The 63,940-nt window shown below is 37.9% G+C and overlaps 3 protein-coding genes across 5 annotated transcripts in view; 2 read left to right on the top strand and 1 right to left on the bottom strand.

Annotated features, from left to right (window-relative positions):
* Positions 1–829, bottom strand: part of LOC105446070 — a 4,445-nt gene extending 3,616 nt beyond the window's left edge. Inside the window, exon 1 of the mRNA XM_030984978.1 lies at positions 813–829. Coding sequence (XP_030840838.1) covers positions 813–829 — 17 coding nt within the window. The remainder of the gene's footprint in view (positions 1–812) is intronic.
* Positions 830–10,902: 10,073 nt separating this feature from the next.
* On the top strand, positions 10,903–24,315 carry LOC594082 (solute carrier family 35 member E3). Of its 3 annotated transcripts, XM_011682395.2 has the most exons (7): positions 10,903–11,442; positions 15,243–15,353; positions 16,301–16,459; positions 17,129–17,211; positions 17,611–17,787; positions 19,257–19,338; positions 21,426–24,315. In XM_011682395.2, exons 1-6 carry the CDS (start codon positions 11,047–11,049, stop codon positions 19,303–19,305), a joined length of 975 nt encoding a protein of 324 aa, XP_011680697.2. In that variant the 5' UTR covers positions 10,903–11,046; the 3' UTR covers positions 19,306–19,338; positions 21,426–24,315. The 3 variants fall into 3 exon arrangements, with proteins under 3 accessions (XP_011680697.2, XP_011680698.2, XP_798626.3); XM_011682396.2 differs by lacking the exons at positions 19,257–19,338; positions 21,426–24,315 and adding an exon at positions 19,513–20,068 and having other exon boundaries at positions 10,904–11,442; XM_793533.5 differs by lacking the exon at positions 19,257–19,338 and having other exon boundaries at positions 10,906–11,442.
* Positions 24,316–43,483: 19,168 nt separating this feature from the next.
* On the top strand, positions 43,484–63,638 carry LOC753247 (protein enhancer of sevenless 2B). The gene is made up of 7 exons (XM_030984130.1): positions 43,484–44,054; positions 46,509–46,603; positions 54,169–54,291; positions 57,299–57,434; positions 59,009–59,296; positions 60,288–60,344; positions 61,360–63,638. Exons 1-7 carry the CDS (start codon positions 43,968–43,970, stop codon positions 61,537–61,539), a joined length of 966 nt encoding a protein of 321 aa, XP_030839990.1. The 5' UTR covers positions 43,484–43,967; the 3' UTR covers positions 61,540–63,638.
* The last annotated feature ends 302 nt before the right edge of the window (positions 63,639–63,940 follow it).

Raw genomic sequence — 63,940 nt, 5'->3', positions numbered from 1 at the left:
AAAGAATGAACATAATTGCAAAGCTATTATTTGTCAAATTATAATGAGTTTAGTGTATATAAATGTGATACCATAGGCATTGGCATTCAAAAGGGGATGTGAAACCGATTCTTTTGTTTGTAAATACACAGGATAGGGGTTAAATAACAATCAAAGAAACCAGACTTTCAAATTGAACCCCCCCCCCCCCCGGAATGATATTAAGGACGGCATTTGTTCCCTCTTGAGACGCCGAACATACCGCGTACGTGTGTGCAGCTAAACATACAACGACGTCTTATTTTGATTACAAGCGACAGATTCCTTTATTTTTGTTTCGCTGCATTTGTCATCAAAATAAAACCATGCGCGGGGTTTAGAGTGAAGCAATAGATTATACATTTTGCCTGACGGTAGTGAAGTAAGAGAAAGAACTCAAGAGAAGATGAAAAAACAGGCAGTGAAAATGTGTGAGATGTCATGGAACATGGTCTGCTTGTGCAAATCATGTCCATATCCTGTGATCTCACACATCTCAGCAGCGATCGGAGAGCTTTTATGGTGCTATGCCGGGGCTGTATTTAAGCGTTTTGTAATTTATAATAATCAATCCTTGGAATGTTTCCAAGCATTGAATTTTGATAACCTTGTCGAATCAAAGTTTCAACTTTGCAATACTTAAAATAAAGTTAGTTTTTTAAAATCAATGAATATCTACTTTAAGTTCGACTTAACTATGGCAGGCCATTCATGCCACTAGTTCCTTCAACCATTCCTGGCATTCTCATTCTCAAGGAACGTACAAATCGCGATCACAAATCTACAGAATTTACCTGATTTGATAGTCCATTTTTGAAGAAAAAAATAATATTTAACGATCATAATTGAGAGACCAATGGTGAGAGCAACCAGTGGTATGAATGGCCTGCCATATTTAAGTCCAACTTAAAGTCGATCTTAGTCTTTGTTTTTTTGTTTTTTGTTTGTGTAAAATAACCATTTCAGGTCTTCTTTATTTTTTTCTTCATAATAATATAAACATATTCACATTTTTAGCATTTGCCTCCATTTCTGGAGGGATGTACATGGCTTGCTAATATTTTCTTCTATTGTAAACGATCTTAGTCTTTGTGAAACACCCCCCTGGAACTCATCTTACACGTACCCATTTTGTTCGTCGATAGCCAGAGCATTTGGCTTGTCGAGACCTTCCACAAAACGTTCCTCGGAGTCCGGGTCCCTAAGCATTACACGATTGATCCATCCCTTACTCTCGTAAGCGCAGTAAAGATATCGAGACTGCACCGCGATAACAATTCCAAAGGGTTCTGTTGAAGAAAGAGTTAAGAAAATAGTCATACATATTCATGGCTGTATGGATAAATAGCTAGAGGTTAGAAGATTTGATGATATAAAAGATAGATTTGTAAGCTTATAAAGTTCAAAGAACAAAGGTTAGAAGTTTAAAAGATGATATATTTTTTTTAAAGATTAAAGGTATATTAGAATTTATAGGTTAAGAAGTTGAAAGTTTTACCGAATTGGAAGTTTAGAATTTTAGAGATTGGAAGTTTAGAAAATTAGAAATTAAGAACTTAAAGAATTTATTGTCATCCATTTAAACAAAAACTTTTTCAGTCTCTTTTTTTCCTGTGGGAAGAGATGGCGAGTGCGACTAGTAGTATGGAAGTTTAGAAAATTAGAAACTTCGAATTTAGAAGTCTAGATTTTAAAAAAGTAAAAAAATTGACGAGTTTGTCACTCAACTTTAAAATCTTTTTCTTATGTTAAAAGTTCCCAATTTCCTCAACACAAAGAGAATGGGCATGTGAAAAACATGAAACTAGACGTTTTTAGGCTTAGAATGCAAGAATTAAACAAAATGGAAGATTAGAAGTCTATAAATTTAGAAGTTTAGAAATTTAGAAGATTAGAAGATAAGATATTCAAAAGATTATTATTTCAGAAGATTAGATGTTTAACAACCTGAAAATTGTCAAAAGTGTATATATATATATTTTTTAAAATCCAATTTAATTAAGCTCACCCTCAGCCGTACTGATTACAGTTTCCTTTAAGCCGCCAACCAAATCAGATCGCGAAACCTTTTTCTTTTCCTTGCTCGACCAGTATACTTTTTGCTCTACAGGATCAAAGGCAACATCCGATGGCTTTCCGTCGAGACTCCGTAATACAGAAAACTGCATGCTGTCTGGACCGTGTAAATCGGCCCAAATGATACTTTTGTCTTGTTCATCTGTGACGAAGACTTCAGTTGAAAAGTTAATGAGGAAAAAGAAGTAATTCTAATTTATTTACATAAATTTTGCATCAACATTACGACCTGAATACATTTAACCGATCAATATGTATTGTTAAGTTACAATTTGTCCATATAATCTTTTATCAAAAACACAAATAAATATGTTTCTCAATTTTTTTGAAATAGACTAAATCTTTATTTTTTTTAAAGCGTTGACATTTTTTAAAAAGTTAACTCTAGTACAATTTTTTCAAGACTTATAGTTGTATAACATCAAATACAACTGCATCTTACTTGTCCGAAGCGAATCGAAGATAAAGACCAAAATGGCTCACTCCCTTTAAAATAAAAGCAGTCATGCCGTTAAAAATTGCATTAAACCACTCTCCCTTCGGAAACTCTGGCAGGGGGGGAATTAAAAATGAATAAAAACAAGGGGGTGGGGTAGCAAAATATCGGGGTGGAGACAAACTTTCTGAACAGTCGAGAGTTCTTTCTAGAAATAAATAATGCCACCGAAATATTTTCTAAATTCTCTCGAAACAGCATAAGGATATAAACTTTGTTGCAAATAATTCTTTCATCCGAGATATTTGGGACATTTTTGTTCCGTTTTGTTTGTGTGTTTGTCACTTTTGTTTGTTTGTTTGTTTCAAACTTTTGGGACAGCCTACCTTTGTAGACTCCAGGGGCTACTGTAGTATCTGGTTGAGTAGTTGCTAATGTTGGCGCGGGTTGTGTTGTTGGTGCTTGTGTTTGAAGCAGCGAAGTGGGTGTTTCAGAGAAGTCAACAGTTGTGGGTGGTACATATGATGAAAGTGTTGTTATTGGAGTTGATGGTAAGTCTGTTATAATAGGTATATAATCTGTACTCGAATCAGCCACAGTGCCTGTCGATGTTGCCGAAGAATCCGCTGAGGTTGTTGTCTTCGACAGTGTTTGCAATGGTTCGGCAACCTTTGTCGTATCCTTCGATGTAATTGACAGAGAAATCGGTGTAGTTTCAGATGATTTTAATGTCGTTGACTTCCCTATTGTGGACGGGACCGTTATAGTGATTCCTCGTGTCAAGGTATGGGAGATTGTATGTGGTAGTTCAGTACTCAACGAATCTGTTGTCAAATCAGCCACAGTGCCCGTCGGTGTTCCTGAAGATTCAGCTGAGGTTGTTGGTTCAGTGGTCTTCGACAGTGTTCGCAACGGTCCGGCAACTGTTGTAGTATCCTTCGACGTAATTGACAGAGAAGTCGGTGTAGTTTCTAATGCCGTTGACTTCATGTTTGTGAATGGGGCTTTACTAGTGATTCCTTGGGTTAAGGCTTGAGAGATCGTATCTCGTACTTCAGTACTCGACGTATCTTTGCCGTTAACTGTAGATAGACTTCTCATTGATGATTGATCTGTAGGCTCAGTAGTTCCGAGTGAGCTTGAAGTTTCTAGCCTCGTTGTGCTTTCTGCTGATGAGACCCAAGCTGGAGCTGGAGCAGTGGTCGTGGATGTGGGCCGTGTTGTCGTACTGGCAATCTGTGTGGCAGTTGATGTAGCAAACGACGTCAAGGGTTGCCTCGCAGTACTGTTTCCTGGCTCTAAAAGGAATCACAATGAATTTCCCCAAATGAATGATAATCAGAACACAGTAGTAATATTCTTGCATATTGGCATATTGACATAAGGACAAATTTAGGACGACACTGGACGAGGACCAGGTGAATTCCGCCGTTTCCTTTAGAGGGGAACCCTGCACCATGCATCTGTTTCTGTACAGGCCTACGCCTCTGACAGCATGAGACACTAATTTCACAATTACATTTCGCTACCACTTTCTGCATTTTTGTTTTAATCTCTATTTTTTTCTACCCATCCCACCTCCCCCCCCCCTCTCTCTCTCTCTCTCTCTCTCTCTCTCTTCTTTTCCATTATATTCTATTCCATTCTTATATCTTTAACCGTACATCCATTCACACAATTCGCTCTCATTTTCTCTCCCCCGCCCCAAGAATGATGTTATGAACGATCACCAATACTGTCTTTACATGAAAATTGTGATTCTTGGGGGGGGGGGGTGGCTCCAAGTTGTTTACGGCCAGTCTACATGTCTTAGCTCTAGAGTTTGTCCAGCACTGACATAAACTTACCAATATATATTATGTCGTTTCATCTTCCATTTCTTTTTGTAGTTTCTATTATTAAGCACCCCCCCCCCCCCCCCGTCCCTGACAACAAAAGAAGTTGGATATACGTCCGTATACTTACTCGGGATTCGGCATATTTTATGTCCGGACGAAACCCCAAATCCATTCTGCCTTCCGCATTTCATGCCCATGAAAGATGAGACCGGAACCACTACAGCAATGGTTTGGACCAGGTTCCCATTTTGGTCCAACGTTTGGCCACACGGTGGGAACATGGGTATCATCTGCTCAAGACCACTGCCGTGACTGCAAGACGTAGGCGTCCTATCCGAGGGGTTACAGAAGGCTGTTCCAGCTGTAAATGCATGAAATTATGGAGGTAATTTGACTGAATGGGCATTATTAATATGGTAATGAGGTCAGTGATGGCCAATCAAGTAAACATTTTTAAAAATAAATATCGACGTAAAGGCAATTAGCACTTATTATTACTGCACCCGCTCTTAGTGCTCTCATACACCCCGGGCCCCTATCCTACCCCTCTCTGTCTCTCTTTCCAGGCTCTCTCTCTCTCTCTCTCTCTCTCCTCCCTCACTATTTCTCTATGTATGTTGCACTTTCAGCTTTATAAACTGAAATCATAATTAAAAGCTATTTTCTCAACACTCCCTGCAACCTCCTTCAAAGGAGAGGGAGGGGGAGAGAGAGAAACAGTCATTCAATTTTTAAGATTCCAAATTAGAATTTCTCGAGCAATAGTGTTATTGCCAGTTAGGATCCGTGATTTTAAAACGGGTCACCCAGATAACGATCATTTTGGTTGTGTCCAGACATAGATCTTCCCGTCTCATTTCGCTGTCCATAAAGGATCATGGCCCGTATTCAGTTAACTTCTAAAACAATTTATTTTCTTCAATCTAAGTAAAATAAATGTCTAAGAACTTGTCAAGTTTATAATTTTAAAAAAGTAGCATAAGCCGAATTTTAAGTTTGCCTCAGCTATGACGACAGAGAAGACAAAATTCTTAGATCCAATGTCGTCGTTTTCAAAAGCCACCTATCTTGGTGCTCATTGGTATCATCTTACTCTGAAATTAATTTTCTAGCCAATAAAACAAATTCAATGGCATTATGTCAGTTATGTTGTTGAAATTGCAGATCTCAGATGTCGTGTTCTATTGAGGTCGCGCTGTAAAGGGTGATAAGTTTATATATTCAAAAGGCAATAAAGCGATTGAATTACTATCATGGTTATGAGAAATATATTCCAAGATATATTTTACAAAAGTCATGACAGTGCCTCGTTCAAAGATATTTTGATGACGTACATAATAATAATAATAATAATAATAATAATAGTGGGTTCTTGTATAGCGCTCATGCCAGTCAGATTTTATTACATGCACAGTTAGTCTTACGTATCAAAGTGAAAATGAACGTCCAAATGCCACTCTTTGCCATAAATGAAGTATTGAGCACTTGCCTTTAATCAAAAGACATGTCATTGAATGCGAAGTATGAACAGAGACACGTTTGGAGCAATCAAAATGAAAGCAATATCTTGTGATATTAAACTTGGTTCGAAATGAGTGATGGATCGACAATGGAGTTTTTTAATAATTCAAATCTGATACGTACCTATTATCACGATGAAGTAGAGAAAATACAAAGCCATGGTCGTGGATAAAGATTCATTCTGCGCAGGATGGGGGAAAACACATTTTTAATTATATATACAAGTATAATATTGTTAACGATGGTGCTGCATATATAGGGGCACGTGCACACCCTCCCCTCCCCTCATCGATCGGCGATAAAATGAAAATTAAGAAAAAAAGAGAGAAAGGCAAATTAAAGAAAGGGAAAAGACGAGAGAAGAAGACACATGGGTCCCGTTTCATCACAGAGCCCTTTTTCAATGACAAATTGCAAAAATCAGTGACAATTCTGCTGATATCCAATCAGAAGCAAGGATTTTATACTAGCTTATAACGAAAACTGTTATTTGTCACTGATGACAAGTGTTGTAAATTAGCATTTCATTTTCAGAGGAAGACCATGTGCCACAAATTGTTCTAATACACCACATAAAAGTAATATAAAAACTAGGTACAAATAAATATATATTTTAAAAGTCAAAAGTCAAAATACTTATATAATCACACCATAACATTAATCAATTATATAATATCATTATACCTTTCAAAAAACACAAAGTTGACAAATCATTTCAAAATTGAAAAATGCAGGAAACCGCTATCTTAAAGCCCCTCTAAAAAGTGTGGAATCCCCAACAAATTTATAGCAAAATTTCACATAAATTGTATCATAAATAATTTGAAAGAGAATGTCATTTAAGACACATTTCTGAAAGGAATATTGATGAAAGAATACAAATTGCTGGTTTTCTGCGTACAACAGAAAACCAAATTTTGTTATCAACATTTGTCTTCAAACACATTTTGGGGGAAATCTTTAAGCTAGAGCTTGAACGTGATGGCGGCCTCAACATAATAATAATAATAAAAAACAACAAAATAACAACAACAATAATAATAATAATAATATTGATAAGAACAATGATAACAATGATGCTAATAAAGATAATGATAATAATAATGATAACAATGATCATAATGATAATGATAATAATAATGATGATAATGATAACTTCTGATATTTACACTTACCATTCACAAATCTATACACAGTTGCCGTCACAAACTATGGACTCTGTATGTGACTCAATGATCTTCCGTTGGGTCAAAGATGCGACTTATATACTACTCTCTTAGAGAGAGAAATAAGGTATGATGCTTAGGGTATTTCAAATATATACAGTCTTACTTCACGAAGACTTCATAGTCGATAAATATTATTAATCTTATAGAAGCCTTCTGCTTGACTCTTGATCTTCTAGCTGTCATCGTGGTTCTTTGTCAGTGTACGTGACTTCAGTTATTAAAAAGGGTGTCACGCAATCATATTTTCGTCCCTTTTTCCCCCAGGGACACGAATTGCAGGAAACATTCTTTCAATATGTCGTCATGACAACTGGAAGAAACCGACAATTTTTCAGAATGTAATATTGGTCGAAAACCTTGAAGACAACTGAATCAAAATTGATGCATGCAATAAAACGATTCGCTTTTGACAAAAAAAAAATCTTCATTCTTTTAATGTTCTCATCCGTATGTCACGGGCATTGTAATAATTGTATGCGGTATCGTGAATACAATTATGAACCGCTTGTAATATTGTTGTATTGTATTCTGTTAACCGGCAATCGTAGAGAGAGAGAGAGAGAGAGAGAGACAGGGACAGACAGACATATAGAGAGACAGAGAGAGAGAGAGAGAGAGACAGAGACACAGAGAGAGAGAGATAGAGAGAGAGACAGTCAGGGACAGACAGACATATAGAGAGACAGAGAAAGAGACACACAGAGAGAGAGAGAGGGGGGGGGGTAAAGAAAGTAAAAGAGAGATAAAGATAGAGAGAGAAAGACAGACAGAGACAGACCGACATAGAGAGAGAGAGACAGAGACAGAGGCAGAGACAGAGACAGACAGAGAGACATATAGAGACAGAGGTCGGGAGAGAGAGAGAGAGAGAGAGAGGGGGGGGGTGATACTGCGCCGGAGAAGGTTACTTTCGAAACGTTTCATTCTTCAGAAATGCGTTTTCTAAAATACTTTTTCATGAAAGATACAACACATTCTTCAGCAGACAAACAGCCCAAGGCCAGTCAGGAGAAAGTGATGAGAAAGTGGGAGTGAAAATATCATTTATATAAGCTTTACTCAGGTAACTCTCACCATGCACATTTTCGGGTAGAGAGATGGTCTTCAGTTTTTGTAACTTTTGACCTTTTTTAATTGTATGACAAAAATTACATTTACATCAAAGTGTCTTTTTTTTTGGTCGTTTGCACATCAATCATTCCCCACTCGAATGTAATCTCTTGATATTTGCATCTCAAATCGAAATGGTTGTCTTGAGGGCCTGCCCCCCCCCCAAAAAAAAAAAAAAAAAAAATTTATAAATATTTAAAACAAAAACATCGCATTATTCACGTTGATAAATGTATTCATTCCTTTACAGTTACGTTGGCCAAACTTTTAGCATTTCAAAATTTCAATGCTCAGAATTTATTATGATACTTGACTAATTATCCTTTACCGGCATGTCAACACTTAGGCTAGGTATAATACAATGACGGATTAATTATTTTATATAGATATATGACAATATTTTTTATTTTTTAAAATAATTTTCTGTTTATTGATTACCCAAAAATACCGTCAATCGAAAAATCGTTTGATTTTAAGATTCATATTGTCTACTTGAAATATGAAATGGTATGCATAGCAGGGGCGGCGATCCCGGGGGACGGGGGGGGGGACACGTCCCCCCTCAATTTTTTTAGGGGGAATCGTCCCCCCCCCTGAAATTTGAAAAAGTGCATAAAGAAATGTATAGCGAATACTGACTAGAGACTGCAACACACTTTTAGGCTCTGGAGGGCCCAAGAGTGCAGCGTTTAGAGTAATACAAATGCAAAAATCTTCTAGCTCGGTCGCTACGCTCCTCGCGCAATATCCTTTAGAATGTACAAGTAAACAGGCGCGTACGCAGGGGGGTGTTTGGGGGGGTTAAACCCCCCCCCCCCTTTGGTATTTTTATGTGTGTAAACCCCCCTAAAAAATCCCTAAAACCCCCCCCCCCCCCCTTTGGATTTTTTTTTTTTTTTTTTTTTTAATTTTAATTATTTAAAAAAAAAAAAAAAAAAAAAAAATTACCCCCCATGACTGACCTAAGAAAGGTGACCTTACCCCCCCCCCCAACGGAGCAAATTGTCAAATTGTCAAATTTCGAGACCAAAAAAAAGTGTCCTCTTATCCCCCCCCCCCCCCCCCCCCCCCCCCCCCCCCCCCCCCCCTCCCCCCGCTTATTCAGCGGTCGGTTGAGTCGTTGCGATTTCTTTGGGACAAAAAAAAAAAAAAAGTGTCCGCTTACCGTTTTCCGTTGGTATCACCGTGATACCCACTAGCGTACTGATTGGGGGGGGGGGCATTTGCCTCCCCCATATAAAACTCAAACTTGTTTTATTTCTAACTCGATACCCGTGATTTACAAATGTTGCTGAAATGCCATAATTTTTCGTGATGATTTGTTTCTTCACTTTTGTGTAAATTATACGTTTTTTTGCGTTTTTGTTGGACAATGAAAAATTCCCAAATTTACAGTCAGGCAAAACATATGCTTATTAAGAAGCCTACATGTCAAGGCCCACGGAACGGCAGGGCTCCTGGGCTCGAGCCCCCCCCCCCCCCCACTTTAAAAAAAAGTATGTCAAAGATAATGGAAAGAAAGAAAGAATAGTGGCCTGCCAGTGTCACAAATAAGGAATCAAAATATGCTCATCTGACCTTAATTAAAGACCTAAAACATCTGAGCTTGCGGAGACTTTGCTCCCTGGACCCCTGAAGCTCAGAGGCTTTACAGCCTTTAGGCATTAAATTACGGTCAGATAATATGATGGGCCCCTGGATGCTTATCTGACCGTAATTTAATGCCTAAACCCCTGAAATGTTTGGGGCTCCGCCCTTGGACCCCACGCCAACTATTGTCCCTCCAGTGTCACAAATAAGGTATCAAATATGTTCATCTGGCTGTAATTAACTGCCTAAAACCCCTAGCTTCCGGGGGCTCTGGACCCCACCAATGGCCCCTGAATGCTCATCTGCCGGTATTTAACGCCTAAAGGCTGTAAAGCCTTTGAGCTTCATGAGGCTCAGCCCCCTGAACCCCACAATTAGTGACCTGCCAGTTTCACTAATAAGGTGTAAAATATATGCTCATCTGAACGTAATAAAATGCCTAAAACCCCTGAGCTTCCGGGGGCTCCGCCCTTGACCCCCGTAAGAGTGGTGGTGACGCAATTTTTTTTTCTGCCCCCCTCCCCTCCAAAAAAATTAAAAGGATTTTGCTCATTTTGCCACTGGTGATACCAACGGAATACAAATTTTTCCTCGCATCCCCCCCCCCCCCCAGTCATGAAAAGAAATCGCCGCCCCTGCTGCATAGAAAATGCAAATTAATGTATAGTTTTGACAGGGAGAAGACATATTTCCCTGGTTGTGAGATGAATTTATGGCCAATTGTAAAATGTTAAATGTGAATACGTTATATTGATGCTAAGAGTTCAAAACTGGGTAATTGAGACTTGTCAATATTTTGCGACAGGTTTTTATCCCTTTTTTTACACATCATGTCACACTGTTGAGATTATTGTAGAAATCAGTTCTTTCTCTCTCTCTCTCTCTAAAACAAAATGAATGAAAATCTAACAATAAGCAGCAAAACAAAATGTCTCATTTAATTTCACACTCCGCGTACCATACACAAATTTTCGTTTGAAATGCTTTTATGCCATAGAGATTGTAGTACAATGATCCATGCCATTATTAAGTATATATCTCTATGATCCATGCCCATCCCACTTCACGTGTACAAAGCAGCGACACAGCGCGCGCGCGGGAGTTGGTTTGGCCGAAACTTCGGCGTTGAAAACCATTGAAGCGCACAATCGTCGTGGAGCTGAGCTGAGAGCCCATAACTGTACACGTATCAACTTTGGAAAGTCTGGTGTATGCACTCCTCCTCAAAATGTTGGGCTCTCGCAAGCCAAGCCAAAATCTCGTCCTGATTTCACTTGCCATCAACCTCTGCTCGTCGATCCTCATCGTTTTCTTGAACAAATGGCTGTATCGGAATTATGGATTCCCAAACATCACTCTCACTTTTCTTCACTTTCTCATGACGGGTCTCGGCCTGGCTGCGTGCCTGAGATTGGGGTTGTTCAACAGGAAAAGCATCCCCATCATGAATGTGTTACCACTGAGCTTAACTTTCTGTGGATTTGTGGTCTTTACGAACCTTTCTTTACAGAATAACACCGTGGGCACGTACCAGTTAGCCAAGTCGATGACGACACCTTGTATTCTACTCATCCAGACTATACTTTATCAGAAAACTTATTCAACAAGAGTAAAACTGACATTGGTGAGTACAAAATTCATTGGGACGTTCTGTTGACTTTGTCCCTGTTGATTGAATCACTGAAATTGAATCACAAGAGGGAAGCATTATTATTGGGAAGATGGTTGAGAAATAAAAGCAATTCACTGCATTCTTGTCAAAAAAATTGCCCTTTTTAATATTTCAATTGAATAATATTATAGGCAGTGGCGGATCCAGGGGTGGGCCGAAACGGCCCCCCTATTGACGAAGCAAAAAATTGAGAAGGAAAAAAGAGGAAGAAAAAAAGAAGGGAAAAAAGGGGGGAAAAGGAGAAGATAAAAGAAAACAGAACAAAAAAGTAAAGAAAAGAGAGAGAGTTCAAAAAAGAGGAAAGAAAAAGAAGAGAGGAGCCAGGGAGAAAGAAAGACAGCGAAATGGCACTAAAAATTAGTGACAGTAACGACGAATAAGGGAAAGACAAGGGGAAGGGGGGTGCGTGAAGGCGGATGCATTGAGGGGAGGGGGGGGGAGGGGTGACTGGCCGTATTCTTATTTTTAGGTTATGCGAAACTGAGTCGAAATTATGATTTTTTTTAAAGCAATCTTAGCATGCTTGTTTATGTTAAGCCGGAGTGCATGAAAAGGTTAGTGTAGAAACACTTCTGAAAAGGCCGCGCCCGGCCCCTCCAAAGAACGGCAGAATGGTAATCTTTAAATTATGGGGTCATTCTTGATGGCTTGGGAGTCGTTATTAAGGAGGGGGCCGGCCCTACTCAAATGGTAGTGACGGTAATGATGGATAAGGGAATAAGGAGGAAGGGATGCACATGAAGGCGCATACATGTACGCAGGGTGGGGGGGGGGGGGGGGTTGTCAAGTTGGTCCTGATGTGTATAATGCGTAGACCAGGGGTTCTCAAACTTTTTCTTTGACGGTCCAGAAGCGATTTCTATGAAAGCTGTAAGGTCCGAAATGACACTTGTATACTGAAGATAATGAGGCTTGTTTTTGGTCTATATCTGATCCAAGGAGAATTGTTACAGTTTAAAAAAAAGAGAACCTCCAGTGCTTCCACTCGTTTAAATAGAGTTTCCTGAAAAAGAACACCCAATATCCTGGAATTTGAAAGAATTTTCTTAAAACTTTCAAAATGCCTCTGACGTGGATTTCTTATTTGGATGAATCGCTATGACGTTTTAATATATATCAATTATTGAGTGGGCTTATTTTGCTTTCTAATGGATCCATACAACATGGCAGAGCTTGAGGGGTCTGGCAGAGCCTTTTCAAGAGAGAAATTGTCTTTAGGAGAAAAAAAGAGGTTATTTCTAAATTGAAATGAAAGGGTTATTGACTTTCAAGAGAGAAAATTGTCTATAAGAGAGGAAGAGAGGTTATTTCTAAAATGAAATGAAAGGGCTCTTGTCAAATAGCCCTTTCATTTCATTTTTTCTCTTGAAATAAACTCTCTTTCTCTCTTATAGACAATTTTATGAGATAGAATCTTCAATCTGAAGCCTTTTTGTGCTCTTTGAAAATGGCACACTGAATGGGGGCAGTGCAATTTAAATTTCAAGGGATGGATTAGAGTTTTTATCGCTCTTGAAAGTCAAATAGCTCTTTCATTTCATGTTAGAAATAAACTCTTTTAATACATTCCTTGATATTTAAATTGCGCCACCCCTATTCTGTCCTCTTTTTAAAGAGCACAACAGAGCCCTCAGATTAGGCAGCAAGTAGCAAAACAAACCCGTAACACTGGACACAACATTCAATGGGATGATGCCCATATCATTGAGTTTGAAACGCACTTCTGGTCAAGAATGGTAGAAGAAGCATCTGCATAAAAAGGATGAATCCTTCACTGAATAGGGATTCTTGCTATACACTTTTACCTTTGTGTAAATAATAAAAGGTCCACGGGCGTGGTTCTTAGAAGCTTAAACTACATAAAACTCTCTCCAATTTTGCAGGGGGAGAGCCTTTGTTGGGAGTCATTAATAATAAAAGGGATAAATCCTTCACTGAATAGGGATTCTTGCTGTATGTTACCTTTCTTCGCTCCAGTGATCTCGAGGCAGCAGACAGCAAGAAATTGTGTAAATAATTTGCTGTTGCCGGGAGTCTTGTACACGTGCCCCCCTAACCTGCTCATCATTAGTCTTGCACCTAATTTAAAGCGACTAAGAGTAATTTCCCCTAAAGCTTGCTCGCTCGCTCGCATTTATAGATGATACAATTATATGTCACTTTAAAACAAATGTTTTTTCAGTCTTCCGTGATGCTTATAACCCCATCATGATTTGGTTTTTTCCTCTTTATAAGATGTAATTTTTCACTCTGCGACCTCACAGATCTTACATTTTTTTCTTGCTCGCTTTGCTCGCTCGCAAATGAATATTCAGACAATCACACTCAGCCAAAAGTGTGATGCTTAAGCAATAACTTGGATGATATATAAAGAAAAACAAATATTGAAATCGTCCCTGATAATGGGATCACAATGAAAGGGTATATACCAATGTCTAAAAAATGTATATTTTCGCTTTGAGATTTCGCTTTGTAGGTGCCCTTTTTTGTTGGTGCTTGCCACTTTGGAAATAGCTCCGCCGCCCCTGCTTACGCAATAGCGCCAGCGTTAATTTCACGCTTGCGCGCACAGGGGGTGTGTGTGTGTGTGTGTGTGCGTGTGTGTGTGTGTGTGTGGGGAGGGGGGGTTCCTCTCTAGCTCTGAAGCTGATTTTTTTTTTTACTTAGATTCGTGCGATTCGGTTAATACTTTTAGAGGGAGTCTGAGGGGTGATGTGCCCCCCTCTGAAGCTGACATTTTTTTAGATTTTTGAAACTGGATTTGTGCGTTTTGGTTAATACTTTTTGGGGGAGTCTGATTTGATTTCAAAACACCTGCAGTTGATGCGGGATGGTGTTGCAGCCTCTCTTTCCCCGAAAATTAAAAAATTACCAATATGCATTTGTTATATCTTATCTCGTATATTTTGGTGACAATTCACACTTTTCACAACATACATAAGCTCAAATTTCCGCTCTCTCGCTTCGCTCACTCGCCAAATTATTAAACCAGGAAATAGATATTGGGGCAAGAGGCTTCAGCCCCCACTGATGGAAATGTCATAAAAAATTGCGCGCGAGCATAACTTGAAAACGGGGAATGTTGATATCGGACAAGAGATGTGACGTGAGCATGTCCCCTTTCCAAAATAATTATGCCCGTTTGTAGGTACCAGTAAACTATTAAAGTACAGTGCTTCTAATATGACCTTGTCAGGAGTGGTAAGTTTAAATAACGGTCTGCGCGAATTTCGAATTTCCGGCCCCCCCTATTGGAAAATCCTGGATCCGCGCCTGTTATAGGGTCTAAGCAAAGACAGAAAGGGTACAAAGATCAATTTTACTTGAAACTGACATAAATGAACATTGGTGATAGTGCAATATTATTGCAACAATGTATCTTTCGCATGAGAAAGCTATCTCTTTTTTTGTGTGCATAGAGGTCTATATAATATGTGCAGGAAAAGGTGAGTGTGTTCTGATCTATTACTTTAAATAGTTAATGCAATAATATTAATTCTGAATTAAAAAAATTTAAAAGTTCTCAATATAACATAACTATTTTTTTTATACTAGGAGAGTTGCAAATTGTATGAGTTGATGTTCTATGCAAACAGTTGATTCCACGGTAAAAAGTTCTTTTCTATCATTGTGTATGTCTTCTTCTTCTTCTTCTTATGGGTAATCTGCCTCCTTCAATACTGAAGATTCTTGCAGATTCTTGCAGATGTAATGTATGTCATATTTCTTCTTCATTTCCCCCCTGTCTCCAGATTCCTATAACAGTTGGAGTCATTGTGAATTCCTTCTTTGATGTAAAGTTCAACGTGACAGGGACAGTTTTTGCGATCGCTGGAGTTCTGGTAACATCAGTGTACCAAGTGGTAAGTAAGCACGCATGGAATACCAACCTTAAGATAACAAGATCTTCAACATAGTTTAGGAATTGTTTAGTTGACATCTCTGTGGAACATCGCATACACAAATTCGGTCATAAATCGTAACGAGACACGACAGAGGAGAATCAGCAGCGGTTTCTTCAGTTTTTCTACATGATTTTGAGCTGTGAATCAGCTGGAAATTACAGAACTGAATTATTATGGTCATTTACGGTAATAGTGTGATTTAGGAGCATTGCATTCAAAAGAAAGTATTTGAACAACAAAATTATTTTTCTCCCATTTGTTTTGTACATGTGTGTGAAAAGTCAATACTTCTCAGGACGTCGGCAGGTATGAGGTCCATCCCGTTTACGGTTAGACTTCATGCATTGTAGGAGAGGGATGGGGGGGGGGGGTGACATTTCAGAACAGCACACCTTCCTGATAGTTGCAAGTGTCATCGTAATTGTATGGTCTGAAAAGGCATATCTTGATCGACACAGTGGCCTCAATTCTCAAACTGAATTTAACCCAACTCATGGTTTCAATCTCTGGTTAAAGACACACTTTCCTACTTGTAGCTACATGCTCCCTCTATATAGAAAACTTCTCCAATCAGTGCCTGTTGGTTCCCCATGATCCTCTTTTTCTTATGTTAATTGAGAGCTGAGTTAATGAGATATAGCCACCTGTCAGTGACCTCGCTGTGTGGTCTAATCCCTTCTACAGCCTGCCTTTAAACCGCGTAAGTAAGTGTACATACTATAAACATTGTGGTCGTTTCTGATTAAAACCACCATGGTCGTTTCTGATTGAAACCACCAACCTAATGCTGGTACCAATTCTCAATTATGTTAAGCAATCAAGTTATTGACAGTCAAAATGCATATATGGTGGCCAGAATTCATGATTTGCTCTAACCAATTTTCCCCTTTTCTCTCCTCCTTCAGTGGGTAGGGAGGAAGCAAACTGAATTCCAGGTGAACTCAATGCAGCTGCTCTACTACCAAGCTCCTCTATCAGCATTCCTACTCCTCTTTATCATCCCGTTCCACGAGCCTATCATAGGAGAAGGGGGTTTGTTTAGCAGTTGGCCTCCACAAGTATACGTAAGTTGCACTTTTGCAGATCTGTATTGATTATGCAATGATGTATGCATTGTATATTTATGAATGCAATATATTAAGTCTTTAGTTATATATACTGGGAATGGTAACTTTAATTGTACTGTAGTCCAAGAGTTACCCAAGACATAATAGGGACTTTTAGATTTGCGTGGACTGATACGTGTGACGTCCATTCAAGGCAGTGCATTATAAGGACGTCGATCGTAGCAATTCAAGTTGTCGTTGTGCAAATCTAAAAGTCCCTAATGTCTCTAAATCTGTATTTAAAAAACAATGTTATGGATTGTGGGTTGTTGTAAAGTTATGCCATTGAGATTCCATTTGCAGTTGAATTCTTGTTTGTGTAATTCTTAACAAATCAAAACATTCATACTGTACAGTCATGTGCAGACTTTAAACAAATACCCAGAGTCCCAGACTATGATCCTATCAAGAATTTTCAAGTAAATGCACATAAATCGCTTTTGGGAAATTCTCTTTACTATACTATAAAGATTTCAATCATGAAATGTTGTAGACACAGCTCAAGTAAGTACTAAGAAAAAGAAAAAAAGATGTTGTACCTATTTCACATTTATGCATGCTACTTTTGAATAATGAAACTACTGTTTTTCTCTTTCTCTTTATTCTGGTTTGTTCTACACAAAACAGGCTCTTGTATTGGCATCGTGCTGTGTGGCTTTCTCAGTAAACCTCTCTATCTATTGGATCATCGGAAATACATCTCCAATAACGTATCCTTTATTGTGCACTGTGCAGAAGTCTACATACTTTCTACATGTTTTAGGGCCATTTATCCAATACTGTACTTTTAAAATGCTCCTGGTTTGGGCAACTATTGTAATACCAGGAAATTTTGCAATACAAATCTTTCAGGATTTGTGAAGGATGGTGATTTTTAAAGCAAGAAACTTTCAAAAATGGCAAAAGTTAAGTGTTGTGTCACTCGCAATTCAATTATTTTGCGCTATGAACTTTAACAAGTCTGAACCACTAGGAACGCATTAAAATATTTTTATACGCATACATGTACATGTAAAGCCGATATCAAAGGGGTTCCACAAAAAAAATGAAATAAAGTGTCTAGTTTGTATTTGATTTTCCTTAATTCTCTTAATGACTTCTTCTTACAGCTACAATATGGTGGGGCATGGAAAGTTTTGTCTGACCCTCCTTGGGGGTTACTTCCTGTTCCAAGATCCTCTAGCGCTGAATCAGCTCGGCGGCATCGTTCTAACGCTCGGTGGGATCGTCCTCTACACACACTTTAAAATAAACGAACAAGAGCAAGAAAAGAAAACTAAATCCCAGTAAGTAGGCACATCGTTGGATCGGTGTATTGAGCGCTATTTAAAAAAACAGATTATTATTATTATTATTATTAATAGACCGTTTTGGTAATGCAACAAAATTTAATGCATACCAGTACGTCTTTTTGTAGTGCCTTGATGCAAATTATTTCATTGACCTATCAGAATGCAAACTGAATATATCATGTGATGTTAGGTAGGGTAAGCCATGTTTGTCCTACTTAGCAACAAATAATGTATGCAATTTAAACTCTTACTATTGAGATTCAATTATTTGTAACGAGTGAATGAAATAGTTTATAGGAAGGCACTTCACAAAGATGTATGCATTAAAGGAAATCAAAACCTTCACACTAAGTTACTTTTATTGTAAAGTTTAAAAGATTTGAATAAAATCAGTGAAAATTTGAACAAAATCGGGCAAGGAATAAGAAAATTAGAGCATTTTGAAATGACTAGTCACTAGAGGGGGGTATTCAATTTGATGACATCATCTGTGAACAACTCTCCATGCCTTTTGTACATAAAATTTCACAATTGTTTTGTTTTCTTCGTATTTATTTGTGTTCTTGATCCGACTTCATAACATGTGAAGTAGAATATCATTTTGCATTCTATATCTTGCTTTCAGGGGAGTACATTATCTCAATCACAAGAAAGAAGGAAAAACATGAAATTTGATGTACAAAAGGCATGGAGAGTTGTCCACAGATGATGTCATCAAATTGAATACCACCCTCTAGTGACTAGTCATTTCAAAAAGCTCTTACTTCCTTATTCCTTGCCCGATTTTGTTCAAATTTTCACTGATATTTTTCAAATATCTTAAACTTTACAATAAAAGTAACTTAGTATGAAGGTTTTGGTTTCCTTTAAGTTTGGTTTCATTGCAAAAATGGCCTAGTGTTTCTTTTCGTTTTTGTTTGTTTTATTCTGCCTCCTTCATTTCTGAAAATTCATGCAGATGAATGTAGTTATCTGTCACAAAAATAAATAAATGCTTGGTTGGTGTCCTATTTACATGCATAAGGTGTTTTTCTGGTTTAGTTTAGCCACTGCATTATTTCATGAAACTCAATGTCAATGGAGCCATTGCTGCTCCTTTAGCTATAGATTTCTATGTCTGCACTATTTCGCGATATTCAAATTCTTTTGCTTTTTTTCTGGATTGCGGGGGGAGCATGCATGTGTAAGGACTATAGTGTCTTTTGTTGGATTTGTTTGTTCAATTTCTTCTCTGTTGTGGTTCTACCTGTACATCTAACCATTAAGTCACATATGCTCATACGGACAAAATAGGGGATTTTTCATTTATAACATTACAGTTAAATTACTAAAGTGCTCACTTGAAATGTCCATTCATGTCTATGGGTTCAAACCTTTATTTTCAAAGTAATAACCCTAAACTATCAAACTACCCCAAAACCAGTCAATGACAGACTTCTTCTTCACTATGGTTTATGATATAGTAGCAGTGATGACTCGCATCCATCTAGGAGAAGTTTCTTACCAAGATGAAATCTGCTTCTCATTCTTCATGTTTCTTGACCTGTAAGTGACCTGCCTTCTTGGTGCTATGCATGTTTATTGCCACAGCTATCAGTAAAACCATTCCCCCCGAAGCTACCATCCTTGGACTACCCTTGCACACCTGGACAATTACTACCCCACACTACTAGTACCCCTTGGAAACTCATACCATCACTTGATAACTATTACCCCCAGATAACTACTTCGCCGGGACAACTATGGCTGGCAACCATGAACCACAGGAAAATTACTCCCCTGCACAACTACTACCCACAGACTACTGCTACTCCTGGAAAACTACCATTTCTGGATAAATACCCCCTCCCCCTGGACAACTACTATGGCTGTTCAAATACTATCTGTGAACAGCTACTACCCCAGATAAATATTACCCCCGGACAACTAAAGTCATGGACTACTACCACCCCAGGCCAACTACCCCTGGGAAACAGCTACTGTCAGACAACTACTACCCATGCACAACAATGTCACAGGATGGATAACCACCACCCTGTGGACAACTACTTTTCCTGGACAATTACCACATGGACGATTACTCTCCATGGACAGCTATCAAACTTGGTCACCTATTGTTCCTTGACAACTACCACCCTCAGACTACTACCACCCTGAGGGGTGTTTCACAAAGATCCTAAGTTGAAGTTATCTCTAAGTTAGACCTAACAGTTATGGAAAACTATTAGAATCTTTGAAAATATTTTGTAAAAGTTATTTTAAAAGGCATAAAATTTTGATTCAAATCATTTATATTTTTTTATTATCAAGTATATTACATGTTCTTCATGTGGAATTTATGAAAAGTCTAAAACACTTGAATTTTTGCTTTTGAATATATTTTATTATAAGGCTACAAATGGCTCTCCATAATGTTTAAGTCCAACTTAGAGTTAAGTTCAGCTTAGGATCTTTGTGAAACACTCCCCTGCACAACTTCTACTAACCCTGCAGGCCTACAACGACCACACCTGAGTCCTGCATAACCAGTACAGTACCCCTGGACAACTAGTATCCCCAGATAGCTACCCCCTTGAGAATTGTCCCAGTTACCACTCAGACAATTTTCCTAGAGGTTAGTTGTGCTTGGTAAATGTCCTTGGGGGTAGGTGTCCTAAACATTGCACATGCCATAGTCAAAAACATCAGCATTTGCATGCAGCCTTCTCAACTTCAAAAAAAAAAAACACCTATAGGGGAGGGAGTGGAGGACCAAACTCCTTTTTAAAGCTGATATTATTGATTGAAATATTGTTCATGCATGTTTATGGAGAGTTAGCTTTATTAATTCACTTTCCCAAGTCCCTACCACGTGGTATGATGCTCAAACATATTATGTTCTAGCATGAAGTCAAGGCATTTTGACTAACTACCAACAAAAATCATGGCCCTCTTCTAATTTCAGTTTATTTTTTAGGTTGGCTATATTGATTCATTAGCTCATTTACTCATTCACTTCTAACTTGTTAATGCTTTTGGTAATCTCTCTCTATATTCTCCTTTTTTTACCACTCAAAGTCATGCACCTGCCGTCTTACCTATTACCTATATGCACTAGTATTTGACTGTACACAGGCAATACATACATACATACATATGGCTAACAGTCTTCTCAATGTATTACTTTTTTTGTTAAAGGCAATGATATGTTAAATGTCTCCCTCACATGGCCATTGGCAATGTGAGTCTAGGAACTGCATCTTCACACACCACTGATGTTAGTCATATTTTATAGATTTCACAAAATATTGTTACTACATGTATTACTATTTATTTATTAATTTACTTATGTTTGTATATATGTATTTATTTGTTTATTTATTCATTACCTATCTACTTTTTTTGTTTTGTTTGGGGGGGGAGGATAGGGAAGGCATGATAATAGAGCAAGAGAAGGAAAGGAAAGGAAATATTATTCATAGTAGCTCGTGGAAAAATAACAGTCATTGCAAATTTCATCATGCTTTTTGCTGTGTTTTATTCTTTTCTTTTTTTACATTAAGCTCATCTCATATTGTCTTCAGACTTTGTATAATTACTGCACTTCACCCATCCCTATATCCCTTTTCTCACCTTTCTTTTACATGCTGTAGGTCTACATAAAGATAAGAGATGATATCACCAGTCTTCTATCTACCTCACATCCCATTTTCAAGATTTCCTTTTCCATTATACTACGCAACCTGCATCCCTTTGAACTACTTAAATTGCTTTGTCTTTAGAGGAGAGGTTATTTTTTTCGAAAGGCCATTTTCATAATGTAACCAGATTTAATGCTTACGGCTCTGTAAATTGCCTAAATCAAAGAGTACCGAAATGTGAGGTCATAATGTCAATTTGTCAAGGTTGCTGGTTTCAAAAAATTATGTGCAAATTGCATGGATTAGTTGTTGCTAGGTAGGATTAACATGCAATATATACATATATATATGCAATTTACATTCTGACTATTGAGACACCAATGTTTTCAAGAGGTGAATGAAATAATTCATATCGAATCACTATACAAGGACGTATGAATTAAATTGCTCACATTATGAAAAATTGCCTATTTTAATTGTAGTTTCTCATCCATGAAAAGTCTACAGAGTTATAACAAAATACTTACTCTCAACTAAATTGAATAAACACTAGTATTTGTTAGAAAAATATGTAAATGTATAGTGTATTCTAATCAGTTTGTGTCAAATTCTCGGACAATACTACCATTCACTTGGTCAGCAAGAAGCTTACTCTTGACCTTGCAAACCTGTATGAGTTTGGGAGAAGCAATCAGAAATGTCACTTTAATTTTTTCCGCAAACAGGCTGTTTGATTTTGTGGCTCACTGTTTGGAATTTGCCTAATGTAGTTACATGTATGTAAAACATATTTTTCGTTCATTGTGCATGCTTTGTCAAAAACTCAAACTTTGTTCATAGATATCATCTGAAAATTTCACATATTTTCAACTTCAATGGAACAGTACTTGAAAGCAATAATTTTATCTGTCTATCTGATCATATATTTGTATCTGTTCTTCATATTTCTTTAATGGCTAGATCATTGTCATTTCCTTTATTTTCATGTAATATATTTTTAGAGAGATCATACATTAATCAATGTTTTATACTTTAGCAAGCTGACTTAATGGTGACAATGTATGGTAATGTGATGTTATATAATTGATCTGTGTTCTCCGCTTAAGCCAGGTCAGGTATTGTACTGATTAAAAGTTCTGTGGACTCACTTCAAGGCTTTCAGATAATTGACTCAATTCTGCTGCTATATGCCTGTGACTTATTGTAACTGAAGGTAAAATACTTAGCCAAAAGATGCAGCTGTTTATTTTTTCACAGTATTTTGTGTAAGCCCCAAAAGTGTGTAGTATCAAGTATTTGTGTGGCTAGTCATGTGACTAGTATTTCTGACTCAAGTATGGAACTGAATATATTGGCCCTGTAAGATATCAATTGAATGTAAACTTTGTCAAAGATTCTTTTGGTAATTTTACTAAATATACACTTCAGGAAGATTTCATAATATGAAGAGGGCACTTATTAGTTCAGGATGAGTAGTCAATGTGATTCGAATTCAGGGTACAGTTCTCATGACACGGTAAGAAAATCTTGTGCAGGGTAATTGTTATTTTGAAATAATTTCCTGATTTTGAATGTTAAGGTACTATTGTGACCACTATTAATTACCCATTTATACAACGTTTTATATATAAAATCATTTCAAGTGAAAAGATGAGCATATTTAAGCTTCTTACTCAGAAACAGATGGAGATATGAAGAAAGAGAGTATTTGGAGGAGAAAAGATATTTGAATGATAAAAGATAACATAAAAGATAGGTTAAAGGAGAAGGGGTATGAGTGTGAACATGTGTGTGTGTGTGTGTGTGTATGTGATAAGTATATAGGGAGAGAGAATCAGGCCGGGGGCTAATGAGATTTCATGGGTTTGAAGGAAGGATTATAAAGAACCTTCTTGTCACAAAATTTGGGATATTATTTCATCATGTACATTGTTTATGTATAAAATGTACAAAAATAAACGATTGCAGCAACATTCTTGTCCGTAAAAAACCTAAACTTTTGCCACTTAATAAATATCATGGTGACAATTAAAACAGTCCTGTTGCATATTAGGTGTAGTCTCTGTGTGAGGAAATTAGAATAGTAAGGATAATCATGGAACAAATTAATCTTCATTTTGATACAGATCTTGAATATGGAAATATATATATAATATTTCTTTTTGTATTTATATATCATGCTCAAATTCTGAGATAACACGATGGTCTACAAGGTGTTTAAACATGTAGCAGAGACGGGTTTGAAGTTGTTATTGAACACGATTTGAAAATCAGCTACAGGTTGATATTCGTTCTCAACAACAATTATCTATGAAATATTAGTTATAAAATGTGTTTGACAATGCTTTTTAAAATGGCTCAGATTGCACCAAAGTGTATCTAAGAACCCTAGAGCCTTTGTGCAAGCTGTTGAGTCTGGTCACAAGGGACTTTGAGCTTCGCATACACGTCAGTTCATACTCTGTATACACGTCCAATTTGACATGCTTAACATTTTGTTTGAGGACCACCCTGGTGTTATATTGATGCCTGTTTACCATATTTCAAAGTGATGAAACAGAAACGAATTTTAAGGGGAAAGTTCAAGTTTTAGAAAGTTTAATAAAATTACTTATTTTTGCTTCCATATATTTAATTGATAGCCCTCCTAGGGCATAAATTCACTCAGACATCTAATAGCACAATATGTGAGATTTTATAACATTGTCCCCTTTTCTGATCTACTTAAATTAGTAAATAATCACGTAGCATGAAATATTGGGCTCGCCCTTGTGAATCTTTGCATATTTTACATGTATAAATGCAGTTATGCTATGCAATGATTATACAACATATGGGTATCGAGTAACAAGGTTGTAATGAATATTAACAGTATTAAAAAGTGAATACTCTTTGAAGACAAGTTTCTATTGTGTTTGTGTGTGATTTTTTGTTGTGTATGAAGTGAAAATCTTTAATTGTGCATCATGAATACCACTGTCAAAATACACAATTATATTGAACATATTATTAATTGCTCTTTTGAAGTCTTGAAGTCTAGAAGAGTTTTGTGTATGAAAATAAATATGAATCAAACTTTTAAACATGTCAATTAAACGATTGTTTATATCTGCCACAACAAATATAGATTTAACTTAAATCATCAATGTATTAAATATAATATATATATATGGAGTAATCAAGGGCCAAATGCTTAATTAGTTAATTTTAAAATCATATATTTTACATATTTTTGCTGATGTCCCATATATATGGAATTTTGCAGCTGAGAATATCAACATTGATTTAATATGAATGTCTAAAATTGAGGTAAAAAAAAACTCATATTTCTATTCAAGCTAGATCACCGTTGAACGTTTGCAAGACTATACTGGAAATCAAAGAAATGCAAAAGGCGGACGTTATCACATTGCAGTATTTATATGTATTTGTATTTTGCAGAAGAAAGAGCATTATTATGTGAAAACACTTAATGCTAAATAGAATCTAATGAAAATAATAACATAACAAGCATACTTCGGGCAATTAATATATAGACCTACGCACTCTCTAGATTTTTACTATTTACAATATCTAAGAATTTTATTTATATATATCGCTTTTTACCCATAATACATAGTTTCAGTTCAGAGTTCAAATAAACTGACATGGAATATAAATTAAAGCCCCGTTAAAGTTTTGGGAGCGGCAGGAGCCCTAACATGTTGATGGCAAAATAATGTGAAAGAGGATGAAATTTAAGACACATTTCTTTTCAAGGATTTTCAAACAAATGTGTTTGAAGTTAAGTATTGATGAAAAATACAAAATTTGGGTTTTCTGCGTTCAACAGAAAACCCAAATGATGTATTCTTTTATCAATAGTTGTCTTCAAACACAGAGAATGCGAGAGGATTTTAAAATAATTACAATGTCTATCGCTTAGAAACGTTGAGCGCTATACAAATGTGACTTTTATTTTAGTGCATGCATGTATATATTGTGTAAGTACTTTCTATTTCTTTAGCGATTGTCCTTTTGCAATTTGACTTTAATATACTAATAGTTATTACACATAAATGGCAGGGCACAATATTCACACTGTTCAATACATGAATTAACGTGACATACCCCCCCCCCCAAAAAAAAAAAAAAAAAAAAAAAAAAAATATATATATATATATATATATATATATATATATATATATATAACAAAAATAACAACAACAGACAACTAAACAAATTTAATATTTTAAGTAACTATTAATAGTAGACAGTCTATACAATTTGGCTGTTCATGTCACCATTCTAATTTGAATGCATTTCATTTTAAGAAGTTGTTTCTAAGCTGTGAGTTTGATCAATGTAAAAGTCACATTGCCAAAACATTATTCTGAAAGTATTTAAACATAATTCAAAGCACCTTTATTACTGTAAACAAAAAACTACAGAAATATTTTGGGCCACATTGTTTTAAAATCGTTTCAAAATTACAGTAAGTTTATTGGCTGCATGTATCTCTTTTAAAAAGTGTTTGAACTAACTATAACAATCCCATTTCATTGAAATTGTATTTAAAATGTCTTGATTTGTAACTGTCCCTTGTTACCTACACATGTAGGTAATGTAATGAGAGACCTTTGGTGATAACGTCATTAATCATTGTTATCTTATTAATCAGTTACATCATGACCACAACTTTGTTATCAAATTAATAAAGAGAAGAAGTTACTGAAGAGAATACAAAACTTTCTGTATGTGTAACATTTTTCATGTTTATGTAAATTATGCAAATGTGCTTGATGCTAGGGGTCCACTGGGCCAGCGCCAGTTGGTGCCAGTTTGCGCCAATGCAATTTACTGTGGCGCCTAGTGTTGCCAATAAGGTGCCTAGTGGCGTGTTCGCCAAGTGGCAGCAAATGGCCAGAACATATCGCCCTTTGGCGCAAACAATCCGCCTATTGCTTCCACTGGAATGTAATGGCGCGAAATGGCGCAAACTGGCGCAACATTTTGGAGCAAGCCGGGTGGCATTAGTAGAGATGTTCATACAGCAGCTGAGGAGGGTGTGAACCAGGTAGCCGATGGCCGGTATTTATAGTCGGCAAGTAGCGCCAAGCGGCGGCAAGTTCAAACCAATTTGGCGACCTTTGGCACAAACTAATCACCAAGTGGCGCAAAGTAGCCGTCTATTGGCGCGAATGGCGCCAACAGAGTGAATTTTGGAATCAAATGGCCGTGTAATGGCGCGAACTGGCGCAAACTGGCGCAACATTTTGGAGCAAGCCGGGTGGCATTTGGCACACGCCATAATGGCACCCAGTTTATTCCACTTGGCGACACATGCCGAGCGGACATTAATTCGGCGCCACATCGAGCCACTACGCGCCAATCACATAATCTTTGGCGCGTACTGGCACCAACTGGCGCTGGCCCAGTGGACTCCTAGCATAAGGGTCTCCAATTCCCCACACCTAGGATAACTATAAGACACAGAACTGTTTAGCGTATTACGCTTAACGTCATATCTATTAAAATACACGCAGCGGACTTGCCGCTTAAGAACGAAATGGAAATGACGCCAGTGAGCCATGGGCATTATAGGCACTGCCTGCGGCCATTTCATGGTTTGATGCGGGCGATATGGATGCGTTGTGGGTCATCGAATTGATTTTTCGCTTCAATGTGGAAATCTGTGCTGCGTTCATAGTCGTCCATCACAAGAATACGTGCTTCGCCAGATCGAAGCCAATAGAGAACGCCGTTGCCATCCATGCTCACGTCACGAAGGACGTAACCTTCATCGGATCCGATCAGTTCGACGGGATTACGTCTTGACCCGATGTCAAAATACAGAGCTTCTTTCGAGTTTTCATCGCAGAAGAATAGTCTAGTACCTTTAAAGATAGAAAAGTTTAATAGAGCAATACAAAAAAGTAATGAATCTGCTGATCAAATTCTATGTTCATTTTAATGTTCGTTGCACATGGTGCGTCATTAAATTGTCCCACGCAGACCTGCGTCAATGATTGACGAGTTCTTTGACGCGCAAAACGAAAATACCGTCGTTCGCAAAGTGAATGAGATACGATGCGAAGGTCAATGTGAGTGGATTAGCAAGAGTGCATCCATAAGGCTAAGTGGGAAGCGATCCTCAGGGAGTGGAGAATGTTCACAGAAACTGTGCGAAATAGTAATTGATCCAGTGGCCTGGGCCCTTGGGTAATATTTATTATTTTTTATCCTGATATATAGTTATTATCTCATATTGTGAATTCTTATTTTGTTTACTCTTGATTTTCCAGGATGCAGACTGTGGGTGTGACATGCTTTCGAGTAACAGCAATTTCAATTTGTCACCCCTGACCAGCAGATTGTATCCTTCTCTCTCTCTCTCCTCTCCACTTTCCTAAAGTTGTTTGCATATATTATGATATTTCTATGTATCTGATTGTTATTATATTTTCCGATTGGTCAAATAGATAATAATAATAACAATAATAATAATACTGTAAGCGCTTTGGTCGGCTGTAAGTGGTAACGAGCTTGATAAGAAACCGGAGTTATTATTATGATGATGAACTAGAGGAAGAGTAAAAGGAAGGAGAGGAGAGAGAAAGAAAGAGAGAGAGGAAGTGAGTGAGAGAAAGAGCGGGAGAGAGAGAGAGAGTGAATGAGAGATAGAGGGAGAGAGAGAGAGAGAGAGAGAGAGAGAGAGAGAGAGAAGAGAGAGAAGAAGATAAAGAAAGAGGAGAGAAGATAGTGTGAGAGAAAGGAAAATTAGGGGGTTGATTATGCAATAAAGTAGCATGTAGAAATGTTATAAAACATGCAAGAATTAAATATTACCAGCAGAGTTAATCATAAGTCCGAACATCTTGGAGAAGCTTGGCATAGACAGGACCTCATCCGTTCCTTCCATTCCATTTAATCGTTTCCGATCTATCCCGTCATGTCGGCTCCAGTAAAGATACCTGTCAATGATATTAATACACGGTATGCTAACAAAATAAAGATTGATAGAAGGTATACTAATATACATTACTGATACTAACATGAATATTGATATACGGTATACTGAAATATGATACCGGGTATACTAACATGTAATATAGCATAGGCTTAGGAACCAGGGGGGCACAGCCCCCCCCCCCCGAAAAAAAATCTTAGGAGGGGGCTCAGATATCATTGAGCCCCCCCCCCCCCCAATATTTTTGGCGGGGCTTATATATATCATTGACCCCCCCCCCCCCCCCCCAATTTTGTGGTGGAGCTTAGATATAATTGAGTCCTTAGGGGCTCAGATACAATTAAGCCCACAATATTTTAAGTGGGGCTCAGGTATCATTGAGCCGCCCCAATACTTATTGCGGGGCTCGGATATCATTAACCCCCTCCTCCCCAATCATTATATTCTAGGCATGAAACTCATGTATACCTATAATCTACAGACTTACCATCCAAATATAAACATTTTTTAAATATTTATTTGGGGAGGGGGGGGGGGGCTCAGACATCGGATCTCGCATATCATTCATCCCCCAGAAATATATTTAGTGGATCTCGGATATCATTGAGCACCCCCCCCCCCCATATTTTGGTTGGGCTCAGATATCATCAGCCCCCAATTGTTTTTGGTGGGGCTCGGATAGCATGACGGAGCCCCCGATGTTTTTGAGGGGCTCAGATATCATTGATTCCCCACCCCCCAATATTTTGGCCGGGCTCGGTTATCATGAGCCCCCCCCCCCCCACACAATATTTTGTTCGGGCTGGGATAGGCTATCATTGACCCCACCCTCCCCAAATATATTTGCACACTTATGTTCTGGACTGGAAGCTTCATGCATTTTATTCTCATTGTTCAGTTTTACATAATTTTTCAGAAATTCATAACTTTCTTATTAGTTATCCGATTTTGATCAAACTTTTTTTGATTGGTTTCTCTGATTTCCTTGCTTTTATTGAAAGTAAGTAATTTTTTGAGTGGACTTGTCCTTTAATACTTTAATTAAATAAATGAAAAATGTAGCTTTAGCCGATAACTAAAACTATTACCCTAATTGTGAAAGAAGGTCTAATATCGCATACATACCCTTGTTGTTCGTCGATAGCCAGGGCTATGGGTTTGTTGAGACCTTCCACAAAACATTCTTCGGAGCCTGGGTACCCAAGCCTTACACGACTGATCAATCCTTTATCGTAGGTACAGTAAAGATATCGTGCCTGCACCGCAATCACAATTCCCATGGGTTCTGTTGAAGAAAGATCAGAAGACGAAATTTCTATAATTATTATAATATTCAGGGTACAAAGCTCAGGGGCAGATCGGTCCAACGAAAATTACAATTAAGAACAAGAAGACGGACGACAATGAAGACGAGGGGGGTGGAGGGGATAAGAAAAAAGTATTAGAAGAAGAATGAGGGAGAGAGAAGAAAAATCAAGTCCGATGCACACCCTGCGTCATGTGCCTGACGTAGGAATGCGTCGCAGACTGGAGCAGTCATGACATGCATGCGTCAAGGGCCATGTGAGAGGGACAATAATGTACAAACAATTTCATTTTCTGGCATTTTAGACCGAGTGACTCGATTGGCGCAGCCGAAATGACGCAGATAATGGCGCAGTCGAAATGACGCCTCATGTGCAACATGCATTGAATAAATTATTGTTTTGAAAAAAAGGTTCGCTCCTCTTAACACGCTACTGTCTTACTCAGCAATCCTTGTTGCTGTCTATATAGTCTACATTGATAATTTCAAATACAACCTCCATAATGACGTGAAGGAAAGTGCTGGTATTCAAAATTGTAAAAGATGATCATGGTGACGTAAGGTTAGAATTCAAACTAATCATGTAAACCACATGAAACCACATCTGCAGGGCTCTGTGGGAAAGCAGGTCCAGACATGGACTTGAAATGAGACCACCCCGTTGAAATAAAACTAAAATAGATAATAAATAAATAAATCCTATAATGAGAATCATTTCAAATATGCGCAAATGTAAGAATAATTTGTAAAAATCAATAATTAACAAGGTGGCATTTTAGTACTACTACTGCTACTGCTACTACTGTTACTGCGCATAATAATATCCATCCCAGGGCTAAAGGCTTTCAGGGAATAAATATTATTCCTACCAGGTTCCTATTTAAAACGCCTGGGTGCGGAATGGCAAATGTAGATTAGCCTAATTAGTGCTGCGGCGGGACTCGAACCGCGAACCGTGTGACCTACGGTCCGTGATGAATCTACTAGACAACGACACAAATACAGCTAGGAACATACTGCTTTCATGACTGTCTTCCACAATGAAAATCTTTGAGCTAATTCAACTTCCAGGCTAGACCTATTACTATACAACTCACTATCCGAATTCGCACAAGTAACAGCTTCATGTCCTTGGCCTTCAAGAGAAGCACGCCAAATCTGGTTGCTGTCGATGTCCGACCAGTACACCTTCTGTTCTAGTGGATCAAAGTTGACATCCGATGGCTTTTGTTCTTCAAGATCCCGAAACACTGAAAACTGCAGTTTGTCTGGGCCCTGCAAATCGGCCCAAAAGATACTGCCTTCCCCATGGTTTATGACGAAGACTAATGAGGAGAGGGAAAAGGGAAGATAGAGGGAGAGAGAGAGAGAGAGAGAGAGAGAATGTTTTCGTGATTTGGGAATTTCTTGTGAAAATATGTACGTTTTCCAAATTAAAATTCCAAATATTAAGGAAAACTCTAGCGCTCCAATCCAAATGGCGTATTAATAATTAATATGGGGTGGAATTAACAGCCCCCGCCCTCTTGAAGGCCAAAGACTTCAATAATTGCGATGTATGAATACCGCCAAATCATGTCTTTTTATTCTGGATACACTTCCATAACAACTCTTTTGCCGAACAATATTTAAAGATGACTTCTGTCACGTAGATTTGATTGAGTTTTCCATTTACATGTCAATAACTAAATAGTTAGTAGTAAACTAGAAACAATTATTAAAAGTGAAACGGGCGCGATTTAATGAAACAGAATTACGCATGACCCGAATATCCACTAGTCCGAAAGTTCATTCTCATCGCACCATTAAAGCCCAAGTCCACTCCAAAAATAACTTACTTTCAATAGAAGCAGAAAACTCAGACTAACCAATAAAAAAAAGTCTGAGCAAAATCGGATAACTAATAAGAAAGTTATGAATTTATAATGACATTAAAAACTTTAAAAATCACTAGACAAATTGGCAAATCACTCATGAGTCTGTGACGTCATGTCCTCATTATACACTATTATTTTCTTTATATGGATGATATAAGTTTCCTATTTTCTCCTTCAGAATCTTATTTCTTCACACCAGCACCCATTAATAGTAATATGTTTTTGTGTGGATGCACTAATATAGAGTAATTTTTTCCAGTTAAATCATGAAAAATGTGAATTTTGATAAACTATTTAAATAAAAATCAATAATATAAAATATTCAGAAAATAGTATAAATTCTTCAAAGTTCATAAAAGCTTTTGTGAAATGTCATGCACGCAATATGATAAAAATCATATAACCTGGGCCAGGCGCGTACGCTGGGTTTTTTCAAGGGGGGGGGGGGGGTTAACATTTATAAATCGGGTCAAACATTTCGCAACGACTCAGCCAGCCGCTTAATAAGCGGGGGGGGGGGGGGGGGTTAAGAGGCCATTTTTTTTTTGGGGGGGGGGTCTCCAAATTTGAAATTTTGACATTTTGTTCCGTTGGGGGGGGGGGTAAGGTCACCTTTTTTAGGTCACCCATTGAAATAAAAAAATCCAAAGGGGGGGGGGGGGGTTTAGGGGGGTTATGGGGGGGGGGGGGTTTACACACATAAAAACACCAAAGTGGGAGTTTAACCCCCCCCCCCCCCCCCCTGTGTATGCGCTTGACCTGGGCACAGGCTTGGGGAAATCATGTTTTAGGGAATATAAAGGGAAATTAATGGGTTTAAACCATATAGAGCAATTGATAAAATAATAGTGAGGACATGACGTCACAAAATGATAACCATCTTGGCCGGACTTTGGTGCGTGAAAAGTACCCCTTTACTGGACATTTTGGGAACACGCATGGTATCCCTCCGTTCACGGAGTGGGGGGGGGGGGGGTGGGGGCGGGCGTGTTTTTGAGTAGGCCTTCCGAGTAGGCCTTATGTGTCGATCAGAAGGTTTGTGCGACCGATACCAAGGCGGAAACCATTGGTCCTGGCCTCTTGTGGACCTTCATCTTAAGGCCCTTTTACACTTTCACGGATCGCATCACGGATCATCCCGGATCTTAATCCGGGGTGTTCCGGCGTGCGACACCACGATTTCTTCTCGATGCCGGTGTGGATACGTTCCTAATTGGGTGTATACACGGGCAAGTACGGTGTCTCCACGGACAGACAAGGTAGCAACGCGGACCACGCCGGAAACGCATACGGAGCTAACACGGATTTCAAGGAAGAGCACGGAGGCTACTGGGTACTTTTACGGTCCTTGTCTATTGGGATATCTCCGGAATGTTGACGGGTGACTTGAGCCTGTAGGCGCTCATTGATATACGGAATTTCAAACCCGGATGAAACCGGTGTTAATATGGACCTCCCGGTGTATACACGGACTGTCCCGGATGTATTCGGCGGCTACACGGAGGTACATGGTGCCTACAGGGAAGAGGACGGATTGTTTCATCCGTGAACTCCGGGATGAAAAATTAAGCAAGCTTAATTTTTTCCCGGATATGCCGGTACGCCAAGGATCAAGCCGGATGCCTCCCCGGTGTATACACGGTAATGCCGGAGATAACACGTATGATCCCGGAGCGACGATCCGGGATGATCCGTGATGCGATCCGTGAAAGTGTAAAAGGGCCTTAAAGAATCATAATGCCCGCTGCGACATTTCCTTAGCGTCTTTACCTGCTTTAATCATTCCTGTGAAGGCAGTAATTGGTGCATGCGCCACTTTTGGAATGGCATAATCACTATGAACATGACGGACAAAGAAAGAGGACAACATTTACAGTCCCTCATTCTACCCTCAACAATTGCTGTGGTAGACAAAGGAACATCCATTTTTTTTAAATGTGTAGAACAGGGTCACATGCATATTCACCTGTTCTACACATTTTTACATAATAGCAGTGAAAGGACGTTCCTTTGTGTACCACAGCAATAATAATATAATAATATTTAATTTTTATATAGCGCTTAATATTAATGTCTCTAAGCGCTTTACAAACATATTATTACCCCGGTCATTGGATTCAGTGCTTACCCGCACACAATGTGTGCACAATCTCCACTCCCTGGGGAGCATTCCAGCCAGGCGTTACATGACACTCAAAAACTGCAATTGTTGAGGGTAGAATGAGGAACTGTATATTTTGTCCTCTTTCTTTGTCCGTCATGTTCATAGTGAATGTAACTCTTTCATGGTGCGTCAAAAGTCGTTGGCGCAGTACTACACCATTAATGACTCATCGTATGCAACAATCATAATTTGTCCGAGAATCTACAAGACCTAAATCACCAGGCTCGCGCACAATTTTAATGCCGTGGCCATTCGGAATTACGAACCCGTCACAAAACTTGTAGCACATATTATTTTCTATTCATGACGATATGAAGGTGCATACCTTTACAGTTGTCAGCCGGCGGTGTACAATTCATTGGAGTCGGACTATGAGTGAAGACCGATCCCATTGTCGGTGTTGGAGTTATGACAGTCGTCGACGGTGTTTCGGTTGGGACATTCCTCGGTGTTTGGCTCGTGACTGATGTTGTCGGTGTTCGAGTTGTGACAGAAGTTGACGGTGTTTGGGTTGTGACACTCGTTGTCTGTGTTTTGGTTGTGACATTGCTCCGTGTTTCGGTAGTGACATTACTTGGTGTTTGGGTTGTGACTGATGTTGTCAGTGTGTTGGTTGTTGTACTAAATCGTTCATCTGGCGCAGACGGAGAAGTTGATGTCGGTGCTGAAAAAAAAGAACAAAAATCCATGTGATTTCTTCCCCCAAAAAGCAGCAGTAATAAAATCAAATCAAATTCCTGCCTTTTCATTGTTTGAAAGGGTGAAGAAATAATTTATTAATTCGCTTATCACTTCGCTTATCACTTCACATAATCACAATAAACAAACAAGCAAACTTTTTTTTTCATGTCTAGTATATTTCAGTCCCCCCCCCCCCCCCTCTACTCAGTGTTATTTAGGGTACGCGCATAATTATGCTTGTTCCATCCCTTTGAAAGCACCCCCTATCTCAGGACTGCAAACATTTCTGAACCCCTGTTTCGCGGGCTTTCCTGCCTTGGAGACCCCCCCCCCCTAAATCCGGAACACTGCTTAATATACCCCCTTATCTATGATATTCAAGATATTTTATAGCCCCCCACGAGTCCAGAGAGAGAGAGAGAGAGAGAGAGAGAGAGAGAGAGAGAGAAAAAAAAACACCCCTTTTTAATTTTTGAGGAATCCAAAGAGAGAACGAGAAAAAACACCCCAAATCTTCGGGTGAAAAGTCAAATCCACCTCCTTTGTTTACAATTCTCGGGCCGGACTTTGTCGCGCGAAAATTACCCCTTTACCGGAGATTTTGGGACCGGGGGGGGGGGGGGGGGGCCGGGGGGGGGGATTTCAGTCAGTTTTTATTTTTGGTTTCAATCTGTCTAGTTTTCAGAAGTAAAAGGTCTATGTTAATGTCCATTCTCAAGGCTTGAACCTTTTTAACAATATATATATATATATATATTAGTGGTCCCCCACCCCCCTGGGGGGGAAAACGTGTAAGAATTAATTAATTTAAAAAATGTAATTTTACCTTTGGTTGGAGATGGGCCCCCAAGGCGCTAAAGGGGGGGTGCGATTTTTCAAATTTCGAGGGCCTTAAAAAAAAATTAGCACTAAAAAAGCCCCATCACCGGGCACTCTTATTGTTTTCAACATTTCATTTTTTTCTGGGGAAAAGTTGTCTCTATTTTTCCGCAACATGTTGAGATCTCTATGTCACATCATAATTAAACGTAAGAGGACTTTGAATAAAATATGAATTCGAAATTGATTTCTTTTTGCGAACATGGTTGTCGTTTCACTTAACACGAAAGTTACCCCAGACCTATATGCATGAATTATGAATCAGCGCACTACTTTCTCTCATCTCTCTCTCTATCTCTCTCTATTCTTTCTCCCCTCACTCTCTTTTGTGAGATATGAATAGAAACATTCATAATGCTCATCTTCATATGAAATGGTTGTTTGTTTAAAGTAATGCACAGTATTGGTAAAGGTCAAAGAGGGCGTATTACGGCAAAAACAAGCTTTTGATCTGCACGGAACGCTTGCATATTCGAGAATGCCTTTATTTTTCAAATGATATGTCGGTAGATGAATATCGTTAATGCGGATGAATTATTACAAACACAGATAGGGTTTTTAATTCCCATATTGAAAAAATACAAACAACTATAAATTCATATTGTAGCACAACGCGATGGCTCAGTGGTAGAGCAGTGGTCAGAGGCGGCCCTCCGGGGGGGGGGGGGCAGGGGGGGGGGGCACAGTGCCCCCCCCCCACTTTTTCAGATACCCCAAAAGTGCCCCTTTTTAGATAGGAAAAGTGCCCCTTTTATTTTGTAAGAAGTGCCCCTTTTACATAGGAAAGGTGCCCCTTTTACTTTGACAAGTGCCCCTATTACTTAGTAAAAGTGCCCCTTCCCCCTTTTCACCTCTGACGAGAGCCCTTTTAATTTTTGACACTTGCCCTTTTTCCTTCGACATGTTCCCATTTTCCTTTGCAATAAGTGTCCATTTTCCATTCTCATCAATCTTGAAATTATTTAGAATAAGTGCCCTTTTTAATCTCTAGTAAGTGCCTCTTTTCAGGTACGAGAAGTGCCCCTTTTCACTTTTAATAAGTGCCCCCTTCACCTCTGATTATTGCCTTATTCAAAACTGAGAGGTGCTCCTTTTACTTTGACAACTTCCCCTTTTTTCCTTTGTAAGAAGTGCCCCTTCTCCTTTTAATAACTACCCCTTTTTTAAACTCGGATGAGCACACCTTTCATTTTAACACGTGCCCCTCTTATTTTCGAATAAGTGCCCCTTTTCCTTATGATAAGTGCCCCCATTAAAAAGAGAGAGCTCCTTCCCCTTCTCACAACTACCCCTTTCCCTTTCTAATAAGTGTCCCTTTTCCTTATGATAAGTGCCCCCATTAAAAAGAAAGAGCTCCTTCCCCTTCTCATAACTGCCCCTTTTAAAAATCTGAACAGTGCCCCTTTTCTTTCACCATATGCACATTTTCCTTTATTATAAGTGCCCCTTTTACATTTTCATAAGTGCCACTTTTCATATCTGGTCAGTGCCCCTTTCAACTCTGATAATTCCCCTTTTAATAATGATACGTGCCCCTTTTCCTTCTAATAAGGGACCTATTCCCTTTTCACCTCTTTTAAATGCCCCTATCAAAATCTGATGGGTGTCCCTTTTCCGTCAACAAATGCCTATTTCCCATTTTCGTAAACGCCTCTTTTTCATCACTGGTGAGTGCCTCTTTTCAGGTGAAAAAATGCCTCATTTTCACCCTAATAATTATCCCTTGTACTTTGACACGTGCTCCTTTTCTTTTCTAATAAGTGTCTTATCCCTTTCGATAATTGTCCCCTTTTCATGTAATCATTAAACGTGCCCCTTATTTAAAGCGACTAAGAGCAATTTCCCCAAAGTTCGCTCGCTGCGCTCGCTCGCATTTAAAGATGATATAATTATGTTACTTATCAAATGTCTTTTCAGTCTTCCGTTATGAGAATGTGCTTATAACCCCATCACGATTGGCTTTTTTCCTCTCTATAAGATGTAATTTTTCACACTGCGACCTCACAGATCTTTAAAATTTTTCTCGCTCGCTTCGCTCGCTCGTAAATGCATATTCAGACATCACACCCAACTGTAAAGTATGATGCTTAAGCGATATCTTGTATGATGTATGAAGAGAAACAAATATTGAAATTATCCCGGATAATGTAATCACAATGTAGGGGTGATGTCTAAAAAATTGTATATTTTCGCTTTGAGATTTCCCACTGTAGGTGCCCTTTTTTCCAGAAAGTGCCCTTTTTTGTTGGTGCCCCCCCCCCCCACTTTGGAAGTCGCTCGGCCGCCCCTGGCAGTGGTCTCGAAACCAAGTCGATGCGCTAGAGCCCTTTACTGAGGCATTAATCCTCGTTACCAAGTCCCTCGGAGAGGACTTATAGCCGTCGGTCCTCTGACTGATTACTTACAAGCATTCACACGCTTTCTTATTAGCAGTCAGGTAAAACAAACAATCAATCCAAACCAAATCAACGTATTTGTATATAGATGAGCAAATCGATTTGTCTGACCGGTCAGCTGATCCCGACCTATGTTATCCTTTGCAAGTTTTAGATATATTGGAGGAATGAACGTACTTGATTTAATTTTTGTTTATAGCAAAATAAAATATTAACTTAATGCCTTCACTCTTTGTACGATTTCAATCTTTCATCGGGCGTTAGAGACCGCGCCAGTCGCTGACGCATTCCTCCGTCAGCAAAAATGACGTCTCGTTTGCATCAAATCTAAAAGTAGCTGACGCAATATGCCAGTCACACACGTAGCGTCATTTCGATTAAATTATCACGTAGGCTAATTAAGCCGGGCGGGGAAGAAAATAAATTAATCCATTCTGGCCACTTTATTTGTTTATAATGTAATCATGATTTGCACTTCTTATCTTGTGTTCACTTTTCTACGAAGTCATACTTATAAAGCGCGTCAGGCAAAATTAATGACGCCTTGTGCGCGTAAGTCAAATTAATGACGCCTCGCCCACTACAGGCAAAACAGTATATACCATCAATGCTTACCCTTGAATCGGCAAATTGTGTGCCCCCTCTGCTTGCCAAACATGTTCCGCCTCCCGCATCTCGTGTACATGTATGATGATATCGGGATCTCCATTGGAACGGTTTGGACCAGCTCGCCATATCGGTTGATCTGTTTACTACATGGGGAAAAGGTCGTTATTGTCTGTTCGAGATCGCTGCCGCGACTGCAAGTCGTAGGCGTCCCATCCGAAGGGTTGGGGAATGATGTTCCAGCTGAAAATAATGAATCCAAAGAATCTGTAACCATGGTAACATTGAACAAGCAAAATCCGCGTCGTATTTGTTGTGTATAACACCATACTGTGCTTTGGGAAAGGGTTCAAATATGACTTTTCTTTTTTTTTTCTTTTCTCTCTGAACAGTACCAATTTTGAAAATTGCTATATTATTTATCCTACCGAATAGATTATACATAATACGTTGCTAACTTCACGGACACATAACCCAATGGCACATAATTTTGTTACAGGTTCACTTTAGAGACGAGATATATTATCACACCATTTGGATTATCTTTGAAATGGAAGATCCTATACTGGATCAAAATATATGATGCAAGGGAGACGAATTCATGTCTTGACCGGGAAGTAATGCGAGGGAGTACAGCGACCGAGTGGGGTGGGAATAATTAGTTATCGCGGGTTGGTGAGATTGTATAGGCCTACTGCTTAATGAGTAGTTTTTATTCGTTGCATTTGAAAACTCTAACAATCACCCTAACAATTTGAGGGGGTACATCTCCTGTTACTGACTGCTGAAACTAGCCATCAAAAATTTAAACAACCTATGTGAAGAAACGTACCCATTATCAGGATAATGCAGACAGTAGAGAAAGTCATCATTGTGGTTCGAGATTCTTTTCTATGAAAACAGAAATAAGGTTGATCAGATTAAGCAGGAAAAAAAAAAGAATGGTATATTTCATCGTAGCGTATAATTCATCTGAAATTATATTTCTGCCCTTCCGTGTGGACTTATGATATTATTGCCCTTGCTTTACCCCCGGCAACCGAAGTAATAAGGGCATGCAAGCAATCGTCCTTCCAGATACCAACTTACTGCACCTGGGTCGAGTGTGGCAGATGCAGATTAATGTCGTGCCAAAGGACTATAGTGTTGTGGCAGGGATTCGAACCTCGTATACCTTGTGATTTATAGTCCGCAATTCACTAAACCACAAACAAAAATATATGGTCTGAAAAAAATTATTGCTTGTGTTCGTTTATCTCCATGACATATTTCGTATTTATTTGATATATTGATAACTCCCCGTCTCATAATATCAGTTTCGACAACTTATCTGATTAACGAGTTATTTTAATCAGTCCAGCCACAATATTGAGAGTCATTATTTATCCTTATAACATGAAATCTTCTTTGTCACATCTTAATAGTCAGATGAGAACCGAACCACATATTTTATATTGAAATCTTTTTGTATAGAATAATTAATAAATTCTAATTGTAGGCCTACATGTACATTGTAGTAACGATTTACAATTACCTTTCTCAATAGCTAGTTGGACAATGCTTGCACCGTCTCCCTTGCGAAAAAAAAAAAGTTGTCAATAATGATGATGAAAGTTCTAGGATATATATATATATATATATATATATATATTATATATATATATATAATATATATAATATATATATATATATATATATATATATATATATAAGAAACAAGACGTTATAGGATGATACTCACAATGTAGACAGTAGACTCTAAGCATCCGAAATACACCGTTTTCGAAACATGAATCCACTGCAGCTATCACGAAGTCTTTTTAGAAAAGCGACTACTGAAGTTAGCTTTTTGTGATGACAGCTTCGGGAAAAGCGCGCGAAAAGTAAATCAATAACGGTATGAATATTTGTCTGTATTAATTCGGCAAACAATTCAATTACGATCTTATTAACAATTCAACAGCCAACAAAAAGACCAGAAATCAATTTGATTTTGTCCAATCTGTCTTGTCTGAGCTAACACAGATGTGAAAGGGAGAACAAAAGGCCCTTATATAATATGTATTTATTTATTTCTATTTTATTACCGAAAGGAGGCGGGGAAGCATTTGAACTGCTAAAGAATATTGAATAAAGACAGGGAGAAAAAGACGTCATGGCCATCGTCATCACAAGTCAATTATCAATATGGAAGTCGATGGTGATGATTAATTCAATTGCAGTCGTCGTGGCAACGAACAAACGCTGAATATTTTATCAAGGAAAGTAGGTCGAAACAAAAATAAAATCAATTAAATGTTCATTTGATTTGATATCTAACTTGTTTGCTTTCAAAGTCATGCAATGAATACAAGTATGTCTTTGCTATTAATAACATCCTGATATGATTTGTTTGCCTGTTACCAAAATAGCGCGAATTACTGCGACATCATTCCTCCGATCACGATAGCAAGAAGAAAACAAAACATTCGTATCAGCAGTATCTGAACGTTATTCTTCTTTATAAATGAAAGCGGCTTCTGCATTTTTAATCAGTCTGTTGTTTGTCACCAATACGATAGGATAAATTCACGAAGACGATGTGGATAAGACAATGTTGAAGAACTTGGGAAATATTGGTTAAGTACTAGGTCAAGTCTGGTTGCATACGTTTTCAATGTTTTGCGATGGTTTCTAACTAACTCTATTACATTACCATGAAAATGATAAAATTAAATGTATGGTCATACTATACGGTGTTGTTCTAATCATGTTATATTATGCAGTGGAGGATCCAGCCGGCGGGAAGAGTGGGGGCCCAATCTGTGAGAAAATAATAGTTGCGACTCAGCCGTCGGTGAATAAGCGGGGGGGGGGGGGGGGGGGTAGGAGGCACTTTTTTGGTCCAATTTTTCAGGAAATATTTTGCGCCGACTCAGTCAGCCGGTGAATAAGCAGGGAGGGGGGGGGGGAGACCACTATTTTTTTATTTTTTGTTTTGTTTTGTTGACCCGTCAGCCCCCCCCCCCCCCCGTGGATCCACGCCTGCAGAGGATCCAGCCGGCGTTAAGGGGGGGGGGTACCCAAATCTTAATACAAGCTTTTGTTTTTTGTTTTATAAAAGGGGGGGCGGGCCGGAAAAATCACTACGTGGATCCGCCCTGATATTATGTATTGTGTTATTGATAGGTAAATTGTACTCTTTTATTAAACGATTTATATAGTATGCGCTTATAAAATTGATTTGTAATCATCATTGTGCCGAAAGCTGAAGGTGTTCAAAGACGGGAATCTAGGTGGGGGGGGGGGGGGGGTTCCTGTCCCTCGTTTAATCGAATCTGGAAATAAATGGAGTAGAAGAAGAAGAAGATGAAGAAGAAGAAGAAGAAGAAGAAGAAGAGAAGAAGAAGAAGAAGAAGAAGAAGAAGAAGAAGAAGAAGAAGAAGAAGAAGAAGAAGAAGAAGAAGAAGAAGAAAGAAGAAGAAGAAGAAAAGAAAAAGAAGAAAAAGAAGAAGGGAGAGAACGGAGAAAGAGGGGGAGAAAGAGAGCGAAAGAAAGAGGGAGAGAGCCGAGAGGGAGAGATAAAGAGAGAGAGAGAGAGAGAGAGAGAGAGAGAGGGGAGAAAGAGAGTGATAGAGAGAGAGAGAGAGAGAGAGAGAGAGAGATGGGGGTTGGGAGGTTGGAAGGGATACTGTATAGGGCTGGAAGAGTGTAAGCCTACTTTAGAAGAGGAGAGGGTAGAAAACGTAAAAAGAAAGTCATACTACCCCCCCCCCCCCCCCTTCCACTACGTCCCCCTCACTGTCTTGATCGCCTCATTATTCTATGGCGTATGATCAACTAAGTTAGCGGTACCCCTCCCCCATGAAACACACCAGTGCCCCCCCCCCCCCCCTCAATAGTTGAACGATCACGCTATACGCCTATATGGGAATGATGGAGTAGACAGACGTGTGCCGTCAACACTGTGATTGTGTAAACTATGAAAAGTTGGAAACCAAATCAAAGAGCAATAATATTTTGTTTAGGTCCCGAGTTCAAAACAAAACTACAAATCTTTATTAAATAAAATCACAGGTCTTATCTACAATCATAGGTTTTTACTTGTTAAATGCTGTTTTTTCTTTCAAAAAAAATGTTTCTCAACTCTGTCAATTTGAAAAATCTTCAATGAAAGATTATACGTTATTATTAATAAAAGAATCGTGTTCGTGATGAAGCATATATTTATATATATATATATATATATCAATATATTTATATAATTATGTACCTACTATAATATACGGATGGAATTTATGAATACAAATTTCACTTTACACGTGCAAAGGTACTCTCTCAACCAGCAATTTATACTAGCTCTGGTATAGCGCCAGCTATAGGCAAACTAACATTTGTTGAAGTCGGGTTCCGTCGGGTTCCCTCGTTCGAATCTGTTTAACCCATGAAACCTCAGCATAACAAGGAGCTTCGTGCCCCTTGAAAATGGTATACCCCTTTTATTTCTCTTGTCTGATATATTTTGAAATAGGCAAAGAGTCTGCAAATTGAATATGAGTATGAATTGAATACATCGACTTGAAAGTTTAGTTGTGAGAACATTTTTGTTTTTGTTTGACTTTGTTTTTGTTTTGATTTGTCACGGTGATGTGCAGAAAATATGTGATCAAGGCATTAGATCTGTTTTTATTAGTTGTAATCAATCGCGTATTTTCCGTTGATTTAACATTTAGCTTTCCTGATGCGAGTCTCTCTCTCTCTCTCTCTCTCTCTCTCTCTCTCTCTCTCTCTCTCTCTCTCTCTCTCCTTTTTTCCTGGTGTTTCGTTTAGCCTACATCTAACGTTTGGCTCGTGCTCTCTTTTACTCTGCTTTTTCCACTTCGCCATAACAAGAAAAAAAAAAGCTTTAACAAATAAAAAAAGAAAACAAAAAGTGAGCAAAAAAAGAAAATAAAAAATTAAGCAAAGACTCATTATAAATGTGAATGACTGTGTTTCATGGTAATGACTCAAATGAGAAGAAAATTAGCCTAGACTCCACACCAATTCACAACATGAAATAGTGTTAAAAGGTGATCATTCATTGAATTAAAAAAAAATTCTCTGAATAATGATGGATGAATCAAACTATGAAATCGAAAGTTAGATATTCCACAAACAAATGATAGATCAGAGAAAATGGGGGAAAGAGAATAGGGGGAAAATGAAGAAACGTAGAACGTATTGATGAAAGACTATAATGAACCCGAATCTGCCCGAATCTGCATCCATTATAGATGTTGATGTTTTACGACCACCACAAACAGCCTTTGCATTTGCCTTCAGGGTTGCCTCAGGAAAAGGACTCATATGTGGAATATCCGTGGATATAAACCTTCGAAATCTGGGTTTCTCACAATACTGTTCTGTAGTGTACTTTTCTGCTCAGAAAGTGATTTACAAGCAGAAGATTTATGCTGGTTGTGATTATTACATGAAAACGTGTCAACAGTCACCGCCGAGCTGCGGTCTACGTCTTTGAATTGGGGGCAGGATCCCATTGATCCCCTGCAAACTGCATTGGAAGTTGCGTGTAATTTTGTGTGCCTAGGGCGAATGCTCACTGTTGTGAGAGAGGCGAATCATTTTGTTCGACCAAACTGACGGAGAAAAAGGCAGAAGTTCTGCTTAGTAATTCATCTATTTCAGTGAAGACTACTGTAGTTTAGGACCTAATAATGGTGGAATGCAAAGCAGTTTATGCTTTCAAACCAAAAGAGCCAGATGAATTGGAATTTAATCAAGGAGACACATTGTTTGTGAAGGTAGATTTTGCACCTGCAACAGTTCTTTCATTGTATTGACTATTGTGTATCAAAAGAATGAAAGATGTTAGGAGAATTGAGAATGTAACATCATTTATGTAAATGTTATGGTTAGTGATAGGGTTATAATGAATAATACTGAAGCTTTGTTCATTATTATTTATTATAACCCTATCAGTATCACTAACCCTAGCGGGATACTGTAAATTGTAGGTGGCTCTCCCTAAACTCAAAAGGAAATCTTTCATAGTACACTACTAGATCCTTTTGATTTCAAGACAAGTAATTCATTCAAATGTCATCAATCAAGCATGATATTCTGTGCTAAATTGGGTTTTGCTGGTGGATTGGGGGGGGGGGGGGGTGTGGTGTGGTGGGAGGAAGAGGAGCAATCCCTGTGTTCTTGTAATCTAGATGTTAATAAATAATTTGTAGTAAAAGCCACTGAATGGAAATAAATCTCTTGTTTGGAGTCAGATGGGTGTTACTCGTACATGTACGCCATACCATATCCATAACGGTATTGTAACATGATCCATGATAGGCTAGCCCCCGTCTGGCTCTGACTGAACAGATGAAACGTAGACTTGTATCCTACTTATAAATGCTTTACATCTACATGTACATTGTACATTGCACTTGGTTAATGCCAATGCCAATAAACGATAATGATCTGAATATGAAAATTATTAGCATTAGCAATTAATGATTACAGGCATCGTATACATCTAGTTTCTTTGCCTTGTTATTTGAATATCGTCCCAGCTGTCAATCAGCTTTGCTATATAGCTATTGAACTGACAACTGAGTAAATAACACTATCTTGAGCAAATATAAACAGTCGGTCGTCTACTTCCCACTTGGTATTAAACGTTGGTGGTTATGCACCTTTCTTATATATTACATGTTCTTGATAAGTTTCAAAGTAGATCTACTAATGATTGCCTAACATAGCAACAAAGCCAACAATAGACCTCTTTCTTGAAGAAGGGTTTTCTTTGGCAAAGCAAAAGCTTGCTAGAAGTTTGCCAGACATAGCAACAGATAATGTAACTTATTAGCAAAGTGGGTTCCTTCCATAAAGAGATGCTGTTAATACCTGTTATTCATACCCAATGAAATGGCCAAGGGAGATAAACATGCATGAATAGTCAATAGACTATTTTCCTAATGTAGTCAGATATACCTTTGTGAGGTGTCTCAATGGACCTGTTCACTCTTCACTTTCCACACATTAGTTGTTGCTATGAAGCCTCTGGCAAGCTTTTCAGTTGTCAAAAGAAAATTAAGTTCTAAAAGTATCCATCAAATTTTGGTCCAGGGTTGATTGCAGTTGAGGAATAGGATTGTATACTACATTTTTATCCTAGAGACCAATAATTTGATGCACAGCTTTGTGCAGATAATAATAAGCAATAAACATTGTTTTTCTATTAAACATAAAAGATCATGATTGTCAGAATACCACCCTTGTGTACTAATGTACGTATATTATTCTTGATGAAAGTTTTCTGAATTTAAAGCTTGCCAGAGGCTTTTGAGACATATCAACTAATGAAGATGTTTGCAAAGTGGATTTCATCTATAGAGAAACCATCAATTATGCATACATGTAGGAGTCGAATTAAATAGTTGAATCAGGTTCTTAATAGTACATGTAGTTTAGAGAAACATGCATGAATTGAATAACATTACCAAACACGTTTATTGCATACATGTACATACAGTACATGTACAGGTACAGTAGATGTAATAAAATGTATTTGTGGGTCTGTATGCAGTCCATGATTTAGTATCACTATGCTGGTACAAACTGTAGGCCTACCGGTACATGTGTTGCTTGATAATTGCTTCACCTTGAAAAATCCATCAAAACTATTAAAATACAATACACCAGTTTACGGTTATGGGCCCCATTTTAATTTATGAGTAAACAAACCATTGACCTCTAGAGGTCAGTGGTTTACACCGTATTTAAGATAGCGCCCATGCAAATATGATGTGAGCGCACAGCGCAGGCAGTGATGTCATCAATGTTTTCAAATGCGCATGTATAGTTGCGTCACTGCCTGCGCTGTGCGCTCACATCATATTTGCATGGACGCCGTCTTAATTTACGCGTAAGCCACAAAATGCCCATGTCTTCGCATGCGCACTGTTGCAACCATAAACTGGTGAATTATGCTTGTACATGTATATGCTGTACAGTGTACAGTACATGTTTACTTGCAGAAATCTAAGGAAACGGGTCTGAACATGCACCTGTGCATGCATATACATGTATGTACATGTACATGCATACATATTGTTTATATAGCACGTTCCATAAACATGCTCAAATCGCTTTACATTTCTAAATAGAATAGAATAATTATTTTGCTCTCCAAGCGCATCGCATAAGAAATCAAACTTGAGCCTTACAGTAACTGTATTTCTTTCTGTTCTTGAACACAGGGTCCAGAGCAAGATGCCGCTGGTACAGGATGGCTGAGAGCAAAGCTTCATGGTAGAGAGGGGCTTGTGCCTGCAAATTATCTTACACAGCTACCGTAAGTCCATCTTATTGACAGCTTGGGTACAGATTGACCTACTACATTTACATGATAAGTTGTTTTTTTTCCTATATAAATACTATCCTACAGTACAATCTAAGTCTTCTTCATCTATGTGTTTGGATTTTCATAGTGGCCTAAAACTCTGCATCGTTTTTTCCACAGTATTACTATTCCTGGAAAAATGTTTTTATTTCAGTATTAGATTTACATTTTGCCCCATAAATGTAGCTTAGAGCCGGAAGGACGATAACTCTGTGTTTAGTGCCCCCATAGCCCCTCTGGATCCAAACAAATATCAGACAATTTTTAACATTCATTTCCGCCCCCCCCCCCCCCTTTTTTTGGGGGGGGGGGGGGGGTGTGATGGGGTTGGGCACTTTCATGCTATTTTGGAGTAGAAAGAGGACTGCTAAACAGGCAAATCTCTCCACAACTACTTGTACACACATGTGTTTTATGTTTTATTTATGTGCTGGTATATTGACTTTTTATTGAGTGTTTGTGCCAATCCTCAAATACTGAATGCATTCTACAGTTCTACACCAACTGTACATACTCCTTACATTAGGGAAGGAGATTGGTCAGTACTCAGTACAGACTGCAGTACAGTCTTTATCCTGTAGTGTGTATAGAATATTTTATTGGATGTACTTTGCACAGTAGGCCCAGATCCAATATCATGGATTTATTCTTCAATTTTTCAGTCAATTGAAGCGAAGACAGATGCATTTTCCTTGTAGATAAAGCCTGGCCATAATTAGTTCTTTGAATATCAATTTACAATTTTGAATTCTAACATCATCTTCTGTCTGTGATTCTGTTTATTGTGTGGCTGGCGAGTGGGCAAAAGACACCTGGATATGAAGCACTTAACTCATATTTGAGGGTACATATATTACAATACAAAAGCAGCAGTGTGCAGCAATATGTACCTGTATTTATTTTCAATTGTCCTATTTTTAGCCTTCATTGTACTAGATTTCTGATCTTTGAAATGCAATCACACTTTTAAATCAGCAAGGACCAATAACACATTACATAATATATAAAGTCAAATCTGCATTAACGCTTTTTTAATTTCCATTAAATATAGTTTTCATTGAAACATGTACAGTACTAAAGGGACCTGTACATGAATAGTGTCTGCCTATAGAGAGAGAGTCTACTTTTCTTGTCTCCCTTGAGCAGTCTGTACAGTGTATACAGGTTTCACTGTAATTTGTTTAGCCAATTTCACTCTATACTTACATGTACAGTGTATTATTAAAGGTAAAGACCAGTATTGGAAACGCCCCAATTTCAAAAAATTAAAAATGGAAGCTCTCATTACCAATCATGTGAAAGAATATGTTTTGACTAATACATGATGATAAAAAATTTGCCGGGAAACCGCCTACTAATTCATATATTTGGTAAATTTGTTTCTCTCATGGTCTGTGAGAGATATATAGGGTAGTCCCATATACATCTTTCTGTGTATAGTGCTTGTAACTTAACGAAGAATGGGCCAAATTTCTCATCATTTTGATGATTCCAGAACCTTGCAGATGCTAGATGCTAGATGATCAACCTTTTCTGATCGATTCCACAACGTTTCTTTCACAATGCAATCGCATGACCATAACTGGTCTTTACCTTTAAACATGTACAGTATAGGCCTACAATGTAGATGAAGAAATTAGAGATCATTTTCAGTTAATCACTCAAGTTATATGCTTACCGTAGAGCCCCAAAGCTCTAGACCAACTATTTTTAATACTGGGATGTTACTTCCATAGGCAAGAGGCCTTGGTTGATTTATGTAGAATCTTGATATTTTTGTCTGGGGATCGATGAGGCCTGTCTGAACCCATCCTAAGCCCTTGGGTTCCTGAACTACATTATGTACAAATAAATTTATAGCAACTGTAAAATGCAACATTTGGAATTTGGACAGAGATGCAGTAAAATACACTTGAATATAAGAAATGATAATATGAATTGAAACTGTTACGTTAAGTGTATAACCTACTGTAAATGTATATTTCTTTCAGGCCTGCATACATGTAGGTAGTAATAACTATTCTAAGAAAGTACATGTACAGTACAGTACATGTATACTTTTACAGAGAAACAAGATGCATAGTGTAAACCCTTCAAATGCTAAGCTAAAATAGTCCGAGATCATTCACAATTACAAAGACAAAACGCTGTCTCCAATCATTTGCTTTATGAATCAGTAAGAGACGAAACGAAAAAACTGAAAACATTTATTTGATACACATACAATGTATGTACATGTATATTGCATTTAATTCCGAGAACTAGAGACCCATTAGTTGTATAGGCTACATCATTATTAGAAAGCTTCTGCGTAATTTGAATAGATCTGAAAGCTCCCTTGTGATCAAGCAAATTATTCATCCCCGAGATGGATCCCGACCCCCATGCCCTTTCGGTCTTGATCTCGTATTAGAAGACACCGAATGCAATCATGATAGCTCATTTAGGTCCTACATGTACATTACGTTGTGTTGAGCGCCACTGTGCCATGACATTTGCCAGTGGCAGCTGTGTTTGTGCAGCATTGCATGTGTACATGTGCGATGCTGTCCGCCTGTCTGTCACATAATGTAGATTGGTGTAGTCTGTGTGGAGGTTGGAACAGACCCATTTGCGTATTTATTGCATCTTCACAAGAAAAGATGGTGTTCGCTCCTCTTATCTGTATGTGGTAATCTATTTTGTTGGGAGAGGATGGAGGGGGGGGGGGGTGGGAGTTCTCTTTCAGCTTTATTTTGTCAAAGATACGGGTTAGGGTATTATCAATAGGGTTGCATTTGGATTATAGGTACCCGGTATACCGTATTGGTAAATATTAGGGTAAGGGTTATGCTTAGTTGTGGATCCAGGATTGAAGTTATGAATTCGGAGAGTGTAGAAAATTGAGCATTGAAGCAGAGCAATTGTAGTAGGAGTAGTACAATCAGATGGGGGAGGGTTTCTTTTAGGGGTCTTTTCTCATATGTACAGTACATTGTATCTACTAATAGTAATACCGCACTAAAAAATCACAGGAAAAATCTAAAATATGTGGTTAATTTTCATATGGCAAACTTTCTTAAAGATGGACAAACTGTACATGTGTACATGTATGTATGTACTATACAATATAGTTATATGGCCAGTACAGCAGTAGTAGTAGTACATGTATAAGTAGTTTGAGGATAAGATCTTTCTTTTTCTTCAAATCATTATTCATCAGTTTCTGTCACTTGTCTGTGTTCAAGTTTACATACATGTATGTCAAGGTGACCCGTAGAGTTTTCCTTTAAAGACTGTCTGCACTAATTTGGCATGGGGGATGAGACCTCCCTGCAAGGTCACTGACAGGTGGCTATCCCATCAACTCATCTCTCAATTAACATCAGAAAAAGAGGATCATGGGGACCAACGGGCACCGCTGAGGCATTTTTTGCTATATAGAGGGCGCAAGTAGCTATGTGCAGTGGGGCTTTAAAGGTACTATGTCCCTTTTGCAGCCAACCTCAAATGCTGTAGAACTTTGCAGGAATTATGAATATGTCATGTATGTCCTATCTGTGAAGTTTAAATGTTAGCAGTGTCCTCATATTCAAATTATGCAAGGAAACCCGTTTACTTGCTAGACTTAACTGTCAGACACTATTGAGTGACTGACTGGCTTTTTTTTCTTCTTTGGTAATAACATACATGTACATGAAAAGAATTTTAAGGGTACATGAGCACTTGTCTACATCAATAACCCACTTCTTGTGATGGCCAAGATTAAACTGATTGAATCTTTGCGCAGCATAAAACGTATGACCATTCGGTACAATTGTCTGAAAATCAAGACTATTACTTTTGGGCTCTATAGCCCTAAAGTCGATTTGACAACTAATAGTCGTTATTTTCCCACTTGAAGACATTTTCAAGCCCCAACTTTTTTAGGGAAGTTCTAAATTAGTATTATCTTTCAAATGCAGTTGGAATTTAACTTTTTCATTTTTTTGGCCTGCAAATGGGACATAGTACCTTTAAAGAGTAGGAAAATATTAGCAAAGGTTCTGAGCATGAAGACTAAGGTATCAGGGCTTAATGTACTTCCTACTGAGGTTGTATGAAGGAAGTGACAGGAGGATAGCCATCACTACCAATGACTCATTATTTACAACCTGTGTAGTACTGGTCTTACAAGCTCATCACACAGCATCATTCACATCTACATGTACATGAGGGGTACATATGTAATGAGCTTCAAGAAAATTCAAATCCCACATTGTTTTTGATCTAGATTGCAACATGGACATGTAACATACATTTCATACATAACATGTCTGAGGCAAGCTGGAAAAGTGATTTAGGTGTTGGCTTACATGTATTACAGGTTTCAATTGAAATACAAACATGTAATAAACTAATAGCCCTAGATATGGTCTAATGTATTTATTTAGTAGTCTCTATTGATGGTGGTCTTTCAAAAACAGGTGCTCAATTAATAATGATAAAGGTGAAAGCATATACCCCCGTAGTATTCAATATTTGTGTAGTGCATGTTACATTGTGATATACAGTGTACATTGTAATGCCTGTAATGATAGTAATAATGGTGATGATTACCATGATGAATAATGATATTAGTGATATCAACAATGATGATGATAATGATAACAACATCAACAACAACAACAATACCATCATTATAAGAACATTGTTCATTTGATAATAATGATGATACCGGTAATAATATTCCTTTTTGTTGGTAAAAGAAAGTAAACACTCTCTGTATTCATTAAATAGTGAATTCATATTCAACCCTTTTCATAATCAAGTTCACAATCACATTTATGCAATAATCAGCTTTGAAAACAATCCATCTTGTAGCATGGCCAGATTAGTCAATACTTCCCATCATCTTGATGGTGTGCTAGCTGCCTCCATGCTACATGTATACCTCGATGCTTTACCTCGATGCTTTACCTCGATCTCCCCAGTCAAGTCTGGAATCCTCTCACTTGTGTGATTCGATCATCGCTGCACTTTAAATGTCATCGTTATAGACCCGAAGGGGTTTGTCGATAGCTCTCTGATCCATCGTGACCCGCTTGAAGATGGTGTCTGAGGCTGTGCGACTAAACAGAAGCTTTCGGGAAACCATCTTTAATCTTTAATTCCATAATGAATATGTTTAACCTTTCAAGCGTCAGACGTGATATTAACCCCTTCGTGCCTCTGTGATTTGAACAATTATTCTAAACAAACTTTCAAGAGTAAAAATAGGGGCCTTAAATTTTTGTTTGATTCTTTTTTTAATATCCTTTGCGAGCAACCTTCATTGTGTTAATATAATGTGTACCTGACTGCCTGTTATTAAACATTTCAGGACAAAAGAAATAGGCAATTTTATTCAAATATAAAGCAAAACGTTCATAATTATGGAGAGCTAAATGGTGTTCTGAAGACTGCTAAAACAGATACATTTTGCAGTATTTGAATTGGCTGTTTTCTTAATGTAACCAAATTTTGTATAGCCTTTGTGAAGCATCTAAATTTGAATTATTTCATTATTTCAATTGCTTGCCCTACTCAGCAACACGTTGTAGTGTATGCAATTCGCATTCTGACAATTGAAATACGATTATTTGTATCAGGTGAATGAAATAATTCATATCGAGGAAAATGGCCAATTGCAAAATGTCACTAATGAATTATACATTTTGTGATATGAAACTTTCACAAATCTATAAGTGGTAATGTAACCAAGAAAAGAGTATACAAAAATCATTAACAATTTAAAAGCATGTTACTGAAATACATGTAAGAAGATTTTTAAAGCATATCAGTACTAGTTTACAGGAGGGATTAGACCATCCTGCAAGGTCACTGGACAGGTGGTTATCTCATCAACTCAGCTCTCAGTTCATATAAGAAAAAGAGGATCATGGGGGACCAATGGTCACCGATTAGGCATTGTTTAATATAGAGAGGGCGCAAGTAGCTACTTAAAAAGAGCTTGTGCTGGTGTATATGTATGCTGACCTGCCTGGCCCGCCAAATGTACACATACACATTACAGTGTAGGACTGTACAAGCACATTGGGGAAGGTCACGAGCAATTTGGGAATGAATAATTTACCTTCAGACGCCCCTTCCATATAACTCTAAGCTACATGTAGTCAGTAATTAAACTCCTTTCGTTGAAAGTCCTTAAGAAGGGCCCCCACATCTTCATTACAATTTGATTATCTCATTGAGTGATTGAATGCGGCCTTTATCGATTTGAAAGCAACTGAGGTACACTGTGTAATGTCATTATGCAGAGGCAAAAGGAAGCAAGTGACGTCATGAATTTCATAGAAACTAGAAAAGGTGTGAAAAATGCTTGTAAAAAAACAACTATGTAATGAATTAAAGAAGAGCTAATGATGAAACTCCAGTTCATATTTTACTGAGTAGAGGAAGGGAAATATACTCTTGCTCTATATAGTCTGCAGATGAAATTAAGTTTAGAGGAGTCTAGAGGAGTGATATACCGGTGAGACCAGGGAGAGATGCCAATCAGGAAAGCTAAAAAGAAAAGAGACTTGTGGAACAATATGATCACCAAAGTTTATGGACATGACAGAGAGAGAGAGAGAGAGAGAGAGATTGATAGAGAGAGAGAGAGAGAGAGAGAGAGAGAGAGATTGATAGAGAGAGAGAGAGAGGGGAGGAGGATGTGCAGTTTATCTTGGATTAATTTTGTGACTTTTGTTAAAGATTATAAACTTCTTGCAATTTATCACTTACATCCTTATGATGCCAAAGTGAGAGTACATACATACACATGTACATTCCGTGATGTAGTACGTGCAATGATGTATGCTTCATGCATGATGGAATGGAATGGAGGGGGGGGGGGGTGTCGTATAGGCCCTGCAGGCTACCTGCTCCTTCCTTGAACTTCTGGATGGATGAAAAGAAACCCAAAAAACATTCAAATAGGCCAGATCCACTGACAACCAAAAAAATTGGGTCCTAATGGATGAACCAACCCGCTCGACTTTTTTGTCCAAATTTTTTTGTTTTTTAATAATTTTTAATTTGGGCCAAAATGATGATAAAACCTTGGGAATTTTTGTCCAAATTTTCAGGATTTTCTTTTTCTTCCAATTTTCATGAACTCTGTACCACTACCCTTGTTGGTTGTTGATAATTTAGGGTCACATTAACCCCCAATTTCAAATTACCAGGTATATCAATCATTTGAAATTGTAGCAAATGGCAATGACACATTTTCTATAGTACTATAATTATGTAGCTGACATATTTGACTTACATATACAAAGTTAACTTTTTAAATTAACATTAATTTTGAATCTGGACCTCAAGAAATATTATTTAAATGGGCCCCAAGCATACATACCCTGAAATTGCAATGTGAACATCTTTACCAAAAAGAAGTTCAGTTAATAGCCTTGCTTATTGTTCAACACATTTAAATGTTACTCATTTATTTTCTTTCTGTTTCCCTCTCTCACCTCCATCTCTCTCTCTCTCTCTCTCTCTCTCTTACACAGGGCATGGTTCTTTCCAACGATCACAAGAAAAAATGCAGAACTGCTCCTGATGCAGGAAAGGAACGGGGCATTCCTTGTACGAAGAAGTGAATCTTCAGAAGGCCTCTATTCATTATCAGTTAAGTAAGTACCCATTTCAGTTCTAAATTCTAAATGGTGGGAATGGTTGAAAAGTTGAAAGATAAATATATACATGTAAGTGCCCTCTTGCATAGAGAGTTACTTGAATAAGTTAAACTCATCTTCCTAGTACATGATCCTGATTGGTTGAAATCAATTTGCGTTTTAAGTTTTTTAGTTGCGTTTAAATACAACTTTTTTAAGCAAGAGGTCAAAGGTGTTTGAAACTGCTCATTTCTTTAAACGGCAACAACAACGTACATGATTGTAAGTCACACAAATATTTTTCTCCCTATCATGAGTTTTAAAAATCAATCTTGTATGTGTGAGTGTGACGATCCACTACATGTAAATAGAATAAACCCTTTAATAGTAATAATAATAATAATAAATTTATATAGCACAGCTTTTATACAAAATATATTCAGCTACGCTGGTTAAGAGCTCCTTTTTACTAAATTCTACAAAATAAGATCTCTCAGTTAAACAAATAAGTTTTTAATACTGAATGTTATGAGACATACTTTCCTTCAAATCATAGCATACCAGTACATGTACATGTAAGTTTGATTTATACCTTGAAATTTGGATTCCCACAACTTACAAGAAGAGATAAATTTTCATTGCAGGATACTTGCAAGAAACCAATCGTATAATTTTTTTGGTGTAAATATTTCCTTGTTTTCTTTCTATTCATATGAAGATCTTCTTAATAAATCTATCGATAGCCAGTTCTAAAAACAGAAACTTAAAAAAATACTCTGCATTCTGTCAACAGGGAAATAGAAAAATACTCCTGGTATATGTTTCCTCATCTGAGAAATGCTTGAAATAATGCTTCTACTCTATGATCATGTACAGTATTAATTTTCTTTCAACAACAAAATATGTTTATTTCAAATCTAGAGTTTGATATCATAAATCTGTTCTGACATCGAAATTAAATCCAACTCTTCTCTAGTCCTTGAGTGCCTGATTTATGGATGCTGCTACCCCCACAAATGTTATGATGATAGCCTCAATGATTACAGCCTGTTGTTTCTGGTCCCTGATGATATTTATTACAGAAATGATTAGGCCTGTCCTCATCAGCTCGAGATTGCCAAATATCAGGCTATTTTAACTATTCCAATCGCCAATTATCCAGTTAATTTGCGTCTTCATCAGCCCTAAGTTGCAATTAGCGGGATATTTGGCCGAGATAATCATCCCAAGATATATTGGGCTAGTTTGCAAAATATCCCGCTATTTGGCAAAATATCCCTATGCGTTTTCACCAGCCCGAAGACTCGCACTATGAGTGAACGCTAAGTAAAATATCTTGAGTTCATTTCTTGAGCTCAAGTTTCGAGTTTTGAGGTCGAGTCTCGAGCTGATGGAGACGCGATTTGTAACTTCGGGATTATTTCCCAAATCAGAAATACGGTAGCGAGCTGTTTGGCAATCTTGAGCTGATGAAAATAGCCCAAGTGAGTCTTCCTTCTCTCTGCTTTCAAATGCATACAAGGGGCATTATCTTATCTTTCGATTGGCTAATGATCTGTTGAGATCATAGGAAACTGATACAAAACTCGTAAAAGCGTTGTCTAAAGAATCCTCATAAGGAGCGTACAGACTAGAAAGCAACACGGTAAAAAGAAAACAAAATTTGAGGAGGTCAGTTGACAGACAGCTGGCCAATCATAAGTGCTCAATCAGGATAAGCCCCCACCCCCCCCCCCCTCCCTGTTATAAAATTTGTATGATGTGATGTACTAGAGCGACCCTGATTCTTCATTGAGTTAAAAAGGATGCTCAAACAGGCGTTTTCGCTATACGTTTCTTTATGACACTCAGACTAGGGAATAATTGATTACCAGTACTTATCGTAGAGCTCTGTGATGAATCCTGAAAAGTCTTTATGCAGGGTAATTAGATTAAAAAGTAGAAATCTATTAAGTCTTTGTAATTTGTTCCTACTAATGTAGTATACAAATAGGAATAAAAACAAGGAGATATTTTGTTTTTAATATTTCATCTACTAGTACAGTACTTATAAATTAATTGAAATGTCAACAATCGTTGTGATATTCTCTTATGGCCATTGAAATTCACGATTATTCTTTGAGAGCAAAATGTTCAATTTGTATCATTGAGCTGAGAGTGTAGACCATCCATTACCCTGCATATATTATCACAATTTGATTTGCAGATGGCATACAGAACTTTGTATTATTACTGGTTGTCTAAAGTGAAAGTTGTTGACCTTTCTCTCTTTTCTCCTTTTTTTCTTTCTCTCCTCTGTCTTTGTCTCTCTCTTTCTTGTTTCTCTCTTTGCTTACTGGTATTTCTTGTATTTTCCTTATAATCTTTAATTTAAAAAGAAAAACATTTTTGGGGGTTTGTTGGAAGTTTGAGAGGTAAAGTAATGGATGAATTTGTACTGTAAGAAATAATGATTCAAAATTCAACGACTTTTTATTCTTTTATAGTAAAATCGAATTTGTTTATAAAGTATGGAAACAGTAACACAATGCCTTGTTTATATATCCATGTCTATTTTGTTGTTCTCCCCATACTTGGCATTATATACAAGAAATTACAAATTAAATTACCTTTTGTTTAAATCAAATAAAAATAAAATAAATGTTCAGGCAGATCAATTTTGCAGTCCAACAGAAACTTGGGAGAAATGACTGATAGATCCATGAGACCGACGGACTGCCAGTCTAGTAGCCTGTCAGTCTTGTGGGCCGTCCATCAGCTGGGATGTCCTCTAGATACAGTCAAACCTGCTTTAGTGACCACCTGTATAGCAAGACCCCCTGTCTACAAAGACCACCTGTTTAGCAAGACCACATTTTTTGTTTCCCTTGAAAATGGTTTCTCATTGAAACACGTACTAAAGGAACCTTTACATAAAGACCACCTGCCTATAAAGACCACTGTTCTTGCCTCCCTTGGGTGGTCTTTATAGAAAGGTTTCACTGTACTTTGATTGATTGTGATGTGTTTTTCAACTACTTGGCAGGTACAATGAAAGTGTGCAGCACTTCAGAATCCTGCAGGACACGGCCGGTAAATTCCATCTATGGATAGTCAAGTTCCCTTCTCTCGATGCCTTAGTAGATTACTACAGAACAACGTCCGTCACAAGAGAAAACCAGGTAAGTAGTTGGAATACTGTAGTCTTATAACTCAAGGTATAGCCATGTATATTAAAGCCCATCTGCACTAGTTTGGCCAAGGGGGATTAGGCGTCCCTGCAAGGTCACTGACAGGTGCTTATCTCGTCAAATCAGCCCTCAATTAACATCAGGAAAAGGGGATCATGGGGGACCAATGGTCACCGATTAGGCATTGTTTGCTATATAGAGGGCGCAAGTAGCTGTAAGTAGTGCAGTGGGGCTTTAATACTGCTTTTCCCAAGGGCCCTGTCATTGTCGTAACACTAGCGATGCAAGATACTCATTCGATACATCTCTGGTCAGCAACTCATGTTGGTAAAACACATCATCTACAGTTGTAAGCGCCATGCAAGGATCAAACGCAGGACCTACAGGGTATTGCATGAAAATCAAGCACCTACACCAATTAATGCACATTGTACCACATAACCCCCACTTTTGTGCATAATTTTGAGACTCCGAAGATTCTTTCCAAGACTTTTATAGCAAAATCATAAATCAAATTTTAAAACAGAGCTTTTGGAACTTTTTTCATCCCATTGTTTTAGATGGTTGTACAAATTGGCAGTGTGCAGTACAGAACTAAATTTTAGAGATCTAATGTACATATACTTGTCAAACAACAAAGAAAAGAACAATCTGCAATTATATACAGGTCTATGAAAGTTTTATGAAAATCTGTGAATTTTGAAATTCTGCCAATCTTACAATATTGTTCTCTTTGTCATGTGAGACTTTTATAACACAAGATGTGTACAGCCCCGGTTTGTGCCAAGTGCTATTAAACAAAGATTTATCAAGAGTTGACGTATGATTCAAAGGTCATTGTTCACGCATTTTTCGTTATGTCAGCTACATGTAGGTTCTTGTTTTGATACGGAAGACAATTTAAGTTATTTGATTGTATCGTTTCCTGGAATCAACGAGGAAGCTCTTACATGCATGTTCAGTTCAAATCCAGATCAACGACTCTTTGCCATGCAGCTGTGTTACTTTCTTTATGACTCAGCTTAACCCTCTTTGCTTCGGAGGAATTCTTTCTTTGTAGAGCTGAACCCTGTATTTTGCATAAAGACAACATGGATATTGATAAAATCTTTAAAAAGTAAGATTTTGAAGTTTTCTCCTGCAATGTCGACATTGATGCTTTTTTAATTTTGTCATTATTCTTGGTTGAGAGTATATTCTCCTCGCAACGAATCCCATTGATTAAAAACTTACTCTCTAACAAAGTCAGTGGGTGGGCCTTCAAATGCTTCCTTTCATACAGACTTTAGGCGAGTGGTTTAAGCACTTGACTTGAATTCAAAGGTCGTGGCTCGATCCCGATACAGCACTAATGTCCTTTGGCAAGGCATTAATCTTTATTTGCCACCATCGGCCCAGGTGAGGTAAATGGGTACCTGGCAGGAATGAATTCCTTGAAATGCTGGAGCGCTGTAATGGCAGCTTAGCTAAAGCCGGGGTAATAATAAATGCGCCTCGGAATAGAATTTCTAGATAGACGGCGCTATAGAAATGCCTATTATTATTATTATTATTATTCCTCTTAGACCCCTGGGGTGAAGGCTGGGAACGTGATCACCCTGGTAGACATGCAGCGTATGGAACAGACCATGCAGACGTTCCCCCACCTTAAGATGCTCAAATCAGACGCAGGTGGAGAATTACCCATGGACAATGGCTATGCCCAGAAAGTTCCCAGCTACATCGGTAGCAATGGTAGCAGCAACGGACAGAGCGGGAGGCACTTCAACAACGGAGGCATGAACCCTCCGCCGCAGCCTGTACACAGCAACAGCTGGGATGTCAACTCGAGGCATTCCCAAAACAACATGATGGTAAGAATGGAGATGAATGCAAACCTGTGTATACATGTATGTGACACCATAAAGTGTCCAGTAGCCTGTTTGCTATTAAAGGAATCCGGTAACTTTGTCTCAGATCCTTTAAAAATTCTTGATTTAGCTCATGCTGCAATCATAATTATAAACCTTTAGGGCATACATGAATCCGATGACATTTACAAGCTGATCGCCTGTCTGATTTTAATATATTTACGAGTGGATATCAAAATCAAATTTTGCATTTTCTGAATGGTTTTCATAATACTACAGTCTATCAGGGAAAATGATATGGTAAAACTGGTCTCTCAGATTTAACATTGTTAAATGATGCCTTTAAGACACATTGAGGCAACCAAATATTCTTTTGGACATGCTTATAAAAATGGAATTTCCTCAGGTGATGATGCATAGTATTCTCTGTGCATACATTGTTTTTTCAAAGGTTAGACAAGTGTATTAGTGTGTTAGCAAATGTAATGTGCCATAGACTCTGTTACCCAAGATAGAAAAAAAGTGTACAGACGTAACTAGTTTGTAACGCCTGGATGTAGCATTGTAGCATACGTAGAAAATTGTCTAACCATGCCACATATTTCATCTAGCTCCACTTTCAAGCCATGGAAAATATTTAACAGATGTTTCAGGCAAAGGCCTGGTCTAGTAATGAGCTATATACATGTACATCTAGGTTCGTACTTAGTCCAGAGGTAGTCCAGACTTGGCAATCAGTTCTAGCTTAAAACTGAAATTCTAGTACTACATGTCAAATCAAATACTGACTCAGACACTGTCAAGAAATCATTATCACCATGTCATGACATACATGTACATGTAACATAGGATTCTTTTTATTAGGAATTCCTGTAAATGTCAGAGCATTTCCAGCCAAATTTGTTCAGGGTAGTATAAAGCAATGTGTCGATGACCAGATGATAAAAGCAGTTGAATAATGTTGTGACTGTTATTTCTTGTCTCGTCTCCTCAGCAATCTTCACCGAATGGTTGGGATTCCAGAAGAAAACAACCTGCAGGATGTGGAACGGTGAGAAAATCATCTCCCCCTCCCTCTCACTTTGTCCCCTTCCTGTCTCTCTCTTGCTCTATTACGTTCTCACGTACTCTTGTTCCCCCTATATTTATCCGTCTCTTTCCTCTTTTCTCTATTTCTATCTCTTTCTCTTTCATGTCTTTTCTCTTTCTATTTATACTTTATCACTTGTTCCCCCTTTATTTATCCGTCTCTTTCATCTTTTCGCTATTTCTATCTCTTTCTCTTTCATGTCTTTTCTGGTTCTATTACTTTCTCACTTGTTCCCCCTCTTTTTATCCGTCTCTTTCATCTTATCTCTATTTCTATCTCTTTCTCTTTCATGTCTTTTCTCTTTCTCACACTCCTCTCACTTTCATACCTCCCTTTCTCTTTCCTTTTTGTCATCTTAACATGTAATTATTTTCATACACTGTATCTTTCTATTTTTTGTTATTCATTCTATAATCTTCATTTCCCCTGCTGCCCTTTGTTATATCTTTCTCTCTATATTCAATCTTTTCTCATACTCCCTTATTTCAATAGTTACTTCCTTTTTCTACTTTCTTTGTGGCATTATGAATGTTGATACCAAAGAAAGTGGTTTTTGTTTTAATGTTGAATAGATCTGTAAGGATATGTGACTGTTCCTCACCAATTATTTGCACCCCCTCCCCCCCCCCCCCCGGTAGATGTATATGGCATGCAAGAGTGATTGAACTACAGTCAAACCTGCTTTAGTGACCACCTGTCTACGAAGACCACCTGTCTACAAATACCACATTTTTGTTTCCTCTTGAAAATGGTTCTCATTGAAACATGTACTATTATAAAAAGGAATTTGTCTACAAAGACCACCTGTCTATAAAGACCACTTTTTGTGTTTCCCTTTGGTGGTCACTATAGACAGGTTTGACTGTATATACAAATACAACCACCCGAGAGATTTCTTTTCATTTTGTTCTACTATCAATCCTCTGTAAATTCTACCGCAAACTCAAAGTTTTTCTCTTCTTATTCATGTTGATAGGATCATAGGCAGCAGAGACTACAAGCTCTTTACGACTTCGACCCAGAAGAGGAAGGCGAACTCTGTTTTCGCAAAGGGGACATCATCACCCTCATCGACAAGCCGACCAAAGACTGGTGGCGCGGCACGGTGGACGGACGCACAGGCATGCTCCCAGCTCCGTATGTCAAGGTCTTATAATAATAAATGCCATCTTTTCCTGCTCCTCGATCATCAATTCTTGGATGATTGAATTTGGGAAGAAAGAGACTAATATGACTGTGATGATTGTTGTCGATAGATGACGTTATCTTTGCGGCGCGGTGAACATGGAATCGGTTTGTTTGAACACGCCCATATGAGAGAACAGTGGATCGATCTGGCTGCGGATCGTTTTAACCCTATGGCCACCATGCCGTGAATGAATTCATTGAAACTTTTGGCTTGCGGTTTTACAACGAGAGGGTTTGATAAGTTGTGTTTCCATATTGTGTTGAATTGCAATGGTGTCGATGATCATGCCCTTTAACTATGTTTGATATGCCGATATGGACTGTTCAGAAATGCTACATGTATTTTAATGTGTTCACTTTTTACATGTATTATCAATCATGCATAGTTGAAGTATAAACAATAATGCCTTTTTTGTTTCCATCCAGTGATTTGAAGAACGTTAAAATAAAGAATCACGTAGGCGTGACTCAATGTTTTACAAATAGGTAGTAAAAATGGCAGTTTATTGCTGGTATCCTGGTTTTGTATACTGTATACATATTCCTGTTTTTGTCTGAGTCGCACAGTTAAGTGAAGTACCACGGTTATTTTATCACAGTTTTTTATTCTGATTGGTATAGACAGATGATTCTATTGAAAGAATATCAATACTGAAGAAAAAAGTGTCAAACGAAGCCCCATTGGTATATTTTTCAAAATAATGTTGTGCATATATAAACCTCGCATTAAAGAGTTATTAATTAAAAAGGTATTTAATGAAAAATACATCGCAGCTCAAAAGCCAAATACATGTACATGCCTTTGATGATTAATAGAGCATTTCAAAATACAATCGATATCTATTCATTGCAAATTCCCAATGAAAACCACAAATCTACATACAAAACACGTCCTTTCTTCCAAAAACAAATTAAAACAAAAACCTTCAGCAAAAAGTCAATGAAAATTAAATAAACTTTCTTCCAAGTGTATTAAAAGTGACCTCTTGAATATCACCTCGGAAGATATGAGTTTGAAAACAACAACTACATGTAGATTACCGATTTCCAGGTGGTAGGGAAGAAGAATTTAGTTGTTTGTCTCTCTTTTTTTAGGAAGAAGAATCATGGTTTGATGTCAAAAACGAAAGGATACAACCTTAATAACAGGAAATTAGGGGGAGGGGACGGGAGTACGATTCGTGCCAATTACATTTGAAGACAAGTTTGAGCAGAAATTAGGGGTCCAATATCCAAACAGGGAAATTGGCCGAGCCAAAAACAGTTTTCAAGGAGATAAGTTAGTTCCCCATTTATTGATAGCTTTGTGAGGTTTTTTTACCATTTTATGCTTGGCATACATGTCCGTTTGTGTAATACAGTTGATTTGGCTTAGAAAATGTTTATGTATTTCACACTTGTTGATATTTCATCTCTTGTATACAATCGTTATCTGATGCATCTGTTTCAGGCAGCGGATTCAAGGGAGAATGATATTTCTTCTGCCTTGCTTGTTGAACAGGAAGGCTGTATGTTGTGGGCTCTCTGCCAAAACCTGATTTAGTGAAAGGAAGTTTGAAGGTTGGCCGATTCTTTAAGCAGAGAGGCACTAGGGAGGGGTAGCTAGTCTGCTTTTTAGACATCCTTGCTGCCTTTTTTGTATTATTATTATAACATTCATGGTTGGATACATCTAGCCAAACTTTCATGACTACTTTAATAGCAACTCCTAGAAACAACCCTTTTTCACTATAAAAAAAACCCTCACTTCTGATCCATTATTAGAAATTATAACACATACGAGAATTGAGTACTGTAGACTTAAAAAAGAAAGTAGAAAGGTAAAAAAAATCAAATTATTAATATTATTATTTATTTTATTTGGGAGGGGAGTATTGCTAAACCCAACGCATTACAAAATAAAGTTAGATCTAATTACTTTCTGAAACTGAGATAGCGAGTAGAAGGCAATATTTTCCTAGACATACTATAAGAATAGAGATATTCTATTGGATTATGTAAATATAAAAAACACTGAATTTATGGAGATATTTTGTAAGACCACATATAATATCCTTGTCAACACCATTTGTATTATTGGACAGTCACAAAGTTGATATCGGCTTCATTACAACAAGAATATTCTCCCCTCATGATATATGCTGACATCAGTTTAAGGTAGCGAAGAGTCTAGGAAGTGCTGACTAGCTGACTATTGGAGAGTAGCCAAGTGAATGTTGTCTTTACGTTTAACAGGAGGAGGAGGAGCCGGAAGGGATGTGTAAAGACCCTTGATTTACTCTTAAAGATGAGATTGAGCTCTGCTGGTAGCAAGGGAAAATAAGCATCAAAATTTCTTTCAGAGGTTTTAAAGCCCCACTGCACTACTT

Source organism: Strongylocentrotus purpuratus, unplaced genomic scaffold, assembly GCF_000002235.5.
Source record: "Strongylocentrotus purpuratus isolate Spur 01 unplaced genomic scaffold, Spur_5.0 spur5_scaffold_14, whole genome shotgun sequence".
Classification (NCBI taxonomy): Eukaryota; Metazoa; Echinodermata; class Echinoidea; order Camarodonta; family Strongylocentrotidae; genus Strongylocentrotus; species Strongylocentrotus purpuratus.
The sequence above is the reverse complement of the archived record's forward strand: the minus strand, read 5'-3'. Positions and strand labels throughout refer to the sequence as shown.

What these genes read in the sequence shown, in the direction of transcription:
- LOC594082 (XM_011682395.2), top strand. Translation starts at nt 11,047, where the DNA reads ATGTTGGGCTCTCGCAAGCCAAGCCAAAATCTCGTCCTGATTTCACTT. An exon ending in TAACATCAGTGTACCAAGTG is followed by an intron (nt 15,354 to 16,300) that starts GTAAGTAAGCAC and finishes CTCCTCCTTCAG; the next exon opens with TGGGTAGGGAGGAAGCAAAC. An exon ending in GGAAATACATCTCCAATAAC is followed by an intron (nt 17,212 to 17,610) that starts GTATCCTTTATT and finishes TTCTTCTTACAG; the next exon opens with CTACAATATGGTGGGGCATG.
- LOC753247 (XM_030984130.1), top strand. Translation starts at nt 43,968, where the DNA reads ATGGTGGAATGCAAAGCAGTTTATGCTTTCAAACCAAAAGAGCCAGAT. An exon ending in CTCTATTCATTATCAGTTAA is followed by an intron (nt 54,292 to 57,298) that starts GTAAGTACCCAT and finishes ACTACTTGGCAG; the next exon opens with GTACAATGAAAGTGTGCAGC. An exon ending in ATTCCCAAAACAACATGATG is followed by an intron (nt 59,297 to 60,287) that starts GTAAGAATGGAG and finishes TCGTCTCCTCAG; the next exon opens with CAATCTTCACCGAATGGTTG.